This window comes from Amblyraja radiata, chromosome 9, assembly GCF_010909765.2.
Source record: "Amblyraja radiata isolate CabotCenter1 chromosome 9, sAmbRad1.1.pri, whole genome shotgun sequence".
In the NCBI taxonomy this organism is placed as follows: Eukaryota; Metazoa; Chordata; class Chondrichthyes; order Rajiformes; family Rajidae; genus Amblyraja; species Amblyraja radiata.
Window position 1 is genome coordinate 75,234,885 of NC_045964.1, and position 72,089 is coordinate 75,306,973.

A 72,089-nucleotide genomic window follows, 5' to 3' on the forward strand; every position below is an offset into this window, starting at 1 on the left:
ATGACCACCTTTCTCGCTCGGGATCGAAATGATTGAATTGCTGAGACATGTTAGTTTGAGTACACTACAGAACTCAAAATTCTTATTTATTTTTAATCGAAAAATAGGCTCTTATCTGGCTCTTTGAACGCAATCCGAAGTGTCCTACTTCTGACACCACTTTTGTGTTCTTTTTCCAGGTCTGCATAAAATTTTAGAGTCTTCAAGGTTCAAGGTCTTTATTACATTACTCAATGCTGGCAGCAAGACAACTCAAAATGTCTGCGCACTCGCACTGTCTACAGACAGGAAAAACTATATACAAAACATCTCCCTTTGTCCTGTGCAGCACCATCTGCTGCATGGGAGGAGATATGGGTCCTCCCACCCCACACAGTCCACCAAACATCACATTTTGCAAGCCTAAACCTAGACGAATTAGACTAGCAGCGAGAGAACAGAGAGAGTCTTTTAGAAGATACCGTAATCCACCTAGTGAAGAGGAAAATATATCTGAGGGTGAGACAATAGCTGGAGATATTGAAGGATATACTGATATGGCAACAATTCTGAAAGCAGAGCAAGTATCCCGTAGGCAATTTCCAGTCAGGGAAATGCCAAACCCTGCTTTTGATCCGGTTAGTGCAGTGGGTGCAAATAATCCCAGAATGATAGAACTATATACCCCATGGAAACCCAACGCGATGATGGCAGTGTTAAGCAAGATCCCTGATAGAAAGAAGTCACCTGCTTCCTTTGTAGATTACTTAAGAACTACGATGCATGTGTATCACGTAGACTCCCGACATCTATGGGCTGTAATACAACAGAACACACCAGATTTCTAGCAGCCTAATGGCCCTGTCCCACGGTACAAGTTCATTCCAAGAGCTCTCCCGAGTTTGCCCTGATTCGAACTTGGAGGTTTATGTAATGGCCGCTCGTCGGTACTCGGGGCTCTGATGGACATTTTTCAACATGTTGAAAAATCTTCACGAGTCTTTACGAACTTACCTGCCGTTAGCGAGTCTTCCCAAGTACCTGCCGTTAGCGTTACGAACCGCTAAGAGACATCCCCGAGCTCTGACATACCCACTACGTTCATTCTCCGTGCTTACCACGAGTTTGATTTTTTGTACCCAAATTCATTTACAATCTCGCACAATTCATAACTCACACAGCTTTCAACCTGTAAACAACTCCAAATACAATCTTTTGTCGACAAAAGTGAAGGTGCTTCAGTGAACAATCAAACACACTCTTCAGCAGCAATCTCCACCCTCAAAACCCTTTAATCTAAACATACGAGTTCAAACCATGCAAGCAAAATCGTACTTAGACAAGAAACTATACCACTTATTACTATCATACAAAACCACACTCCCATATAAAATACAATCCCACCCCCTCCATCTTTCTTCTCCCCACCCCCCCACCCTCCATCCTCAGCCCTCGGGCTCCTCCTCTTCCTTTTTCCTATCTTCTCCCCGCCCCCCCCCCCCCACCCTCCATCAGTCTGAAGGGTTTTGGCACGAAACGTCGACTATTTCCTTCGCTCCATAGATGCTGCTGCACCCGCTGAGTTTCTCCAACACTTTTGTCTACCTATAAGATACAAGCATTAGTCTAATACCACCCGCTGCTGAAAGACTCATCCATGCCTTCATCTCCTCCCGACTGGACTATTGCAACTCACTTCTCCTTGGCATCAGCTCCACCTACATCAACCGACTCCAACTGGTCCAGAACGCAGCCGCCCGACTCATCACCCATACCAAATCCTGGCATCACATCACTCCAGTCCTCAAACAACTTCACTGGCTTCCCATCTCCCACCGGATCACCTACAAAATCCTGATCCTCACCTACAAAGCCCTCCACCATCTGGCCCCCCCATATCTCACTGACCTCCTCTCCCCCTACCAACCCTCACGGTCCCTCAGATCCACATCAGCTGGTCTCCTCTCCATCCACAAGTCCATCCTCCGCAGTTTTGGGGACAAAGCCTTTTCCAGGGCAGCTTCCAGGCTCTGGAACTCCCTCCCCCAACTGATTCGCAATTCCGTGTCCCTCACCATCTTCCAGTCCCGCCTCAAGACCCATCTCTTCACCTCTGCCTATCCTTAGCCCCACGTCCCCGTCCCTTTTCATCTGTGCATTAATTGCCTCATACTGTGTTTTGTATTGAATTCTGTCTTTACTTTGTGTACTAGTCATGTCTCTACTATTTATTTCATTCCCCTTACATGTTTTTCCTCTACCTGCTAAATTTTTGTAAGGTGTCCTTGAGACTCTTGAAAGGCGCCCATAACGCGGACACAAGAGGAGAGAGAAAAAAAAGGAAATAAACAGAGAAGAAGTGACGGGGGGTTTCTTAAATGTGCATATTTTAATGCTAGGAGCATTGTAAGAAAGGTGGATGAGCTTAGAGTCTGGATAGACACCTGGAAGTATGATGTTGTGGCGATCAGTGAAACATGGTTGCAGGAGGGCTGTGATTGGAAACTAAATATTCCAGGATTTCGTTGCTTCAGGTGTGATAGAATTGGAGGGGCAAGAGGTGGAGGTGTTGCATTGCTAGTCAGGGAAGATATTACAGCAGTGCTTTGGCAGGATAGCTTGGAGGGCTCATCTAGGGAGGCTATTTGGGTGGAACTGAGAAGTGGGAACGGTGTAGCAACACTTATAGGGGTGTATTATAGACCGCCAAATGGGGAACGAGAATTGGAAGAGCAAATATGTAAGGAGATAGCAGATATTAGTAGTAAGCACAAGGTAGTGATTGTGGGAGATTTCAACTTTCCACACATAGACTGGGAAACACATTCTGTAAATGGGCTGGATGGTTTGGAGTTTGTAAAATGTGTGCAGGATAGTTTTTTGCAGCAATACATAGAAGTACCTACTAGAGGAGGGGCAGTGCTGGACCTCCTGTTAGGAAATGAGACGGGACAGGTGGCGGAGGTATGCGTTGGGGAGCACTTCGGGTCCAGTGATCACAATACCATTAGTTTCAATATAATTATGGAGAAGGTCAGAACTGGACCTAGGGTTGAGATTTTTGATTGGAGAAAGGCTAACTTTGATGAGATGCGAGATGATTTAAAAGGAGTGAACTGGGACATTTTGTTTTACGGGAAAGATGTAGAAGAGAAATGGTGGACATTTAAAGGGGAAATTTTAAGAGTACAGAATCTTTATGTTCCTGTTCGGTTGAAAGGAAACAGTAAAAATTGGAAAGAGCCATGGTTTTCGAGGGAAATTGGACATCTTGTTCGGAAAAAGAGGGAGATCTACAATAATTATAGGCAGCATGAAGTAAATGAGGTGCTTGTGGAGTATAAGGAATGTAAAAAGAATCTTAAGAAAGAAATTAGAAAAGCTAAAAGAAGATATGAGGTTGCTTTGGCAAGTAAGGTGAAAGTAAATCCAAAGGGTTTCTACAGCTATATTAATAGCAAAAGGACTAACGAGGGATAAAATTGGTCCATTGGAGAAACAGAGTGGACAGCTATCTGCAGAGCCAAAAGAGATGGGGGAGATATTGAACAATTTCTTTTCTTCGGTATTCACCAAGGAGAAGGATATTGAATTATGTGAGGTAAGGGAAACTAGTAGAGTAGCTATGGATACTATGAGTTTCAAAGTAAAAGAAGTACAGGTGCACAACCTTTTATCCGAAGATCCAAATAACGAAAACCTCCGAATAGCGGCCATTTTTTCGGTCCTTGAAGAAAGGTCCTTGAAAACGTTCACCGAGGGCGGCCCGCAGAGGTGACAGCGGAACCTCCGGTCGGTCCTCGAAGAAAGGGGAACTAAATCCCCATTCATAAAAGAGAAGATGAGGGTATATTGCGCGGGAGGGTTAATAATTGACAATATGCTGCTGCTTGCCCGCTGAATTAAAAGTTCCCACGGTAGACTCACGATATACAGTGTTTCGTGAGTCTTGCGTGGGAACTTTTTAACTCAGCGGGGCAGGCAGCAGCAGATTGTCGCTCGCTTCAGTATCACCCCACCTACACCCCTCTGCTTCCCGGCCATGTGTGTGACCCCTTCCCTCCCCTCTCCAGCTCCCCGCCCATTGCACCGGCGCGGGGGCTTTGCACTGTCTTCACGTCGGTGATTGCAGCAGGGCAGTGCCAGTCACCGGAGACGTCAGGACCAACTGGACACCGACCACCAGGCCCACCGCAAGCACGGAGATCCCAGAGACCCACAGCCAACAGCAGCCCAGCCCAGACCCACTCCAACTACAGAGGAACCTGGGTTGCGGATGACGGGGCGCAGCTCGGGGCGTCGTAGGGGCCCATCGGGGAGCGGCCACGCAAAGCCACGCCGGGAGATGTAGGGCCCTGCCCCGGTCTTGATGTTGGAGCCCCCGGCGGGCGCTAGCAAGTCCGCGGCAATTGACAGCCGCGCCGGGCGTTGTAAGGCCCCCCTCCAGGTCACTCTCAACCTCTATGATGTTTGCTCTCAACCCCGTAATTCGGGCGGGAGAAGTCGCCGCTGCCGGTGCCCCGCAAAGCAGTCTCCCACCGGAGACCCGCGAGCTCCCGGTGTCACCATCCACCGGAGTCGGGTCGCAGCAGCTCGCCCCCGCAACTCTCCACGCTCCGAAGCTGGCTAGCTCCACGGAGGTAGGTCCGTAGGTCCACAGCTCCCACCGCCGCCCACCGACCCCCAGGCCCACTGCAAGCACGGAGATCCCAGAGACCCACAGCCAGCAGCAACTCCAGCCCAGCCCCGCTCCAACTCCAGAGGAACACGTAGGGGCAGAAGCTGATGGTGTGCAAGGTACGTCTTGTTCTTGGGGTGGCGGATGAGGGGGCGCAGCTCGGGCTGTGGGCGAACTGCCACTTGTCGCTGTAGCGGCCAAAGATCATAGAGGAGCTCCTCTATGATCTTTGGTAGCGGCCCATCGGGGAGCGGATTCCTCTGGAGTTGGAGGGGGAGGGGGGTATTGTGCTGTTTGATCGCCCCCTGCTATCCCAGGGACAGGGAGACACAGCGGCTTTTTAGACTGGTGGGCAATCACTTCCAAAGTTCTGCCCACACAGTCAGTACACTTCTCCTACACTGTATTTCATACAAACATTTATTCTGCAAGAAAAAACGACATTGAAGACTCAAACTCGCGATCGAGTAACTGCCAGGATCAAGGCGCAAACTCGCGACCTTGCGGATATGAGCCGAGCACTCTACCACTGAGCCAGCCATTAAAATCTACGCTAAAAAATTTCCATTCCGAAGACCGACAAATTCTGAATTACGAAAAGTGTCTGGTCCCAAGGCTTTCGGATAAAAGGTTGTGCACCTGTACTGACACTTTTGAAAAATATAAAAGTGGATAAGTCTCCAGGTCCTGACAGGATATTCCCTAGGACATTGAGGGAAGTTAGTGTAGAAATAGCCGGGGCTATGACAGAAATATTTCAAATGTCATTAGAAACGGGAATAGTCCCCGAGGATTGGCGTACTGCGCATGTTGTTCCATTGTTTAAAAAGGGTTCTAAGAGTAAACCTAGCAATTATAGACCTGTTAGTTTGACTTCAGTGGTGGGAAAAATTAATGGAAAAGATACTTAGAGATAATATATATAAGCATCTGGATAAACAGGGTCTGATTAGGAACAGTCAACATGGATTTGTGCCTGGAAGGTCATGTTTGACTAATCTTCTTGAATTTTTTGAAGAGGTTACTAGGGAAATTGACGAGGGTAAAGCAGTGGATGTTGTCTATATGGACTTTAGTAAGGCCTTTGACAAGGTTCCTCATGGAAGGTTGGTTAAGAAGGTTAAACTGTTGGGTATAAATGCAGGAATAGCAAGATGGATTCAGCAGTGGCTGAATGGGAGAAGCCAGAGGGTAATGGTGGATGGCTGTTTGTCGGGTTGGAGGCAGGTGACTAGTGGGGTGCCTCAGGGATCTGTGTTGGGTCCTTTGTTGTTTGTCATGTACATCAATGATCTGGATGAAGGGGTGGTAAATTGGATTAGTAAGTATGCAGATGATACCAAGATAGGGGGTGTTGTGGATAATGAAGAGGATTTCCAAAGTCTACAGAGTGATTTAGGCCATTTGGAAAAATGGGCTGAAAGATGGCAGATGGAGTTTAATGCTGATAAATGTGAGGTGTTACACCTTGGCAGGACAAATCAAAATAGGACGTACATGATAAATGGTAGGGAATTGAAGAATACAGTTGAACAGAGGGATCTGGGAATAACCGTGCATAGTTCCTTGAAGGTGGAATCTCATATAGATAGGGTGGTAAAGAAAGCTTTTGGTATGCTAGCCTTTATAAATCAGAGCATTGAATATAGAAGCTGGGATGTAATGTTAAAATTGTACAAGGCATTGGTGAGACCAAATCTGGAGTATGGTGTACAATTTTGGTCGCCCAATTATAGGAAGGATGTCAACAAAATAGAGAGAGTACAAAGGAGATTTACTAGAATGTTACCTGGGTTTCAACAACTAAGTTACAGAGATAGGTTGAATAAGTTAGGTCTTTATTCTCTGGAGCGCAGAAGGTTAAGGGGGGACTTGATAGAGGTCTTTAAAATGATGAGAGGGATAGACAGAGTTGATGTGATCAAGCTTTTCCCTTTGAGAATAGGGAAGATTCAAACAAGAGGACATGACTTCAGAATTAAGGGACAGAAGTTTAGGGGTAACATGAGGGGGAACTTCTTTACGCAGAGAGTGGTAGCGGTGTGGAATGAGCTTCCAGTGGAAGTGGTGGCGGCAGGTTCGTTGGTATCATTTAAGAATAAATTGGATAGGCATATGGATGAGAAGGGAATGGAGGGTTATGGTATGAGTGCAGGCAGGTGGGACTAAGGGAAAGAAATTGTTCGGCACGGACTTGTAGGGCCGAGATGGCCTGTTTCCGTGCTGTAATTGTTATATGGTTATATGGTATAAATAACATTTATTATTATTATTATTAATATTGCATTCGTTAACTGTACAGTCCCAAAAACAAATCACAGTATATTTTAATCCCTCGTCGTGCTGTTTTCAACCAACGGAACCTCTCCTTCAGATACAGAAGACCTTCCCATCAAAGTACTCTTTCTTCGCGCTAAATGCTTCGACTTAGGGGTACAATTCCCATCGAATTACTTTTCGCTAACAAATACGTCTTCCACTACCTCAGCTACTTTTCCACTAATCAGCGATTGGAAGGATACGAACCCCTGGTTGAACAGCCACGAGTCGGACTCCAATTATAATAACAATCTTAATCAAACTATGTCCATATATACAGTCGATTCAAACCGCTATTAAAACAGTGTATCTAACACTCAAAACTTTAAATCAAAGGCAATACAATGAAGCAATGGCAAATCTTGAATACACTTTAAACTGCAGCTTAACAAATTTTAACAATTTCAACAAAGTATTTTACACTTATATACACTTTACAACATCCAGCTCCCAATATCTTCACGCTGGAGTCAATGCCTTTCTTCCAATTTGCACCCTCAGCAATGACGCAACACTTCACCTCTTCGTGAAACTTTACCCAGTCCTGTATATTCAGACACCCCAGCCAATCGGATATCCCAGTCCGGGTAGGGACCCAAAGCCCTCAGCTACCCTTTGGTGTCAGGCCACCTCAATGGTACCTGACTCCCCTACAAGCCAATCACACATATTGATTCCATAATACAATTATTGACAGTTCCCTAACCCAATTACAAAGTACCCCATTACAATGATTCTACAGAAGCTTCCAGAAGGAACTCAGGTAACATAGTTTACATATGTATATAAACATTTTCCCAGGTAATTGTAAACAGTCTGAACAAGGCTTCACACTTTAACCAATCACAAGATAACAGCACAGACACTCTGCAACGTAGTTAACAGTATTTACAACTCCCCCTTATCTGACCAATCCTGACCATGCATTTGCAACACCTCTGAGCTCATCTGCTAAAGTCCTTATACATTTTAACAAAGGAAGAGACATCTGGACCTCACCTCATCCTGCATATCCATCTCGGGTCCAGACTTTCTGGCGCCAGCTCTCAGCTTGCAACTTTGAGAAAGAGGCCATGCAGGCCTTGCAAATGCAAAGATCCTCCATTTTGTAATACCTCTAATTTAGCCAATATTAACAGTTTCACCTCCCCTTTTCCTAATCTGACACCATTCAGATAATAATCTGCCTTCCTGTTTTTGCCATCAAAGTGGATAACTGCACATTTATCCACATCATACTGCACCTGCCATGGATCTTCCCACTCCACCAACCTGTCCAAGTCACCCTGAATCCTCTTAGCAGCCTCTTAACACTTCACACTTCCACCCAGCTTTAGAAACATAGAAAATAGGTGCTGGAGTAGGCCATTCGGCCCTTCGAGCCTGCACCGCCATTCAATATGATCATGGCTGATCATCCAACTCAGTATCCTGTACCTGCCTTCTCTCCATACCCCCTGATCCCTTTAGCCACAAGGGCCACATCTAACTCCCTCTTAAATATAGCCAATGAACTGGCCTCAACTACCTTCTGTGGCAGAGAATTCCAGAGATTCACCACTCTCTGTGTGAAAAAAGTTTTCCTCATCTCGGTCCTAAAAGATTTCCCCCTTATCCTTAAACTGTGACCCCTTGTTCTGGACTTCCCCAACATCGGCAACAATCTTCCTGCATCTAGCCTGTCCAACCCCTTAAGAATTTTGTAAGTTTCTATAAGATCCCCCTTCAATCTTCTAAATTCTAGCGAGTACAAACCGAGTCTATCCAGTCTTTCTTCATATGAAAGTCCTGACATCCCAGGAATCATTCTGGTGAACCTTCTCTGTACTCCCTCTATGGCAAGAATGTCTTTCCTCAGATTAGGAGACCAAAACTGTACGCAATACTCCAGGTGTGGTCTCACCAAGACCCTGTACAACTGCAGTAGAACCTCCCTGCTCCTATACTCAAATCCTTTTGTTATGAATGCTAACATACCATTCGCCTTCTTCACTGCCTGCTGCACCTGCATGCCTACTTTTAATGACTGGCGTACCATGACACCCAGGTCTCGTTGCATCTCCCCCTTTCCTAATCGGCCACCATTCAGATAATAATCTACTTTCCTGTTTTTGCCACCAAAGTGGATAACCTCACATTTATCCACATTATACTGCATCTGCCATGCATTTGCCCACTCACCCAGCCTATCCAAGTCACCTTGCAGCCTCCTAGCATCCTCCTCACAGCTAACACTGCCCTCCAGCTTCGTGTCATCCGCAAACTTGGAGATGTTGCATTCAATTCCCTCGTCCAAATCATTAATATATATCATAAATAGCTGGGGTCCCAGAACTGAGCCTTGCGGTACCCCACTAGTCACTGCCTGCCATTGTGAAAAGGACCCATTTACTCCTACTCTTTGCTTCCTGTTTGCCAGACAGTTCTCTATCCACATCAATACTGAACCCCCAATACCGTGTGCTTTAAGTTTGTATACTAATCTCTTATGTGGGACCTTGTCGAAAGCCTTCTGAAAGTCCAGATATAACACATCCACTGGTTCTCCCTTATCCACTCTACTAGTTACATCCTCGAAAAATTCTATAAGTTTCGTCAGACATGATTTACCCTTCATAAATCCATGCTGACTTTGTCCAATGATTTCACCACTTTCCAAATGTGCTGCTATCCCATCTTTAATAACTGACTCTAGCAGTTTCCCCACTACCGACGTTAGACTAACTGGTCTGTAATTCCCCGTTTTCTCTCTCCCTCCCTTTTTAAAAAGTGGGGTTACATTAGCTACCCTCCAATCCTCAGGAACTACTCCAGAATCTAAAATGTTTTGAAAAATTATCACTATTGCATCCACTATTTCTGGGGCTACTTCCTTAAGTACTCTGGGATGCAGCCTATCTGGCCCTGGGGATTTATCGGCCTTTAATCCATTCAATTTACCTAACACCACTTCCCGGCTAACCTGGATTTCACTCAGTTCCTCCATCTCATTTGACCCCCGGTCCCCTGCTATTTCCGGCAGATTATTTATGTCTTCCTTAGTGAAGACAGAACCAAAGTAGTTATTCAATTGGTCTGCCATGTCCTTGTTCCCCATGATCAATTCACCCGTTTCTGACTGCAAGGGACCTACATTTGTTTTAACTAATCTTTTTCTCTTCACATATCTATAAAAGCTTTTGCAGTCAGTTTTTATGTTCCCTGCCAGCTTTCTTTCATAATCTATTTTCCCTTTCCTAATTAAGCCCTTTGTCCTCCTCTGCTGGTCTCTGAATTTCTCCCAGTCCTCTGGTAGGCTGCTTTTTCTGGCTAATTTGTACGCTTCATCTTTTGTTTTGATACTATCCCTGATTTCCCTTGTTATCCACAGATGCACTACCTTCCCTGATTTATTTTTTTGCCAAACTGGGATGAACAATTGTTGTAGTTCATCCATGCAGTCTTTAAATGCCTTCCATTGCATATCCACCGTCAACCCATTAAGAATCAATCGCCAGTCTATCTTGGCCAATTCACGTCTCATACCCTCAAAGTTACCTTTCTTTAAGTTCAGAACCCTTGTTTCTGAATTAATGATGTCACTCTCCATCCTAATGAAAACTCAACCATATTATGGTCACTCTTGCCCAAGGGGCCACGCACAACAAGACTGCTAACTAACCTTTCCTCATTACTCAATACACAGTCAAGAATAGCCTGCTCTCTCGTTGGTTCCTCTACATGTTGGTTTAGAAAACTATCCCGCATACATTCCAAGAAATCCTCTTCCTCAGCCCCCTTTGATTCACCCAATCTATATGTAGATTGAAGTCACCCATTATAACTGTTTTACCTTTGTTGCACGCATTTCTAATTTCCTGTTTGATGCCATCCCCAACTCCACTACTACTGTTAGGTGGCCTGTACACAACACCCACTAGCGTTTTCTGCCCCTTAGTGTTTCGCAGCTCTACCCATATCGATTCCACATCCTCAAAGCTAATGTCCTTCCTTTCTATTGCGTTAATCTGCTCTCTAACCAGCAACGCTACCCCACCTCCTTTCCCTTTCTGTCTATCCCTCCTGAATATTGAATATCCCTGGATGTTCAGCTCCCAGCCTTGGTCACCCTGGAGCCATGTCTCCGTGATCCCAACTATATCATAGTCATTAATAGCTATCTGCACATTCAACTCATCCACCTTATTACGAATGCTGCTTGCAGTGAGACACAAAGCCTTCAGGCTTGTTTTTACAACACTCTTACCCCTTATACTATTATGCTGAAAAGTGGCCCTGTTTGATTTTTGCCCTGGATTTGTCTGCCTGCCACTTTTACTTTTCACCTTGCTACCTATTCCTTCTACCCTCATTTTACACCCCTCTGTCTCTACGCTCACACATTTAAGAAACCCTTTCACTTTAACTCCATCCTCCACTATCCCATTCGACACCCCACCCCCCTTATTCAGTTTAAAACCACCCGTGTAGCAGTGGCAAACCTGCCTGCCAGAATGCTGGTCCCACACCTGTTAAGATGCGATCCGTCCCTTTTGTACAGTTCCCCCTTACCCCAAAACACATCCCAGTGATCTAAGAATCTAAATCCCTGCCCCGTGCACCAGTTCCTCAGCCACAGGTTCAGGTCCCGTATCTCCCTGTTCCTGCTCTCGCCAGCACGAGGAACTGGAAGCAAACCGGAGATAACAACCCTGGAGGTCCTGCTTTTCAGCATTTTTCCGAGCTCTCTAAAGTCACACTGCAGAATATTCATCCCCTTCATTCCGACATCGTTTGTGCCGACATGCACTACCACTTCCGGATGTTCACCTTCGCCCTTGAGGATTTTCTGCACTCTGTCCGTGACATCCTGGATCCTGGCACCAGGAAGGCAGCACACCATCCTCGCATCCCGTCTGTTGCCGCAGAAACCCCTGTCCGTACCTCTCACAATGGAGCCTCCCACTACAATGGCGTTGCCTGCCTTAGGCCTTTTTGGTTTTGGCTCAACAGCTTTGTGTCATCTGCCAAATTGCTAATGTTACGTTTAATTCCTTCATCTAAATCATTAATGCAAATAGCTGCGGTCCCAGCACCAAGCCTTTCGGCACCCCACTAGTCACTGCCTGCCATTCTGAAAGGGACCTGTTAATGCCTACTCTTTGTTACCTGTCTGCCAACCAATTTTCTCTTCATGTCAGCACTCTACCCCCAATACCATGTGCTCTAATTTTGTCCACTAATCTCCTTAGTGGGACCTTACCAAATGCTTTCTGAAAGTCCAGGTACACTACATCCACTGGCTCGCCCTTGTCCATTTTCTTAGTTACATCCTCAAAAACTTCCAGAAGATTAGTCAAGCATGATTTCCCCTTCGCAAATCCATGCTGACTTGGACCAATCCTGTTACTGCAATCGAGGCCCCATAGCAGAAGCGTCCATGTGGCAGGGCTGGAAACTGGAAGTATCCCGAGCTAATTCTGCTGCCACCATCATCTACTGCAACAAGTGACGGCTCCCACTGATTGTCGCCGGAAACCTGCCTTTTCAGGATGGACGATGACAGCGATGTCAACATTTGAAACATGGAAGATGGACACGAAAAAACTACTGCTATCCTAATGTGCCGCTATTACATCATTAATAATCGACTCCAGCATCTTCCCCACCATTGATATCAGGCTAACGTCTATAATTCTCTGCTTTCTCTCTCCCTCCTTTCTTGAAAAGTAGGATAACATTAATTACCCTCCATGGGTAATTAATGTCATATGCTGTCATATGCTGAGAGAATGGAGCAGCCGGGCTTGTATACTCTGGAATTAAGAAGGATGAGAGGGATTCTTATTGAAACATATAAGATTATTAAGGGTTTGGACACGCTAGAGGCGGGAAACATGTTCCCGATGTTGGTGGTCCGCTTTCAGACTAACAAAGGCTATGACCATATTGGAGGAATTTCTGGACTTGCTTCTGAGCCACGCTCGTATATTGTTAGAGCCGATGGCGGCACCTACAGACGCAGCAGATACCATCGTCTGCCTGTGAATGAACCGGTTCCTCCTCCGTACTCGCCGGATCGTACAAGTTCATTTCAATCTGTATCTAGTGGCACTCGCATGCTCTTGCCAGTACAACAATCCATGCCTATTCCATCTTCGCCTGTGCCACAGTCTCCCGCTTCGTCTCCAGGGATGTTGGTCCAGTCTCCCTCGGCGGTAAAGTCGCCTGCTTTTTCTCATGGTTTTTAACGTACACGTGCTGGTCGTGCTGGTCGTGTTTGCAGGCCGGTTGTTTAATTGCTGTATTTAAGTCCTTGGGGTTGATACAAATCTGTATCTCATCTTTATTCTTCTTAGTAGCAACAACCATTGTGGAGACCCAGTCTGGGGGTTCAGTTACAGGAGTAATCACTCCGAGAGCCACCATTCTGTTAAGTTCACTTTGGACACGATCCCACATAGCGTGGGGACTCTTGTGAGCCAGACGAACAACTGGGATTGCCTCAGGGTCAATAGTAATTGTGTATCTCACAGGCAACCTGCCAAGCTTTTCGTTAATTAAATCCTTGTATTGTGTTAAAATGTGATGTGTAAAATCACAGCCTATAGTCAGTGGACAGACAGAAGGGCTGAAAGAAATCAAACCCATGTCATGGCATGCATCGGCACCCAGTATGGATGGTACCTTCTCGCGTACCACGTAAAAATCCAGGATGTGGTCACATGAGTTGAGACGGCAACGTAACTTTACTTGGCCGATAGGGTGTAGACGAGAACCATTAAACGAGACAAGTGATGCAGTTGGATGAGTTAACGTTTCTGTGTTTTTCAGCTTTTGGAAGACAGCCAAAGATATTGCATTACAACGTGCCCCAGTCGACCTTGAGAAAAAGGGTTTTGCCATTGATGAATAATGTGACCTTGGGATCTAGCTTGTGCACTGAGCCAAACAAAGCATTTACTTCAATCTCTATGCTATCACCATTTGTTTGTACATCCATGGAACCAAGTGTGCGAACTCGGAGTTTGAACATTCATCATGGCTTAGCGAGTTGACAGACTGTTTCATTTGAAATCTGTTACTGCGTGAACAACAGCATTTGACGAAATGGTTTCTTATATTGCAGAATCAACAGAGTTTTCCATAAGCATGGCACCGTTCGCCAACTGCAATATGTGAACCCCCTCAGTTAAATGAATTAGCAATCCACCATGAGTTATCAGCTGGCCCCTGTGATGAGCGAGCAGGAGTTTGATGAGACTAGCTGGCCGCATTAACTTCACGAGCAGCAAAGTGTCCAAGCATGACTGTGAGCATTAGTTAGTTCAGCTATGCAACAGCGGTTTTCAACAGCCGCTAAGGTCAGGTCAACCCCCTGCAATAATTCATCGCCTAATTTATCATTCAATATGCCATGTATTAAGCGATCTCATACAAGACTATCTGGAATTTCTCTGAAATCGCATCGACTAGCAACATGCTTCAATGCATTAACATATAGCTCAACAGGTTCTCCTTGTTTTTGACACATTAAAAATTTTTTATGGCGTTCAATGCTCACACTAATTTGTAACTCACATAACTGCCGGAATTTACGTAGGAGACATTCAGGATCACGGCCAGACCATTAGCGTCAACATTAGCCGGTGCATAGTGAAATCTATCGGCACATCGAGCAGCCTCAGTGCCTGCCAAATTCAGGAGAATTGATGCACAAAGAGCAGGTTCAGCAGCAGGATATGTAGCATCAATGTAGATTGAGAAATCCTCATCAAATACACGCCATCGCTCTGCAAGATCTGCATCGAACACCAAAATCTCTGGCGTCCTGAGAGCAGAGGCCATATCCATAAAAACAACAAAACAACAAACTAAGATAAAAACAATAGAATCAATTGAGGAGTGAGTCCTTACACTCTGACACCATGTTGATTAATGTCCTTATAACAACAGTAACCTCACACCATGATAAGGATTCATAGGCTTTATTAACTACACCGCAAACACAACTTCTCTCTTACGTGTTCTACTTATACTAAAGGAATGCAACAGAAAAGCTAGTGGGCGTAACTACACATACATGACTCATAACATGAGCCACTAATCTACAGCCCTGACCTCACATCTACCTCATTGGAGACCTTTGAACTATTGGACTTTATCAGACTTTATCTTGCACAAAATGATATCCCCTGTATTCTGTATCTCTACACTGTGAACAGCGTGATTGTAATCATGTATAGTTATGTATGGTTAAGTAAACTAAACTAGGATGTTATCTAGGAATATATCTATAGGTCTCTTCTATACCCCATGACTCTACTCTCACTCCCCTTCCCCCCACTCATAACAAGGGCAGAGTCCCCCTACTCCTCACCTTCCACCCTACCAGCCGTCACATACAACAAATAATCCTCCATCATTTTCGCCACCTCCAACGTGATCCCATCACTTGCCACATCTTCCTATCTCCTCCCCTGTCTGCTTTCCACAGAGACCACTCCCTCCATAACTCCCTGGTCAATTTGTCCCTTCCCACCTGAACCACACCCTCTCCGGGTACTTTCCCTTGCAACCACAAGAAATGCTACACTTGTCGCTTTACCTCCACCCTTGACTCCAATCAAGGACCCAAGCAGTCTTTCCAGGTGCATCATATGCTGATGTGAACAGCACAAACCCTGATGATTACTTTGTATTGTGTAAGTCAGGCTCAGCATGTTGTGTCCAGCAGCCCAAATCTCTTTAGCATTTCCTTTGTCAGTGCACAATCATCCTTCACCAGACTCCTGTCCAATTGACAGAGATCTTCAGTCTCCCACCTGGTCCACATACGTACCTTCATCCACATGATGGCACCAGACAGGAAGATGTAATGGTGCAAGATGATGTAGAGGAGATTTTAGCACATTGCCAGAAGTTAAATACTGTAACTGAGGAAGGAATTGATGCACTAGGTTTTATTTCTTCAGTGCAGGGTAGGATGTGAACAGATTTACAAAGTAGATAACTAAAGGAGATAGATTGAGGTTGACAAAACATGCTGCATTGATTTAATGTGTGGTACCCAGATGGTGGTGAATGGCTGGCATTCCCTGCCCTATTGGAAGTAGAAATGCTCATCACATCTCAACAGTACAGGTGTGTACTTGAAAGCCCTCACCTAAAGATTTATTGTGTCGGGAATAGGTTGACTGTGCTTACACCCAGTACAGATAGAATGGACTAAATATGAGTGCGCATGTTACACTTTCTATGGTGAAAGAACACAGTACAGCACAAGAACAGGCCCTTCAGCCCATGATGTATGTGCCCAACTTTATCTATTCCTATTCTTTATCTCCCTGCACATGAGCCATATCCTTCCATTCCCTGCATATCCATGTGCCTAAATAAAAGCTTCTTGAATGCCACTATTTTGCCTGCCTGCACCACCACCCCCTGCAGTGCATTACAGCCACTCACCTCACTCTGTGTATAAAAGAACTTGCCCCATCCATCTCCTATAAACTTTCTCCCACTCAGCTTCAAGCGATTTAACTAGAATGTGATTTTTCCATCCTACTGTCTGCCTCTCATAAGTATCAATGTTTTGTTGTAATTCTTGTTTCCATGGCTGGGAAAGATCATGCCTGCATCTACCCGTCAAACCTCAATGTCATATTTCAGGCAGATCAGCTCCCATTCCGTTGAGTTCCAGGGGATAAATGTCTGGTGTATTGGCTCTCACTGTCCTCCACACTCCCCTTTACACCATTGCCCAGCAGTGATATCCTTCCCTGCACAGGCTGGGACAGTTTGTTGTACATTTCCTCAGTTTTAGTTTGAGGTGCGGTGTGGAAACAGGCCTTTCATCCCATCGAGCCCATGCCGCCCAGGGATCACCCTGTACACGAGCACTAGGGACAATTAACATATAAACCTTACGTCTTTGTAGTGTGGCAGGAAACTGGAGCCCCCAGAGAAAACCCACGTGGTCACGGAGAGAACGTATAAACTCTGTACAGACAGCACCCGTAGTCAGGATGGAACCCGGGTCTCTGGTGCTGTAGGGCAGCAACTCTACTGCTGCCTGGTGGCAGCTCATTTTGTTGTACTATTTAAATGTGAGTTAAAATTTTATCAGGAAAAATGTACATAATTAATTGCTGATTTTTACTAACAATTATCGTTAGGGGGATGGGGGGGGGGGAAGAGACACTAAACCCATGATATCATGGGTTATATAAAACAAATAATGTGCTAACTCTATTTTGAGTTCTCTAGGACGTTAATTGCTCAATCTAACCTTACCTGTTCACAATATGAGTTTGTTATTAATTGTTTTGTGGTGTTTAAATGCATCAACGATTTGAATTGAGTGTGGATTTGGACACGAGTTGATTTTATGAGTTTATTGTCAACATTACTTTTTTTAAATCTGCAACTCAAATTGTTAGAATCTTATCCCACTAAATCTGTTTTTATGTGTTTTTGGAAGGTGACATTTTCTGCCGTTTTTAAGTTTCTAAGTTTTACTTGAAGAATATGAAATGAATGCAGGTTGTAAAATCTCAATGGTATTACAACATAAAGATGCTGGTTAAAACATAGATCTTTGACATGCCCTCTTGTCCCCTGAGCCTCTAAGTGTTGTCTGATTCTGTGCGGTGCCACTGGAGAATTTGCCATTGGAGGCATTTTAGAAACGACACCGTTGTTATCAAAGATCATAGAGCGGGCCCCAACCCTCTATGATCTTTGGTTGTTATCAATGCCAAAATGAAGACTAGAATTGAGCTTTCTGTGGGGACAATGGGCAGGATTATTTACTCAGTGGGTAATTAGCAGGTAATTCAACAATAAATATCGAATGTGCCTTAAGATCTCAACTATTCCTGAACTACCTGCAAATGGTATGTCACCTACTAACAAATGACCGTGCAAATTTCTTGACATTGGAGGAAGAAGTGCATCAAATGAGCAAAGTTCAGAGGCCTTTTGCCAGTCGTGCAAGTTCCCTGTTACGCAGCAAAACTGAGGCCCCAGACTTGTGCAAAGACTGCTTCCATCATCATAGTATTTGTAGTGCAGCAGCGCGACTCACTGTTGCAGCGCCCCCTTCAGCCTGTCTGTCTTTTTTAAAAAAATTTGTATAGTTAAATGTATAGTTAAATGTAGTTGTTTGTGTTTTTTTAATACTGTTTTTAACTGTGTTTATGCGGGGGGCGGAACTTAAAACAATCTCTTCCCTGCACGGGAGATCAGCCCTTTTTCCTGTCGGGTCTCCGTTGTCTTTGGGGCCATGCACCGTGGAGCAGCCTCAAGCATGGGAAAATGAAATGGGATTGGCTATAACAAAAGAAAACTGGGAAGAAAGTCTACAACGAATACACCGGTGTTCATTAAACGCCAGACATATATTGATACAATTTAAAGTATTATATAGGTTACATTATTCGAAAACTAAATTAAATAGTATTTTTCCGAATCTCTCCGCTATTTGTGATAAGTGCAAGAAAGCAGAGGCAAATTTAATACATAGTTTCGTTACATGTCCTAAATTGAATTATTACTGGACAGAAATTTTTAAAGTTATTTCTGAAGTCATCAAAGTTAAATTGGACCCTAACCCAAAGCTAATAATATTTGGAATTCCGGATTTACATCTATCACTTACAGTAAATCAAAGAAATTTCTTTGATTACTGTTTGATAATTGGGAAAAAAATCATATTGAAATTTTGGAAGGGAACATTATCCCCCACAACCAAAATGTGGGCAGCAGAGATGATGGAGACGTTACATCTGGAAAGAATTAGATTTGTCCTATTGGACAAGTATAATTCTTTTGAACAGATATGGTCTCCATATATACAGTATTTAGAGAAGTAGCTGTTCTTGGCAACACAGCTCGGCGTGCACCCTGCGGGATTTGGTGAGAATAATTCATTTTTATATTGGAATTAACATATATGTCTTTATTGATACTATCACTTGTAGTAGTGTTATTAACAATACATATTGTGGTTTTTCATTTTTTTTTTTTTTTTTTTTTTTTTTTTTTTTTTTTTCGTTTCTCTTTTCTTTCTTATATATAATCAAATTATTATTTAATCACTCTCTTAATGATTTATAACTGTTCTATTCTTTTTCTATCATTATTTCTAAAAAAAATAGTAGATAAGTATTACTAGTGTTTTACTTAATGCAAATTGAATTAATTTGATATAAAGTTGTTTGAAGCATTGTAATTGATTACCTTTAATAAAAAAATATATTAAAAAAAAAAAAAGATCTCAACTATTCCTGAACTACCTGCAAATGGTATGTCACCTACTAACAAATGACCGTGCAAATTTCTTGACATTGGAGGAAGAAGTGCATCAAATGAGCAAAGTTCAGAGGCCTTTTGCCAGTCGTGCAAGTTCCCTGTTACGCAGCAAAACTGAGGCCCCAGACTTGTGCAAAGACTGCTTCCATCATCATAGTATTTGTAGTGCAGCAGCGCGACTCACTGTTGCAGCGCCCCCTTCAGCCTGTCTGTCTTTTTAAAAAAAATTTGTATAGTTAAATGTAGTTGTTCGTGTTTTTTTAATACTGTTTTTAACTGTGTTTATGCGGGGGGCGGAACTTAAAACAATCTCTTCCCTGCACGGGAGATCAGCCCTTTTTCCTGTCGGGTCTCCGTTGTCTTTGGGGCCATGCACCGTGGAGCAGCCTCCAACCGGAATTGTAGATCAGTGCATGCTCCTTTAACATAGTGACCTCACCACTACTAACCACGCCCCATTGTCTCCTGTATAATTGTAGCTTCCCCGCCTCTAGCTCTCTCTCTAGTCCCAGTGATGACCACGGACAGCTAGGGCACAATGTATGTAGTGAATGAATAAAGATACTTGGTAAGAGACTTTGTGTGTTGGATCAAGTTCTTTTACATGGTGTCAGCGCGGTAGACTTGCGTCTCCTGTTTATCGGTTTTATTTTATTAGTTGTTTCTCCCAGTTGTTTCCCCACCTTTACATTTAATATGGCTAGCTCGTTCCGTCGTCCTGACAAGCTCATTTTTGACGCGGACATCGTGCACCGCTGGACTGTCTTCCAGCGCAACTATGAACATTACATCGCTATTGCTCATCCTGGTGTATCTCCTGCGGTACAGGCTCACATGCTCCTCAACCTGGCTGGTCCGGAGGCTATGGAACATTATGCAGCGTTCGACTTCGACCCTCCGGAAGACCGCAATGACCCGGTATGTCTCATGGCCAAATTTAATGCCCTATGTGACATTCCCACAAATAACATAATTGAGCGCTTTAAGTTTTTCTCAAGACGTCAGGTTCCCGGTGAGCACATTGACGCTTACATTGGTTCTTTGCGTCATTTGGCTCGGAGGTGCCGCCTCGAAGCTATTATAACTGACGAATTGATCAGGGACGTCCTGGTATACGGTCTCCTAAACTCAAAGCTGCGCGAAGATTTACTAATGAAACCCGACCTCTCGCTAAAGGATGCCATGCATTCTGCTCGTATGGCCTCTGCTGTCGGCTCCGTTTCCCACCCACAGTCCCAGGACATCAACTTCACCGGTACCGTGGGCCGCCGGCGGATCAATAGCCCGCCTCACCCGTTCTCGCCCGCTTCTCCCGCTAAGGTCACCCCTCGTCGTTGCCCGAATTGTAATTTCTCCTCGCACCAGAACAACGTTTGCCCGGCGCTGGGTAAGACTTGCAACTCTTGCGGGAAACTTAACCATTTTTCGTCAGCCTGCCGTTCTCGTGGGAAACCGATCCCCGCTCCTAGAAGGAGTCTAAACATTCTTGCGGACACTGATAGCGCGCCTGGTTCCCAGTACCAACCAGAACTCCCTGATTCAGATACGATTTCCTCCCATGGTGATCCGACTGTGTTTTCGCTCCTGGGTGCACCTGGCCCGATAACGGATCCCTCAATACATGTTATTGTTAATGGACACTCCTTCTCGGCCAAGGTCGATACTGGTGCTTTTGCAAACATTATGTCTGTTCGCCTCTTCAAAAAGATAAGTTTGGGTGAGAGAGTGCTTCCCGATAGCTCCCGCCTACATGCCTATGGGGGAGGTGTTCTGGTCGCAGTGGGGAAGGCCACTGTTATCTGCACTGTTCTCAAGACCTCTCGGCCCCTCACTTTTTTCCTGCTGGACTCTGATAACGTCACCCTGCTGGGCGCCCGTGCATGCCAGGACTTGGGCTTGGTCTCTTTTCACCGCGATGTCCACCTGGTGCAGGCCCCCATGAACCCCCTGATAGAGTATCCTGACCGTTTCGATGACATTCTGGGCAAGCTGCCCTGTGCCTATAAAATCGTTGTTGACCCGGGGGTCGACCCGGTCGTTAGACCGGCCCACCGGGTGTCTTTTGCCATGAAGGGCCGCGTGGAGTCCACACTTCGTGATATGGTTTCCACTGGCATTCTCAGAGAGGTGAGCGCACCCACCCTGTGGGTCTCCACCATGGTCGTTGCTGCCAAGAAAGATGCGAGCGAGATCAGGATCTGCATCAACCCGAAGGACCTGAACCTTGCTATCCAGCGCCCACACTACCCCATGCGGACGGTGGAGGACGTCGCTGCACAGGTTGGTCCTGCTACTGTCTTCTCGGTCTTAGATGCCAAGAGCTCCTTTTGGCAGATACCTCTGGATGAACATTCGTCTTATTTAACCACCTTCAGCACACCTTTCGGCAGGTTTCGTTTTCTTCGCATGCCCTTCGGGATCAACTCAGCGAGTGAGGTTTTCCAGCGGACCATGGAACAGCTGTTTGCCGGGTTGCCATGTGCTATTATTGTCGATGACATTCTGGTATACGGGAAGGACGTCGCTGAGCACGACCTGCACCTACGCCAAGTCCTGGACCGGGCCCGTGAGATTAATCTCAAGCTCAACCCGAAGAAGTGTCGGTTCCGCGTTCAGGAGGTCACGTACGTGGGCCACGTTTTCACGGCCAGTGGACTAAAGCCAGACCCCCAGAAAACTGCTGCGGTCACCGAAATGCCTGCTCCCACCGACGTGCCCGGCCTGCAGCGATTTCTGGGCATGGTCAACTACCTGGGTAAGTTCATATCCGAACTCAGCGAACTGAGTGCCCCTCTGAGGGAGCTAATCAAAAAGGACAATGCCTGGGTCTGGCTACCGCATCACCAGTCGGCATTCGTAGCCCTGAAGTCCAGGCTCGCTCGCACCCCGACTTTAACGTATTTTGACCTGAACAGACCAATCGTCCTCACCTGCGATGCTTCTCGGTTCGGACTCGGTGCTGCCTGCCTGCAGCTCCAGGACAATCGGCAGCTGCCTGTTTCCTATGCCTCTCGCACCATGACCCCTGCTGAGCAGCGCTACGCTCAGATCGAGAAGGAGCTCCTTGCAGTGGTTTTCGCATGCTCCAAATTCAAAGACTACATTTTGGGCAACACTTTCACCATTGAAACGGACCACCAGCCGCTGGTTTCTATTTTGAACAAGCCTATCCATGCGGCCTCCTCGCGGTTGCAGCGAATGATGCTGCAGCTCCAACGATACATTCAACATTGTGTACCGCAAGGGCAAGGAAATGTTCGTGGCCGACACATTGTCCCGTGCGCCGCTCCCTTCCGTTGCCCGTCATCCATACGAATCGTCTGACCTGATGGTACTGAACGTTAACATTGTTCCCTCTTGGCAGATGCAGTCCCTGGTCGAACACACTGCCGCTGATCCCGCACTACAACAGCTTGCGGGCGTCATCCGCCGTGGCTGGCCTGACCGACGCTCTTCTCTACCGGCCGGTGCCGTGCCCTACTTCCTGGTTCGGGACGAATTGGTGCTGCACAGCGGAGTGGTGGTGAAGGGCCACAAGGTCGTGGTGCCGGACGCTCTGCGTGACCACTACTACCAAACCGCACACAGCGGTCACCCCGGGGTGGAGGCCACTTTGTCCCGGGCCCAGGCTCAGTTTTTCTGGCCTGGCATGATTCCGGAGATTCGTGACAGGGTCTCCGCCTGTGCTGCCTGCAACAGCCTACTGCCTCATCAACAACGCCAACCTCTCATGCAGCAGCCGGCTCCAGAGCTGCCGTGGATGGCTGTCGCCACTGACATTTTCGAATGGCGTGGCAAACACTTCCTGGTCCTGGTGGACTCCTACTCTAGCTGGTTCGAGGTGGACCAGCTGCCCTCCCTCACGTCTGTTGCCGTCATCGGGAAGCTTCGCCGCCACTTTTCTACCTTTGGCTCCCCGGTGACTCTCCAATCCGACAATGGCGGGCAGTTTTCCAGCGCTGAGTTCGCCGCTTTCGCCGCCCTATGGAACTTTCGCCACATCACCAGCAGCCCCGAGTACCCGCAGAGCAACGGCCTTGCGGAGCGCGCTGTCCGCAGTGCCAAGGAACTGCTGGAACATTGCCGTCTGTCCCATTCGGACTTCCATCTTGCCCTCCTCAACCTCCGCAACATTTCCCGGGACCCCGCACTTGGTTCGCCTGCCCAGCGCCTCATGTCCCACACCACTAGACCCCCTCTCCCGGTTTCTCAGCAATCTCTAACACCCGCTGTCCTAAGCCCTGCCGCTGTCAAGGATCGCATCATCGAGAAACAGGTCATCCAAAAGCGCTCCTTTGATAAGTCTTCCCGATTACTTCCCCGTCTGTTCCCGGGCCAGGTTGTTCGGATGATGTCCACCTCCGGTCATCACCGGCTGGCCGTTGTCGTTGGCAATGCCGACTCTCCACGGTCCTACCTGGTTAATTACGAGGGCACCGTGTACCGTCGGACACGCCAGCACCTGCTGCTTGTCAACGAGCCTTCTCCGCCTCCCGCGGACCCGTTTTCGCCGCCTGTTCATTCCCCGCCGCCTGCCCAGCCCCCGCCGCCAGTACGTTCTCCGCCGCCTGCGGCTGCTCCTGCCCCTGTCACTCCTCGCATGCCACGGACCCTTCCCTCTCAGCTCATGGTGCCCAGCCCGCACGGTCCCCCTTCTCCTCCTTCACCTGCTGTGGATCCCGTTCCGTCGCCTTGCCCTCCTCCTCCACCTGGGCTTTCATCTCCCGGTTCCCCCATCTCTGTCCCTGCACCCGTTCCGGTTGCTCCTGCGGTGGAAGGGGAAGGCGGGTTGCGCACCCGCTCCGGGCGTTTGGTCAAGCCGCCTGTCCGGTACGGAGTGGGCGAGTAGTCTGCTTCATTATGTTTTCCAACTGTTTCTGGTTTGCCTCTAGCGTATGAGCCGTGGTCGCTTTGTTTCCAAGAGAAAGGATGTAGATCAGTGCATGCTCCTTTAACATAGTGACCTCACCACTACTAACCACGCCCCATTGTCTCCTGTATAATTGTAGCTTCCCCGCCTCTAGCTCTCTCTCTAGTCCCAGTGATGACCACGGACAGCTAGGGCACAATGTATGTAGTGAATGAATAAAGATACATGGTAAGAGACTTTGAGTGTTGGATCAAGTTCTTTTACAGGAATGACCTGGGGGCTCCAGTCGCGGAGCCTGCGGAGCCTCGGAGCGTGGGGAGCGGTGGTGGCTCGCTGTTGGGGCCCGACCCCGGTGCACGGAGGCTCCAGCTGCAGCCGCAGGTCCGGTGGACTGGAACATCGGGAGCCTGGTGGGAGACCGCTTTTTGGAGCTCCCGCAACGCAACTTCTCCAGCCCGTGTCGCGGGGTTGGAACGACCCGGAGCGGGGCCGTACATCGCCCAGCGCAGCTTTAATGGCCGCGGGACATTCGAACGACTGCCGGGGGCTCCAACTTTGTGACTTTTGGGCCGGGAGCGGGTCCGTACATCGCCCGGCGCGGCCTAAAATGGCCGTGGGACTTACCACCTCCCGCCTGGGGCTTCAACATCGGGAGAAAAATGGTGCAGGGGAGAGAAAAGACTTTGCCTTCCATCACAGTGAGGAGGAGATTCACTGTGATGGATGTTTGTGTAAATTGAATTGTCTGTGTGTCTTGTAGGAATTGTCTGTTTGTATGGCTGTGGAAACTGAATTTCGTTTGAGCCTCGCTGAGGTTCAAATGACATGTAATAAATATTCATATTCATATTCATAGGTAGACAAAAATGCTGGAGAAACTCAGCAGGTGAGGCAGCATCTATGGAGCGAAGGAAATAGGCAACGTTTGGGGTCGAGACCCTCCTTCCATCATCCTGTTCACTCGCAGCATCTACTTTTGTTCTCTGAACGTGGTACAGATTGTGGACTTGCTATTGGAGAAACATTGTTGAGTTGGTGGTGTAACTCCACAGGCCATGATGGAATAGGTGAATCCTTGGGTCCATGGATGAAGTGCTAATCAAAGGGATTATTTATTCTAGAAACATAGAAAAATAGGTGCATTTGGCCCTTCGAGCCAGCACCACCATTCAATATGATCATGGCTGATCATCTAAAACATGGGTTCCCAACCTGGGGTAAATTTCGCCTACCCAGGGGGTCGATTTGTTGATTGTGGATTTGTACATATTTGTTCTCATTGACTGACTGTGTTTGGTTCTGGTATGCCGGAAAGACATTCTTGCCATAGATGGAGTATGCCATCGGTGGCCGATTAGGAAAAGAGGAGATGCAACGAGACCTGGGTGTCATGGTACACCAGTCATTGAAAGTAGGCATGCAGGTGCAGCAGGCAGTGAAGAAAGCGAATGGTATGTTAGCATTCATAGCAAAAGGATTTGAGTATAGGAGCAGGGAGGTTCTACTGCAGTTGTACAGGGTCTTGGTGAGACCACACCTGGAGTATTGTGTACAGTTTTGGTCTCCTAATCTGAGGAAAGACATTCTTGTACAGAGAAGGTTTACCAGACTGATTCCTGGGATGTCAGGACTTTCATATGAAGAAAGACTGGATAGACTCGGCTTGTACTCGCTAGAATTTAGAAGATTGAGGGGGGATCCTATAGAAACTTCAAAATTCTTAAGGGGTTGGACAGGCTAGATGCAGGAAGATTGTTCCCGATGTTGAGGAAGTCTAGAACAAAGGGTCACAGTTTAAGGATAAGGGGGAAGTCTTTTAGGACCGAGATGAGAAAATCATTTTTCACACAGAGAGTGGTGAATCTGTGGAATTCTCTGCCACAGAGCTAGTTGAGGCCAGTTCATTGGCTATATTTAAGAGGGAGTTAGATGTGGCCCTTGTGGCTAAAGGGATCAGGGGGTATGGAGAGAAGGCAGGTACAGGATACTGAGTTGGATGATCAGCCATGATCATATTGAATGGCGGTGCAGGCTCGAAGGGCTGAATGGCCTACTCCTGCACCTATTTTCTATGTTTCTATGTTTCTATGTAGTATCAATTGCACCACATTATATATTCAAGTCCTTGTGACTCATGGATAAAATGTTAGCAACCAAGTCAAGCTGAAATTTGAAAGACACTGCAATACTTACAAATACAAATATATAGTCAACAATTTGACATCAGTTTTGTTTTAACGCAAGATTGTTCAATAGTTTGAAATGAGGCCAGATACATAGTCGTTTATGCTTAAAAATGTATCAGCTATTTTGGTTTAAATTCATAAGCCCCTTTAAAGCATTAAAGATTTACACAACTGCGTCAAGATTGATGCACCGTGGAAAACTAATGTGCTTGATTACATTTCCTGCGATGTACTGTTCTATGTCTCTTGAAAATTACTTACAAGAGTGACTGCCATCCACTCGATTGGTCAGGGAAGGCACAACATAGCTTCCATTTATTCTCTTCCAATCGAAAGAGGTTTCTTTACTTGAACAACTTTCAGATGAAACCCTCACAAAACTGGTTTGCTCTCTCAGTCGCCTTTCTTGTTCTTCTATTTCCTAAAGATGAAGAGAGTAAATCAACAATACAAAATATCCTCTTTCTAAAACCCCAAATGAAGTAACTCTTAAGCTCTTCAGAAAGTACGGCCTGCTTTGTGAAAGCAGGCAGATAGGAGACCACACCTAAACAGACTATTACCAAACATTACAATGCTTCTTTGCCTTTCATCTATGAACTGAAGTTAAATTAGTGCACTCAAGGGATAACCACATCACTATTGACCAAAGATCTTATAGCGGAGCTATAAGATCTTTGCTATTGACATGCCAATTATCATCAGCTGGTAAAGATTCTGTTACACATCTAGCCAAATGGAAGTCAGCAATTCCACAGGCTCACTGAAGATGACATGCAACAAGATGTCATCAGGAAGGACTGACCAATGCAGCTAACGTTATTCAGCACGTTTCTGCAGCTAGTTTATGGGGGGAAAAGCGAATCAAAATGGTGTACTCCAAATCATGGGCTTTAGGGCAAAAACAGAATACTAACAGAACACCACAAGTCAAGCAGCATCTATGGATCTGTCTTCACTAAGGAGGACACAAACAATCTTCCTAATATAATAGTGGCCAGAGGATTTGGGGTGACGGAGGAACTGAAGGAAATCCACATTAGGCAGGAAATGGTGTTGGATAGACTGATGGGACTGAAGGCTGATAAATCCCCAGGGCCTGATGGTCTGCATCCCAGGAAGGAAGTGGCTCTAGAAATCGTGGATGCATTGGTGATAATTTTCCAATGTTCTATAGACTCAGGATTAGTTCCTATGGATTGGAGGGTAGCTAATGTTATCCCACTTTTTAAGAAAGGCGGGAGAGAGAAAACGGGGAATTATAGACCAGTTACCCTGACATCGGCGGTGGGGAAGATGCTGGAGTCAATTATAAAAGATGAGATAACCGCACATTTGGATAGCAGTAACAGGATCGGTCTGAGTCAGCATGGATTTACGAAGGGGAAATCATGCTTGACTAATCTTCTGGAATTATTTGAAGATGTAACTAGGAAAATGGACAAAGGAGAGTCAGTGGATGTAGTGTACTTGGACTTTCAGAAAGCATTTGAAAAGGTCCCACATAGGAGATTAGTGGGCAAAATTAGGGCACATGGTACAGTGGATAGAGTACTGACATGGATAGAAAATTGGTTGGCAGACAGGAAACAAAGAGTAAGGATTAACGGGTCCCTTTCAGAATGGCAGGCAGTGACTAGTGGGGTACCGCAAGGCTCGGTGCTGGGACCGCAGCTATTTACAATATACATCAATGATTTGGATGAAGGGATTCAAAGTAACAGTAAATTTGCAGATGACACAAAACTGGGTGACAGTGTGAATTGTGAGGAGGATGCTATGAGAATGCAGGGTGACTTGGACAGATTGGGGGAGTGGGCAGATGCATGGCAGATTAAGTTTAATGCAGATAAATGTGAGGTTATCCACTTTGGTAGCAAAAACGGGAAGGCCGATTACTATCTAAATGGCGTCAAGTTGGGTAAAGGGGAAGTACAACGGGATTTGGGGGTCCTAAATGTCCAGAGAGTTTTAGGCCATTTGGAAGAGTGGGCTGAAAGATGGCAGATGGAGTTTTATGCTGATAAGTGTGAGATGCTACATCTTGCAGGACAAATCAAAATAGGACGTACATGGTAAATGGTAGCGAATTGAGGAATGCAGTTGAACAGAGGGATCTAGGAATAACTGTGCATAGTTCCCTGAAGGTGGAATCTCATGTAGATAGGGTGGTAAAGAAAGATGTTGGTGTGCTGGCCTTTATAAATCAGAGCATTGAGTATAGAAGTTGGGATGTAATGTTAAAATTGTACAAGGCATTGGTGAGGCCATTTCTGGAGTATGGTGTACAATTTTGTTTGTCAAATTATAGGAAAGATGTCAACAAAATAGAGAGAGTACAAAGGAGATTTACTAGAATGTTGCCTGGGTTTCAGCACCTAAGTTACAGAGAAAGGTTGAACAAGTTATGTCTTTATTCTTTGGAGCGCAGAAGGTTAAGGGGGGACTTGATAGAGGTCTTTAAAATTATGAGAGGGATAGATCAAGTTGACGTGGATAAGCTTTTTCCATTGAGAGTAGGGAAGATTCAAACTAGAGGAAATGATTTGAGAATTAAGGGACAGAAGTTTAGGGGTAACATGAGGGGGAACTTCTTTACTCAGAGAGTGGTAGCTGTGTGGAATGAGCTTCCAGTGGAAGTGGTGGAGGCAGGTTCGATTTTATAATTTAAAAATAAATTGGATAAGTATATGGACGGGAAAGGAATGGAGGGTTATGGTCTGAGTGCAGGTAGATGGGACTAAGTGAGAGTAGGTGTTCGGCACGGACTAGAAGGGCCGAGATGGCCTGTTTCCGTGCTGTAATTGTTATATGGTTATATGGATATATGGAATGGCCTACTCCTCTACCTATTGAATCAGAATCAGATTATATTCGCCAAGTATGTTTTGCAACATACGAGGAATTTCACTGGCCAGGTCAGTCATACAATAAAAAGTAACAGATCACTCAAAAACACATTTTAACATGAACATCCACCACAGTGACTCCTACACATTCCTCATTGTGATGGAATGTGAAATAAAGTTTAAATCCTTCCCTTAGTTCTTCCTCGGTCGGGGGCCTCGAGCCCCCGTTGACGGGACGGTCTTGAGTCCCGTAGCCGGCTGTGTTCGGGCCCTACGCGTCGAGGCGTTCAGCTCCCACACCGGGGGGGATGTCAGCTCCCCCACGCCGGGCGATCAAACCTCGCGTCAGGGCTGGATGACCCTTCTGCGGCGTTGGAGCTCCCGACTAGACTCTCCCGAGACTGCGAGCCCTTGGTGGTAAGTCTGCAGGCCGCGGTGGGAGCGATCCCAGGCAAGGGATCCGCTCCGATGTTAAGTCCGCGCCCCGCGGTGGGGCTCAAGACAGTCTGAGGTGGCTCCCAGCTCCAGCGATGGTAGGCCGCAGAGCCCGGAGAATGTGATCCAAAAATCGATCACATCTCCGGGAAGGTAAGGACTTGAGAAAAAGTTTCCCCCGATCCCCCTCCCCCCCTCCCCTACATAAAACAAACCGAAGAACTTTAAAACAAACTTTAAACAGACGCTAAAAATAACAAAAAGGTGAAAAAGCGAGCGGGCTGCCGGCTGGGCTGGCCATCTCCCTGGTGCCCCCTGGTGATCTCTATTGTCTATTGTAATAAAAAGGAACTGCAAATGTTTATTTTCGTTTGGAAAATGGATAGGTGACGTGTCTGAAGAAGGCTTCCGACCTGATAACGTACCTATCCATTTTCCCCACAGTTACTGCCTGACCATTGATATTCACTGCTTCCTGTTTATTGATGTATCAGGCACACATTAAAGCAATGTCCTGATTTTGAAATTATCATCTGTGTATTCACTTCAGTTCTCTCTGTGTCCTCCACTCTTCTCTTGGCTAACAAGTCTAATCTGTGAATCACAAAGGAAAGGTTCATGGCTTTCTCATGGATAACACAATATTGTGGAAATTAGCAAGGCTGCTGGCAGGGACACTGAAGCTGTAATGACATTGTGCTCGGCCTCTCCATAAAAATAACCACTATGTCACTTTCACCATGTCCAAGCACGTACTCTGGACCGAGGCTTTGGCCACAAACTTCTCCATGCTCCTGCCCCTCTGTATCCAACCTCTGGTCCACTCACACATTGACCATTGATAATCACTGCTTCCAACAAAATACATCAAATACCATCCAATAGAATTTGCTGGTCACCCACAGGAAAAGGCTCAGGAGGAATGCAGTCCAGTTACCAACCCTCTCAATGATACGCTGGCCTTGTGAGCATGCTGATCTGTAGATAGACTTGGTGGATAACATTGACTTGGTCTCCAATGGGCATACAGCCATCCATCTTTCTGCCCATTGTATCTTCTGTTTAAAAAATAAATTAAATGTTCACTCTTCTACTCTGGAGCCTCTGTGTGCTGAATGTTTTGTGTGTCTACATACAAAGTAAATACCAGAGTGCATCCCTGTATTGCAGCAGCTCATCTAACAGAAATGGCACTTATGGAATTTGCAAACAGACAATTTGAGATACAGTATAAAAATTTGTTCTTGCAGAATACGTGAAGAGAAAATAAGTAAATAACAAGATGCAAAGGAAACATTTTTAGCCAATGTTTGAGAGTTTGCATAATGGACAATCGCGAAACATAACCACTCTAAATGGTGGTGTGTAGTATTTAAATAATTCATAAACAGCAGGGATCTCTGAAATGTGAAATTTACTGCATTTTTTCCTTGAATGTACAAATAGATGAAGGCGCTATTTTTGTACAACTTCCCTGTTAATTTAGGAAAAGTTGATTAGTAGCTTCTATAAATACATAATTATGCTTGAGTACAAGTTGCTAAAATGTGCAAACGGTTTCCTTTCCCTGATATTTTGCATTGCATTATATCTAACCTTTTTTCCAGTGCTCACCAGCAAATCAATAAGCCCCGAGTTGTCGTTCAGTCGATGGGCAGTTCAGGATGATGGATTCCTAGAAGTTTGGAAATATAGTGAGAGGGTCAGTAAGCTGACCAAGTCTTCCTTCGTAATGGGTCATTCCTTCATTTATAATTGGGTCAAATCTCATTTAAAGCAGTTTTGATGTATGCAAAACTTTTCCTATCCATAAAAATTAGTATATCAATAAAGTGAGTAATGTGTAGGTTTTCACTTGCAGATATTACATGTTGTGCCTAATTTATTTAGCACTAAATTTCCTTTGAAGGTTATAAGGCTTACAATGAGACTGAAATGCATGAAGCACAAGAGCTGGTGCTTTGGGGGAAGGGGGACAGAATCCTTGCTCCTGACTCTCGGACACTTGGGAAAAGCTTGGTGGATTTATCAACTCCTGCCTCCACTTAGCCTTGGAAAACCAAGTGTGCCGGCTTTAAATTTAAATTAGTCCAAAACTTGAGTGAGATTCAATTTATAACTGGACCTCATTTCTCCACTGTGATCATTCCAAAATATCCAAATCTGCTGCGTTTTGAGCAGCTTGGTCATGTGATGGGTGTAGAATTAGGTAATTCGGCCCATCACGTCTACTCCGCCATTCCATCATGGCTGACCTATCTCTTCCTTCTAACCCCATTCTCCTGCCTTCTCCCCGTTACCTCTGACACCTACACAATCGCGAATCTATCTCGGCCTTATCACTTTTGTTTTTTCTTATCTTTTTCCATTCCACGTCGGGCTCTAAGGAATTACAAATGATGATGTGTGCGCCAATTTCTTGTGAAAATAGTTCCACCTTGAAATAATTACTTTTCAAGAATTTGCATGTTAATCCTGTTAACATTTCCTTTGTATATGATGATTTTTTAAACTGCATTTTTTGCATGAATATTTTGTTGTTTAACCAAAATACTAAGATCCATAATTGCAAATAGAATTACCATGTGGCTGCAGTTATGAATTGTTGAATTGTTTTCTGGGGATAAGCAAGCTAGTTCTGTGAACCTTTCCTCACATCAGGTATCGCATTGCTAATATAGATTCTGCAGAATCTTGTTAACTAATATCCAATCATAATGAAAATGGATTTTATAAAAGTAAAATAGTTCTTTATTATTTTTTCCACATTCGGAAAGAAACCAAGGTATGCATTCTAATTGTAATTGAGAGAGACGAGTAGAAAGATGTTCCCCAGTTTTGAACACTTACAGAGAATTGGGTTGTGCTCTCTTCAGGGTAGGCTTTTAAAATTGAAGCTCTTTATCAGAACATGTTGCACTTTCCCTGTATATTTTGACATTGATCTGGTGGGATTAGTGAAGAAAGTTTTGTGTTGAAAGTTTAGAAATTAGGAATAATTGTGGAAAGGCTGAAATACTTATGTCAATGAAATAGGCTGAAATAGGGATGGTTGTGAATGGAGTGTAGGCGGGAGAAAGATTGGAACTATTAGTGAGAGAATGTAACTGTCACTCAACCTGTGAATCAATCCTACATCACACTACACATGCTTTACTAACACGACCATTCCAAGCATCTGCATTAGGTCTGTCTCAGTAAGGGGCACAGCGGGGTGATCAAATTGTCTGTGTGTTCCTAGTGTATCCTCCCCCTCGCTCTCACAGTTTGTTCATTTTCTGTCTCTCTTACTGCCCCCATTAGTCTATTGATCAGGTGACTTGCAAAACACACCCTCCCTCAGCACCTGTAGCCTCACCATTAGTCCTGTCCATCGCCCCCTCCCCAACCAGCACCATCTCTCCAGCCAGCTCTTTAGTCCCCTGCTCTGCAACTTTTAATTCACTTATTTTCTCTCTCCTGTAGATCAGTAATCAACATCTGTCAAAATATTATTTTATCTTTTGCTAGATTATTGCAATTATTTTTGATTGATTAAATAGTTGCAGAGTTCTTGATTAGAAAGCACATCAAAGATTTAGGGGAGAAGGCAGGGGAATGGGTTTGAGGGGGAATGGATCAGCCATGATTGAATGGCGGAAGAGATGTGGTAAACCGAATGATCTAATACTCCTATGACTTAAGAAGTTTAGAAGTACAACAAAACAACTTATGGATTGTCTGACACAAAGACATTTTATTCTGATGCATTGGTGGTTTTACATTTTACATTTTACAAGGCGAATGGTATGTTAGCATTCATAGCAAAAGGATTTGAGTATAGGAGCAGGGAGGTTCTACTGCAGTTGTACAGGGTCTTGGTGAGACCACACCTGGAGTATTGCGTACAGTTTTGGTCTCCTAATCTGAGGAAAGACATTCTTGCCATAGAGGGAGTACAGAGAAGGTTCACCAGACTGATTCCTGGGATGGCAGGACTTTCATATGAAGAAAGACTGGATAGACTTGGATTGTACTCGCTAGAATTTAGAAGATTGAGGGGGATCTTATAGAAACTTACAAAATTCTAAAGGGGTTGGACAGGCTAGATGCAGGAAGATTGTTCCCGATGTTGGGGAAGTCCAGAACAAGGGGTCACAGTTTAAGGATAAGGGGGAAATCTTTTAGGACCGAGATGAGGAAAACCTTTTTTCACACAGAGAGTGGTGAATCTCTGGAATTCTCTGCCGCAGAAGGTAGTTGAGGCCAGTTCATTGGCTATATTTAAGAGGGAGTTAGATGTGGCCCTTGTGGCTAAAGGGATCAGGGGGTATGGAGAGAAGGCAGGTACAGGATACTGAGTTGGATGATCAGCCATGATCATATTGAATGGCGGTGCAGGCTCGAAGGGCCGAATGGCCTACTCCTGCACCTATTTTCTATGTTTCTACATTACGCAGATTACAGAGAAGATTACGGAGAGTCGGATTGTCTAGGAAGACTCTCTAACTTCTACAGGTGCACAGTCGAGAGCATACTGACCGGTTGCATCGTGGCTTGGTTCGGCAATTTGAGCGTCCTGGAGAGGAAAATACTACAAAACGTAGTAAACACTGCCCAGTCCATCATCGGCTCTGACCTTCCTTCCATCGAGGGGATTTATCGCAGTCGCTGCCTCAAAAAGGCTGGCAGTATCATCAAAGACCCACACCATCCCGGCCACACACTCATCTCCCTGCTACCTTCAGGTAGAAGGTACAGGAGCCTGAAGACTGCAACAACCAGGTTCAGGAATAGCTACTTCCCCACAGCCATCAGGCTATTAAACCTGGCTCGGACAAAACTCTGATTATTAATAACCACTTTCTGTTATTTGCACTTTACCAGTTTATTTATTCATGTGTGTATATATTTATATCATGGTATATGGACACATTTATCTGTTTTGTAGTAAATGCCTACTATTTTCTGTGTGCTTTAGCAAAGCAAGAATTTCATTGTCCTATACAGGGACACATGACAATAAACTCACTTGAACTTGAACATTTTAGTGCTCTTGTTAGTTATATGTAAACGATCTCTCTTGTAGCCTTTAATTCTGCCATCTGCTGGTTGTCACTCATTATTGCAGAATCCAGCTGGTCTTAAACCTTCAGAGACTTATTGTTTCTCCGTAGTTTAACTTCAAAAATGCAGGATTTGGCTTGTTAATTCAAAATGGTTTTTGTGATTATTATTTTAAAAAGGAGTACCTCAAACTGAAAAAAGCATGCACTCCAAGGATTTCAAAGTGCATCTGTTAATAGCTAACTGCTCTCGTTGTTATATATTCGTGTGAAAATAATATTTTTACAGATGTTGTCTGTAAACTAAATGTAGAATCTTTCTTTGGTTTTACAATGCAGCTATTACTAGAAGAATTGACCTGTGAAATGCATTGCTGCATTTAAGTATTAACTTTCAGCCAAACTCTGCAAAATGTTCTATGTAACTTACTAACTTCACCTATAATTATCAAAGCATGCATTTGAGAAAATCTTGTCATTGTTTTCTGAAGCATTGTATTGGATTCCCCCCATGATAACTGAAAGGCCTTGAGATGCCATTTCCAGTCAATGCCAATTAGTTTTACTTGGTTATATAAATAACCTCTTATTTATGTTTAAATCCAATAAGCCAATAATTTTATTTTTATAAAGTTTCAATTAAGTATTTATGTTGTGCCCGTTGCAAAATGAAGTTTGAATATTATTTACATTATTATTGAATTATTATTACAGTACTTTGCAATAAAATACTGAGATATTTGAATCTTCTTTGGTCTTCAGCTGATTTAATTAGTTTCTATATCACCATTCACAGGTGTTCACGGGTAACATTTACAGAAACAAAACCTCAGACAAGCTCCCAACTTTTGCAAGCACATGTTTGAATATAGAATGGATGGTTTTATGATAATATCATTTTGGCAGTTAATTGTTAGACTTGAATTTGATGGCAGTAAAAATAAGCTATATTTTAACAGAATACCACACGCAAAGAGAATCTTGTATTTGGTCTGTCCTTGTTGTCAGTAGTTGGAAAATTGGTAGCAGACCCATGCCTGTGTCAAGATGCCCCAACGAGTGAGGGATTCTCATTCTGTAAACCCAGCATTGAGTCTTTCTGGAGAATACATATGGAATGTACGACCGGATGATGTTCTTTGTGAATCTTCAGCCCATGGCTTTTACTGACACACGCATTTCCATTTGACGGGTATCAAATGGATGGCTGTTATGAAGCAAGATGACAAATCTCATTCAGAAAATCTTGCAGATTGCGTGTGGGCTGCATACACACACCCCACACACACACACCCTGCACACCCCACGCGCACACATCCCGCACACACCCCACACACACACATGCCCTGACGGCATCCCCGGGCGCGTCCTCAGGGCCTGTGCTGCGCAGCTGGCAGACGTCTGGACTGACATCTTCAACCTGTCACTTGCCCAAGCAGTTGTCCCCAAGTGCCTTAAAACCACCTCCATCGTGCCAGTGCCAAAACACTCCACTGCGGCAAGCCTCAACGACTTCCGCCCAGTTGCACTTACTCCCATCATCACCAAGTGCTTCGAGAGGCTGTCCTGGCACACCTCAAAGGCTGCCTACCCCCCACATTGGATCCCTATCAGTTTGCCTACCGCAAGAATAGGAGTACGGAGGATGCCATCTCAACGGCACTTTACTCTGCCCTCTCCCACCTCGACAACAGAGACACTTACGTAAGAATGCTGTTCATCGATTACAGCTCAGCATTCAACACCATTATACCCTCTAAACTGATCACCAAACTCGGTAACCTGGGCATCGACCCCTCCCTCTGCAACTGGATACTGGACTTTCTAACCAACAGACCCGTCTGTTAGGTTAGACAAGCACACCTCTTCAACCCTCACCCTGAACACCGGCGTTCCACAGGGCTGTGTGCTGAGCCCCCTCCTCTACTCCCTCTTCACCTACGACTGCACACCTGTACATGGTACTAACACCATCATCAAGTATGCAGATGATACAACGGTGAATGGCCTCATCAGCAACAACGATGAGTCGGCCTATAGGGAGGAGGTCCAGCTCCTAGCAGCATGGTGCGCTGACAACAACCTGGCCCTTAACGCCAAGAAGACCAAGGAGCTCATTGTAGACTTCAAGAAGTCTAGGGGTGGCACGCACACCCCCATCCACATCAACGGGACGGAGGTGGAATGTGTTTCCAGCTTCAGGTTCCTGGGGGTCAACATCTCCGATGACCTCTCTTGGACCCACAATACCTCAACTCTGGTCAAGAAGGCTCACCAGCGTCTCTTCTTCCTGAGAAGACTGAAGAAGGTCCATCTGTCTCCTCAGATTCTGGTGAACCTCTACCGCTGCACCATCGAGAGCATCCTTACCAACTGTATCACAGTATGCAGGGCTCGAAATTAACGGTTGCCCGGGTGCCATTGACCACTCAAAGCGCCGCCAGGCAACCTAAACACCGAGTCATTTTGCCCGGCTTGGCAACCAGATACTTGTTTGTACCGAAGACAGACACAAAAAACTGGAGGAACTCCGCGGGTCAGGCAGCATCTCAGGAGAAAAGGAGCGTGACATTTTGTGTCGGCGGTGACGGCTGTATTGCGTGGGAAAGATACTAGGTGCGGGGTGACGAAGGGTAGCAGCAAATGACGGGCCCCGAACAGCGGCTCCATCTCCTCCTCCTCCTACACCCCGCCCGCCCTGATAAGGACCGCTGCTTGCAAACCCACTAACTGCGCTTTAAAAACCCTCCCGCACGCCGAGACCGGGAGGAGGGAGGGAGGGTGGGGTAGGCCTGGGGTTGTGCCGTTAGCGAGTTTGCAAGCAGCGGCCGCTATCAGGGAGGAGGAAATGGAGCCGCTGTCGCGGGACCCGTCCGCTCTGACACTTCTGAAGCAGCTGCACCATATATCCTATAGCAATGGGATCTTTCAGCTGCACCGCTCGGCCCCGCACCTTGCTGTTGGCTGGCGGAGGAGGGAGGCGGTGGCGAGGAGTTCCCAACGGCCAAAGCGATGTTGTCCGAGGAGCGCTGACCCTCCTTCCTCCCCACCTCGCCCCCCCCCCCCTCTTTCTCTCTCTCTCTCTCGTACGCCCTCCACCCCCCCCCCCCCCCTATCCTGGGACCCATCCTCTCCATCCCGCACTGATCCCCATTCCAGCCTCTATTCAGTTCTCACTGATATCCCCTGTGCTCCCCTCCCTATCTCCCCCCCCCAATCTATTCAGCCTGCGCTGATCACCCAATCCACCTAGCATTAATTCTCCTGCCACCCCACCCCCCCCCCCCATCCATCCTACGCTGGTTCCCCAATTCACCCTGTACTTACCCCTTTCCCATCCATCCTGTACTGATCCCCCATCCATCCTGTACTAATCCATGCATTCATCCCATACTGACCTACCCTCCATTTACCCTGCACCTTCCCCTCATTCATCCTGTAGTGATCCACCATTCATCCTGCACAGACCCTCCGATCCACACTGTACTAACCCCCCCCCATTCATCCTGCGCTGAACACCCCCCCCATCCATCCTGTACTGATCCTCCCATTCAAGAAGAATGGGGGGAAAGTCTGAAGGGTCTCGACCCGAAACATTGCCTATTTCCTTCGCTCCATAGATGCTGCCTCACCCGCTGAGTTTCTCCAGCACTTTTGTCTACCCCCATCCATCCCGTACTGAACCCCCCATTCAACACCACTGACATCCCCCATGCTCTCCCCTCACAATTTTACTTACTCCAACCAACACGTACTAATTCACCTGCCTCAATCCATCCATTCTGCACCAACTGCCTTCTAACCCCCCCCCCCCCCGCCATCTATTTACCCCGCACTGATTTACCCCCTTCCCTGACCCTACTGTCCTGGATATGTCTTCAGAGCGAACATTGACTATGTTTGATAACGGAATGCAATCAAATGTGTTTTAATTCCCAATGTTAATATTTGTTTTAATCTATAAATATGGATTAATTAAATTATGAACACGTGAAACATTAAAACCGCAGTGTTCGATTGTCACTGCTACCGTTGACACGTTATTACAGAATTCATTTTAACGGCAAATCAATGCTCTTAATATGGAGTATCAGTACTGTAGTTATTTAATGAGCAACATTCACAACTATACGTACGCATATACAGTGGCTTGCAGAAGTATTCATACCCCTTGAACTTTTCCACATTTTGTCACGTTACAACCACAAACGTAAATGTATTTTATTGGGATTTTATGTGATAGACCAACACAAAGTGGCGCATAATTGTGAAGTGGAAGGAAAATGATACATGGTTTTCAAATTTTTTTACAAATAAAAAACTGAAAAGTGTGGCGTGCAAAAGTTTACCCCCTTTACTCCGATACCCCTAAATAAAATCCAGTGCAACCAATTGCCTTCAGAAGTCACCTAATTAGTAAAGAGTCCACTTGTGTGTAATCTAATCTCAGTATAAATACAGCTGTTCTGTGAAGGCCTCAGAGGTTTGTTAGAGAACATTAGTGAACAAACAGCATCATGAAGCCCAAGGAACACACCAGAGAGGTCAGTGATAATGTTGTGGAGAAGTTTAAAGCAGGGTTAGGTTATAAAAAAATATCCCAAGCTTTTAACATCTCACGGAGCACTGTTCAATCCATCATCCGAAAATGGAAAGAGTATGGCACAACTGCAAACCTACCAAGACATGGCCGTCCACCTAAACTGACAGGCCAGGCAAGGAGAGCATTGATCAGAGAAGCAGCCAAGAGGCCCATGGTAACTCTGGAGGAGCTGCAGAAATCCATAGCTCAGGTGGGAGAATCTGTCCACAGGACAACTATTAGTCGTGCACTCCACAAATCGGGCCTTTATGGAAGAGTGGCAAGAAGAAAGCCATTGTTGAAAAAAAGCCATAAGAAGTCCCGTTTGCAGTTTGCCACAAGCCATGTGGGGGACACAGCAAACATGTGGAGGAAGGTGCTCTGGTCAGATGAGACCAAAATTGAAGTTTTTGGCATAAATGCAAAACGCTATGTGTGGCGGAAAACTAACACTGCACATCACCCTGAACACACCATCCCCACTGTGAAACATGGTAGTGGCAGCATCATGCTGTGGGGATGCTTTTCTTCAGCAGGGACAGGGAAGCTGGTCAGAGTTGATGAGAAGATGGATGGAGCCAAATACAGGGCAATCTTGGAAGAAAACCTGTTAGATTCTGCAAAAGACTTGAGACTGGGGCGGAGGTTCACCTGCCAGCAGGACAACGACCCTAAACATACAGCCAGAGCTACAATGGAATGGTTTAGATCAAAGCATATTCATGTGTTAGAATGGCCCAGTCAAAGTCCAGACCTAAATCCAATTGAGAATCTCTGGCAAGACTTGAAAATAGAAATTGCAATGTGTAAAAACAGTTGAGATACTGTTTTATAATTTTGCTGGGATATATCATGTCTTGATTGGTGAATGTTTAGTTTGTGACTTTATTTGAAGCAGAAATAATATGTGAATGCTTCATTGACCATAATTCCGACTGGTAACTACGCACTTCGTCCGAGCACATTATCGCACGCGTCATGCAAGCCATATTAAATGACCACCTAAACTGTCATTTGGCAACCTAAAAAGCTGCCAAGGTTGCCCGGCTGGCAACAGGGCAAAAAAGTTAAGCGAGAGCCCTGGTATGGTATGGCAACTGCTCTGTCTCCGACCGGAAAGCACTGCAGAGGGTGGTGAAAATTGCCCAACGCATCATCGGTTCCTCGCTCCCCTCCATTGAGTCTGTCCAAAGCAAGCGTTGTCTGCGGAGGGCGCTCAGCATCGCCAAGGACTGCTCTCACCCCAACCATGGACTGTTTACCCTCCTACCATCCGGGAGGCGCTACAGGTCTCTCCGTTGCCGGACCAGCAGGTCCAGGAACAGCTTCTTCTGTCACACTACTCAACAATGTACCTCGGTGACTGCCAATCACATCCCCCCCCCCACCCCCGGACACTCCTCCCACAGGAACAACACTATGTCTGTATACATGTAAATAGATTTATTTATTGAAATCATATTCTATGTCGCTCTTCCAGGGAGATGCTAACTGCATTTCGTTGTCTCTGTACTGTACTGACAATGACAATTAAAGTTGAATCTGAATCTGAATCACACACACGCATCCCGCACACCCCACACGCACCCCGCACACACACATATACCCCACACGCACCCCACACCCCACGCACACACATACCCCACACGCACCCCACACCCCACGCGCACACATCCCACGCACACACACACGAGAGATCAAGAGTTTATTGTCATGTGCCCCAGATAGGACAATGAAATTCTTGCTTTGCTTCAGCACAACAGAATATAGAAGGCATAAATACAGAACAGATCAGTGTGTCCATATACCATTGTATAAATATATACACATTTCAATAAATAAAACAGATGACATACAAATAAACAGATAATGGGCTATTAATGTTCAGAGTTTTGTTTGTTGAGTTCAATAGCCTGATGGCCTACTCCTGAACCTGGACGTTGCAGTCTTCAGGCTCCTGTACCTTCTACCTGAAGGTAGCGGGGAGATGAGTGTGGCCAGGATGATATGGGTCCTTGATGATACTGCCAGCCTTTTTGAGGCAGCGACTGCGATAGATCCCCTCGATGGTAGGGAGGTCAGAGCCGGTGATGGACTGGGCAGTGTTTACTACTTTTTGTAGTCTTTTTCGCTCCTGGGCACTCAAGCTGCCGAACCAAGCCACGATGCAACCGGTCAGCATGCTCTATACTGTGCACCTGGAGAAGTTAGAGAGAGTCTCCGTAATGACATCTCCGTAATCTTCTCATGAAGTAGAGGCGCTGATGTGCTTTTCTTTATAATAGCATCAGTGTTCTCGGACCAGGAAAGATCTTCAGAGATGTGCACGTCCAGGAATTTGAAGCTCTTGACCCTTTCCACCATCGACCCGTTGATATAAACAGGACTGTGGGTCCCCATCCTACCCCTTCCAAAGTCCACAATCAGTTCCTTGGTTTTGCTGTTGTTGAGAGCCAGGTTATTGTGCTGGCACCATTTGGTCAGTCGGTCGATCTCACTTCTATACTCTAACTCGTCCCCATCAGTGATACGTCCCACAAAAGAAGGCTGACACTTTTCCACCAATTCGAACAGTCTGTGGTCTGTGAATGAGGAAGAGTGGTGAATCTCTGGAATTCTCTGCCACAGAAGGTAGTTGAGGCCAGTTCATTGGCTATATTTAAGAGGGAGTTAGATGTGGCCCTTGTGGCTAAAGGGATCAGGGGGTATGGAGAGAAGGCAGGTACGGGATACTGAGTTGGATGATCAGCCATGATCATATTGAATGGCGGTGCAGGCTCGAAGGGCCGAATGGCCTACTCCCGCACCTATTTTCTATGTTTCTAAGTCGTGGATCCAATTGCACACAGACACACACACCCACCCACACAGACACACACACACAGACAGACACACACACAACGCACCCCCACCCCCACACACAGACACACACACATACACACACAAACACACAGACACAACACACACCCACCCACACACAAACACACACACACACACACACCCAGACACACACACACACAACACACACACACACCCAGACACACACCACACATACACACACACACAGAGGGACACTGTACAAAGAGGTGGTGAGAAGGATGGCTCCAGTTTTCCCGGAGACTGGGACTGAAGATGAACTGGTGATGAGAGGAACGATGTTTCACTTGACTAATGACTAGCGTGTACGGACCCAGTGGTCAATTTCCCCATCTCACCAGCTTCTACGCAAGCTCACCAACGCCTCTACTTCCGTAGAAGGTTTAAGATGTTCAACGTGTCCCCAACGACTCTCTCCACCTTCTACAGATGCGCCGTGGAAATCAGTTTATCGGGATGCATCCCAGCACGGTTTGGGAACAGCTCCATCCAAGATCCACAAGAAATCGCAGAGTTGTGGACGCAGCCCAGACCATCATGCACACAAACCAACCTCCCTTCCATCGACTCCATCTACACCTCAGTTTGCCTTGGCAAGGCCAGCAGCATCATCAAGGACCAGTCACACCCAGTCACTCCCTCTTCTCCCCTCTCCCATTGGGCAAGAGGTACAGAAGTGTGAAAACGAACGCACACCTCCACATTCAGTCAGTTTCTTTCCGGCTGTTATCAGGCAACTGAACCGTCCTCTCACCAACTAGAGAGCAGACCTGACCTCCCATCTACCTGGTTGGAGACCCTCACACTATCTTTAATCGGACTTTTCCTTGTACTAAACGTTATTCCCTTTATCCTGTATCTGTACACTGTGGACGGCTCGATTGTAATCATGTACAGTATTTCCGCTGACTGGATAGCATGCAACAAAAAAGCTTTTCATTGTACCTCGGTACACGGGACAATAAACAAAACTCTTCCTCTCTCTCAAAGCAAACTCAATGCTAGCATTTATATCAAGAGGGCTTGTATACAATCACAGGGATGTAATGCTGAGGCTCTACAAGGCACTGGTCAGGCCGCATTTGGAATATTGTGAGCAGTTTTGGGCCTCGTATCTGAGGAAGGGTGTGCTGGCTCTGGAGAGGGTCCAGAGGAGGTTCACGAGAATGATCTCAGGAATGAGTGGGCTAATGTACGATGAGCATTTGTCTGTACTCGCTGGAGTTTAGAAGGATGAGGGGAGACCTCATTGAAACTTCCCGAATAATGAAAGGTTTGGATAGAGTGGATGTGGAGAGGATGTTTCCATTAGTGGGAGAGTCTAGGACCAGAGGTCACAGCCCCCAGAATTAAAGGACGTCCCTTTAGGAAGGAGATGAGGAGGAATTTCTTTAGCCAGTGGGTGGTGAATCTGTGGGATTCATTGCCACAGACGGCGGTGGAGGCCAAGCCAGTGGATATATTTAAGGCAGAGATAGATTGTTGATTAGTACGGGTGTCAGGGGTTACGGGAAGAAGGCAGGATAATGGGTTTAGGAGGGAGATAGATCAGCCATGATTGAATGGTGGAGTAGACTCGATGGGCCAAATGGCCTAATTCTGCTCCTATCACTGATGACCATCTGGAGAGTCAGGAAGTCACCATGCAGCTTTATAGGACTTTGGCCAGGCAACATTTGGAGTATCGGGGTCAGTTCTGGTCGCCCCCATAACAGGGTGTGGAGGCTTTGGAGACGGTGCAGAATAGCCTCGATGGGCCGAATGGCCTAGTTCTGCTCCTCTGTTTAGTGAAGGTCTACATTCTACAACAAGAGGTGTTAAACGGTCACAGAGACAGAGAGCACAGTGCGGTCAGAATGAGAAACAACTTGTTCTGTATAAATGTGTATGAGAGAGGGAGAGAGAGACACAGGGAGGGAGATAGGGGGAGAGAGGGGAGAAAGAGAGAAGGAGGAGAGAGAGAGGGAGGGATAGGGCAGAGAGGGAGGGGGAGAGAGGAAGGGGGTGAGGCAGAGGGAGGGAGAGAGGTTGAGAGAGATACACAGAGACAGAGAAACAACTCGATGGGAATGAGTGTATCTGAGCAGGGACAGGATGTGGTCAGTACAGGTTAGAGGGGGAGAGAGATTTTGTGAGAAGTTTTGTAACTGCAGAGAGAGAGAGAGAGAGAGAGAGAGAGAGAGAGAGAGAGAGAGAGAGAGGAGGAGAGAGGGAGTGAGACAGATATGCAAAGGTGCAGTGTGGAGTTTCTTCCCGGCTGTTATCAGGCAACTCAACCGTCCTCTCACCAACTAGAGAGCGGTCCCAACCTTCCATTTACAAAACTGAACGGAACTGAATGAGTCACAGTCACCCAGCACAGAAACAGGCCCTTCAGCCCAACTTGCATCTCTGGAGAGAATGAATGGGTGTCGAGATTGAAGAGGGTCTCGACCCAAAACGTTACCCATTCCATCCAACATTTTGTGTCCTATCTAACAGCGCCTATCTAACTACGTCATGATGTGCCAGCAGGCTGGAGGTGCGGGCAAAGACCTTGGCACAGGGCGGGCAGGTGAAGGGGCGCTGGCCAGTGTGGACTTGCCGGTGCTGCAGCAGGTTGTCAAGGCGGGTGAAGCCCTTACCACAGGACGGACAGTGGAATGGACGCTCACCGCTGTGGGTATGCCGGTGCTGCCACAGCCTTGCCACACTCAGCACACACTAAGGGTCTCTCTCCGGTGTGTATCCGCTGGTGCTCCCGCAGCCCCCGTGCGCTCTTGAAATGCTTTCCGCAATGGGAGCAGCTGCTCGCCGGCATGGGCCCGCCGGTGCTGTCGCAACCCCCGTGAGCTGTCAAACGCGTCACCACAGTACAGGCATTCGTAGGGCTGGCCACTGGTGTGCACGCGCTGCTGAGACAGGGCGTGGGAGGCCATGGCAAAGCGCTCTCCACGCACCGGGCTGGGGACGGGATGGTCGCCAGCGTGCACCCGCTGGTGGGACAGCAGCTCGGTGGAGCGGATGAAGCTCTTGCCGCACTGGGCGCAGGTGTGGGGGCGCTCGCCGGTGTGGATGCGCTGGTGCCTTAGCAGGCTGCTGGAGAGGGTGAAGCCGTTGCCGCACTGGGCGCAGATGAAGGGGCGCTCCCCGGTGTGGGTAATCTGGTGCCTCAGCAGGTGGCTGGAGCGGGTGAAGCCCTTGTCGCACTGGGCGCAGGTGAAGGGGCGCTCGCTGGTGTGGGTGCGCTGGTGCCTCAGCATCTCGTTGGACCGGATGAAGCCCTTGCCGCACTGGGCGCAGGTGTAGGGCCTCTCGCTGGTGTGGGTGAGCTGGTGCCTCAGCATCTCGTTGGAGCGGATGAAGCTCTTGCCGCAGTCGCTGCAGGTGTAGGGCCGCTCCCCGGAGTGCACGCGCCTGTGCTCCTTCAGATCCGCGGGCGACTTGAAGCCTTTGCCGCAGTCGGAGCAGGTGAAGGGCCGCTCACTGCTGTGCACCCGCTGGTGGTTCCTCAGCCCCGACAACCAGGCAAACCTCTCGCCGCAGGTGGAGCAGCCATAGGGCTTCTCGCCCGTGTGCACCTGTCGGTGGGCCTTCAGGTCCTGCACCGTTTTGAAGCGCTTGCTGCAGTCGGAGCAGTCAAAGGGGCGTTCTCCTGTGTGAACCCGCCGGTGGACATCCAGCTGGCTCGGCTTCTGCCAGGCCTTGCCACACACATCGCACTCATAAAGCTTCTTCTTGTTGTGCCCTGTCATCTGGTCCTCCAACGAAGCTCAGCCCGCACACTGAGCAGACGGGGGGGGGAACTCTACGGCACCCTGGCCGCCCTCAATAGCAGCTCACGCCCCGTCTTTCCGTCCACAGCAATGGCTCCTAAACCCTGCAGGAGGGGAACACAGAGGGTCAACAAGCTGGCAAACAGGACATTACTAACACGTGAACATTACTAGTGTTTGGGGATCAGGACAGAAGCCTCCTCGTGGCGATCCCGGGAAGTGACGACACGACGCACTCGGTGACGCATCGGGCGACAATTCTGTCAACATGTGGGGGACAAGGCAAAGTAGTTTGTTTATTTTTACATTAAAAAGGGCTACTTCAGATCCCTTTATACAAAATTTTATGTTGCGAGTAGCTGACTTGGGGGCCCATTCAATCCCGCAGTATCTTTCATGCCATATGGGGTACACTGCAATGGCAGCGTTCCAACCCAGCGCTTCCACAAAATCCCACTTGCAAGCTGATTTAAATGGCCATTAATTTACAGCAATTGATCACTAAATCCTTTCCATTTGGCCTATAAATTAATGTCAATGAGATTTAAAAATCATGTTTTATTGTGAATTCTTGTGTGATTGTTCTTTGGAAACTTAGGCTATTTAAAAATGTTAATCTTTCCTTAAGAAATGGATAGATGTTTAGATCTAGTAATTGAATTTTGTAATTAGCTACAATTGGGTAACTAACTAATTATATGCTTTAATTTCAGGTCATCCAAGTAAGATTGTTTAATATTTGTTTCAGAATGCTTCAATCTATAATAACTGAAAATTTCTTTCAGTTCTCTTAATTTTTAATAAAGTTATGGGCTTTTGACTGTCCTCGATCACAGCTTTTGTGTTAAGTCAATGGAAAATCAATAGGGAACAAGATGCTAATTTCCGAGTATGAAAATGGCCATAACTTTTTTACTACTGAAGATATGAAAGTGAATTAGGTGTCAAATTAAACGTCTTATTATGCTTTATCTGATGGGATAAGTTAAAGACTTGATTTTTTAAATCTCAAAATTTTGTAACATTGCTACAAACAGTGATGACAAACACACAAATGCAATATCCAGTGCAAAGCAGTGCGAGATTGTGTTGCAGAAAGCCCGGGGTAGAATGACCACCGACACTGACCCTGTGGAGCTTGCACGCTCCCCCACCAGGTGGTGTAGAGCCGACCGCGCCGTGGCAATGTGCGGCTGATTGGCGGAGACGCTGTCTGCCTGAGGGGCGGGGCTATGGATCACCCAATAGGACGCGGTCATCTGCGGTGGGAGCAGCTGATTGGTCGGACACAAGGATCGGGCGGTACCTTCCCTATGATGCCAGGAGTGGCAGGACCTGCTCCCATTGGCCGCCTGCGCTGCCCGTCAGGAGAGGGGGGGCGGAATCTATTCACATGGGCCGCTCGCGCTGCCCGTCAGTGAGGGGGAGGGAGGGGGCGGGACCTGGTCAATGGTCACGTGAGGCGGGCCGACGGGACGAGGCCTCCACTCATCACCAGGAGCTCAGTTGGGAACAGCTGCTGCCGCTCGGCCCCACATCCTTTCCCCACACCCTCCTCCATTCCCGAAGGCGATTCTGTGGCCGGCGACCCGAGGCGTGGGGGGGGGGTGAATGTGAGGTCTGGGTGTCTTCTGGTCCCCTGGCTATAGCGCCCCCGGCGGCGGGAGGCAGTGGTACAACGTCTCTGGTCCTGACTGTAGCGCCCCCTGGCGGCTGGAGGCCGCGACGCACCGTCTTTGTTACTCTGTCTGCAGCGACCCGTCTATTGAAGGGCTCGATGCAACGCCTCTAGTCCTATCAGTGCAGCACCCTCCTGGCGCAGGGCTCTCGCTTAACTTTTTTTCCCTGTTGCCAGCCGGGCAACCTTGGCAGCTGTTTAGGTTGCCAAATTACAATTTAGGTGGTCATTTAAGATGGCTTGCATGACGCGTGCTCGGACGAAGTGCGTAGTTACCAGTCAGAATTATGCTCAATGAAGCATTCACATATTATTTCTGCTTCAAATAAAGTCACAAACTAACAAATTCACCAATCAAGACATGATATATACCACAATGACATGCAGCAAAATTATAATACAGTATCTCAACTCTTTTTACACATTGCAATTAATGCAATTTTTATTATATCTTTCCACTTCCAAACAAAAATGTGGTTGGATTATTCATCGTATGATCAACCTGTGTCAATAAATCCTGGACCTTGAAAACATATATGCTTAACCATGCACACTACAGATTGATGCAAGCATGTTTTCTGTGAAGGACCAAAAATTATCATGACATGGCCATAGCATGGGTCGTTATTGCTATTGGTACAGAAACGCTCTCGCTTCCCACATAATTTATCCACAACAAAATATACAGGTTGCAAGGAATTTTCTAAAGGCATTTTATGGTAATAGCTGTTAAAACTGACTATACCCATCTGACAGGTTAAACATTACACTAACTAACAAGAGATGGCCAAAGGACATAAATGCAGCAAATGTTCTTTTGGTAATATATTTAAAGGTGTCAAGACGCCACATTACCGGACATTCAGATTAGATGTATGTGTTGTGAACAGCAATGAAGATACCCAGTTTGTAAGCAACAATTTAAAAAAAAATTGTTGATAAACGCTTTTTCCATCATTCCCACTTCAGAATTAACTTTAAAATTTCAACTGAAATAACTCCTGACCAAATTTGTGATGTATATGACTGACTGTAGAAGTAAAACCTGGATAAATCCAACATATAGTTGTGAATGTTGTTCAGTAAATAACTACAGTACTGACAATCCATATTAAGAGCATTGATTCGCCATCAAAATGAATTTTGTAATAACATGTCAACGGTAGCAGTGACAATCGAACACTGCGGTTTTAATGTTTCACGTGTTCACAATTTAATTAATCCATCTTTGTGGATTAAAACAAATAATAACATCGGGAATTAAAACATATTTGATCGCATTCCGTTAACAAACATAGTCGATGTTAGCTCTGAAGACATTTCCAGCACAATAGGGTCAGGAGGGGGTGTGTGTGTGTGAATCAGTGCAGGAAGGATAGATGGTGGTGGTGGTGGTGGGGGGGGCTTGAGAAGGCAATTGGTGTGGATTGGATGGATTGAGGCAGGGGAATTAGTGCATGGTGGTTGGAGTAGGTAAAATTGTGAGGGAATGAAAGTGGGTTGAATGGGGGGGGGGGATCTGTGCAGGATGGATGGGGGGTGCAGTGCTGGATGCAGTCCTAAAATTCTTAAGGGGTTGGACAGGCTAGATGCAGGAAGATTATTCCCGATGTTGGGGAAGTCCAGACCTAGGGGTCACAGTTTAAGGATAAGAGGGAAGTCTTTTAGGACCGAGATGAGAAAATCATTTTTTACACAGAGAGTGGTGAATCTGTGGAATTCTCTGCAGCAGAAGGTAGTTGAGGCCAGTTCATTGGCTATATTTAAGAGGGAGTTAGATGTGGCCCTTGTGGCTAAAGGGATCAGGGGGTATGGAGAGAAGGCAGGGATGGGATACTGAGTTGGATGATCAGCCATGATCATAACGAATGGCGGTGCAGGCTCGAAGGGCCGAATGGCCTACTCCTGCACCTATTTTCTATGTTTCTATAAAGGGGAGGAGCAGTGCAGGATGGATGGGAAGGGGGGGTCAGTACAGGATCAATTGGGGGGACCAGTGTAAGATTGATGGGGAGTGGCAGGATAATCAATGTGAGGTGGATAGGGAGATCAGAGCAGGATGAATAGATGGGGGGGAGTAGATGAGGAGGGGAGCACAGGGGATGTCAGTGAGGACTGAATAGAGGCAGGAATAGGGATCAGTGCGGGATGGAGAGGAGGTGTCAGGATAAGGGGAGTGGAGGGGGCGTACGAGAGAGAGAGAGAGAGGAAGGGGCAGAGGATGTGGGAAGGAAGGCCAGCGCTCCTCGGACAGCACCGGCATCATCGCTGCCTTGGCCTTCCCTGTCAGGCATGGCAATCGCTATCAAAATAGAGTGGACCGGGGGACAGAATATCTTGGCAGCCGCGGGCGCATGCGCACACTCACACAAGCGCGCGAGGATTCGGAGGTCCCGTGAACGGTAAATTCAGATCAAGCCAGCGCTAAATTTAGCTGAACACTGCCTGTCTCGCCTACAGCCCTGTCTCAATCCAGACAGGGACAGGCAAAGTGAGCTGGGTTTAGCGCTGCTTCTCGGCGCTGGCTGTGGGCCTGGGGGCACCGCTCCCGTCTGACTCCCGACGCCTCTGGCCACCCCCGGGCGTATGGGGGCTCTCGGGTGGGGGGGCATGATCCAGTGGCGGTTCGGCAGCGATTGCAGCGCCGGAGTCCGGGATCGATCCTGGCTGCGGTGCAGGGCTGCCGAGAGTGTTTTGGCACGTCTCCCTCCTCCAATCACCGCGCTCTATCCTCAGCGCCCGCCCGCCTCTTCCGCCTCTGACCGACACCTCCCTCCTCCAAGGGTTTGCTTTGAAAGCAGAGTGGCAGCAGCAGCCGTTATCAGGCCGGGCGGGGTGCAGGAGGAGCGGGAGAAGCCGCGGCTGCTGCTGCTGCTGCGCGGGGCCCGTCATTCACTCTAACCCTCCGTCACGCCACACTTCTGTCTATGGTATAAACCAAGTTGCCAAGCCAAGCAAAATGACTCGCCGTTTAGGTTGCCCGGCGGCACTTTGAGTGGTCAGTGACACCCGGGCAACCGTGAATTTCGAGCCCAGCTGGGGGCGGGAGGACGTGGTGCAACGTCTCTGGTCCTCCGATTGTAGCACCTCCTGGCGGCGGGAGGCCGTGCTGCAGTGTCTCTGGTCCTCCGAGTACAGTGCCACCCTGGCAGCGGGAGGCCACTGTGCAGCGCCCCTCCGCTCACCCCCTTCCGCTCACTCCCCTTTCACGCACTAGTATTGTCCTGTTTGCCACCTTGATGACCCTCTGTGTTCCCCTCCTGCAGGGTTTAGGAACCGTTGCTGTGGATGGAGAGACAGGGACGTGAGCGGCCATTGGGGGCAGCCAGGGTGCCAGTGAGCCCCCCCCATCTGCTTGGTGTGCGGGCTGAGCTTTGATGGAGGATTACATGACGGGGCACAACATGAAGAGTGAGACGTGCGTGACAAGGCCTGGAAGCACCTGAGCCTGCTGGAGACCCACCGATGGGTGCACACGGGAGAACGCCCCTACAACAGCTCGGAGTACGGCAAGAGCTTCAGAACGGTGCAGGTCCTGAAGGCCAACCTGTGGGTGCACACGGGCGAGAAGCCCAATGGCTGCTCCACTTGTGGCAAGAGCTTTGCCTGGTTGTCAGGGCTGCGGGAGCACCGGCGGGTGCACAGCGGTGAACGGCCTTTCACCTGCTCTGACTGCGGCAAAGGCTTCAAGTCGTCCACGCACTTGAAGGTGCACAGGCGCCTGCACACCAGGGAGCGACCCTTCACCTGTAGGAACTGCGGCAAGTGCTTCACCCTCTCCATCAGCTTGCTGGAGCACCAGCGCAACCACACCGGCGAGCGCCCCTACACCTGCGCCAGGGTGGCAACGGCCTCACTCACTCCACCCATCTTTTACCCCACCAGCGGGTTCACACCGGTGACTGTCCCTTCCCCAGCCCGGTGTGTGTAGAGCGCTTTGCCATGGTGGTAACACACTGGAGAGAGACCCTTTCTGTGTGCTGAGTGTGGCAATGATTTCATAGCAAAAGGATTTGAGTATAACAGCAGGGAGGTTCTACTGCAGTTGTACAGGGTCTTGGTGAGACCACACCTCGAGTATTGCGTACAGTTTTGGTCTCCTAATCTGAGGAAAGACATAGAGGGAGTACAGAGAAGGTTCACCAGATTGATTCCTGGGATGGCAGGACTTTCATATGAAGAAAGACTAGATAGACTCGGCTTGTACACGCTAGAATTTAGAAGATTGAGGGGGGATCTTATAGAAACTTACAAAATTCTTAAGGAGTTGGACAGGCTAGATGCAGGAAGATTATTCCCGATGTTGGGGGAAGTCCAGAACTAGGGGTCACAGTTAAGGATAAGAGGGAAGTCTTTTAGGACCGAGATGAGAAAATCATTTTTTACACAGAGAGTGGTGAATCTGTGGAATTCTCTGCCACAGAAGGTAGTTGAGGCCAGTTCATTGGCTATATTTAAGAGGGAGTTAGATGTGGCCCTTGTGGCTAAAGGGATCAGGGGGTATGGAGAGAAGGCAGGGATGGGATACTGAGTTGGATGATCAGCCATGATCATATCGAATGGTGGTGCAGGCTCGAAGGGCTGAATGGCCTACTCCTGCACCTATTTTCTATGTTTCATCCGCATGTCCAGCCTGTGGCAGCACCGGCGTACCCACAGCGGCAAGCGTTCCCTCCCCTGCCCGTCCTGTGGTAAGGGCTTCACCCGCCTTGACCACCTGCTGGAGCACCGGTGAGTCCACACCTGCCCGCTCTGTGGCAAGGCCTTTACCCACCCCTCCAGCCTGCTGCACACCACTGAGTGGATAAGCGCTGTTCAGTTCGAAACAAGATGCTGGAAGGAATGGGTAACGTTTCAGGTCGAGACCCTGTTCAGTCTCAACCCAAAACGTCACTATTCCTTCTCTCCAGAGATTCTGCCTGTCCCGCTGAGTTACTCCAGCATTTTGTGTCCTTTTTTTGTAAGCAAGCATCTGCAGTTCCTTGTTTTTAAACCATTCTGGTTAACCATCTCTACACCTTCCCCAAAGCCTCAACATCAGTCCAGTAATGGAGTGACCAGAACTGTATGCAATACTCCAAATGCTACCTGACCAATGTCCCTTAAAGCTGCACATATACATTCCTCTCTCCTTATTTTCTCTCGCCTCTGTCACTTACTCCACACATCTGCCGATCACCCCCTCATAGTGTCGGTCTGAAGAAGGGTCCCAACCCGAAATGTCACCTATCCATGTTCTCCACAGATGCAGCCTGACCCACTGAGTTACTCCAGCACTCTGTGAAACGTCACCTATCCATGTTCTCCAGAGATGCTGCCTGACCCGCCGAGTTACTGCAGCACTTTGTGTTAGAGTCATAGAGTGATACAGTGTGCAAACAGGCCCTTCAGCCCAACTTGCCCACACCGACCAATATGTCCTGGCTACGCTAGTTGCACCTGCCTGCATTTGGTCCATATCCCTCCAAACTTGTCCTATCTATGTACCTGTTTAACTGTTTCTTAAAGGTTTGGATAGTCCCATTCTCAACTACCTCCTCTGGCAGTTTATCCCCATATCCCCTAATTCCGTTAGCCCTAAGAACTAAATCTAACTTTCTCTTGAAAACATCCAGTGAATTGGCCGCCACTGGCTTCTGTGGCAGAGAATTCCACAGATTCACAACTCTCTGGGTGAAAATGTTTTTCCCTATCTCAGTTCTAAATGGCCTAGCCCTTATTCTTAAACTGTGGCCCCTAGTTCTGGACTCCCCCAACATCGGGAACATGTTTCCTGCATCTAGCCTGTCAAATCCCTTAATAACAGTAAATGTTTCTATAAGATCCCCTCTCATCATTGTAAATTCCAGTGAATACAAGCCCAGACAACCCATTCTTTCATAATTTGTCAGTCCCGCCATCCCAGGAATTAGCCTGATGACCTAAGCTGTACTCCCTCAATAGCAATAATGTCCTACCTCAAATTAGGAGACCAAAATTGCACACAATACCCCAGGTGTGCTCACTAGGGCCCTGTACAACAGCAGTAGGACCCACTTGCTCCTAAACTCAACTCATCTCGCTTTGAAGGCTAACATGCCATTAACTTTCTTCTCCATGTGCCATTGGCCATGTGCCATTGGATCCTGCACTTTTTGACAAACAGACAGCAAAGAGTCAAGGTGGGTGAAAAACTCTCCAGCCCTCTGACTCTCAACACAGGAGCCCCCCAAGGGTGCGTTCTGTCACCTCAGCTCTTCTCACTTTACACCAACAACCTCATATCCCAATGCAGCTCAGTCAAAAATTTCAAATATGCAGATGACACAACAATAATTGGCCTCATCTCAGACAACAACGAATCACAATACCATCAAACAGTCGACAGCGCAGTCAAATGGTGTGCAGACAACAACCTCCAGCTTAATACATCAAAAACCTTGGAAATCACCATTGACTTCAGACGCAAACAAAACCCCAAACCCCCGGTCCATGTCAACTCCCATCCCATAACCTCCACAAACTCATTCAAGTTTCTGGACACCTATATCTGCAATAATCTAAAATGGCACATCAACGCAGACCACATCATTAAGAAAGGCCAACAACGCCTATACTTCCTCAGACAGCTCAAAAAAGTTCAGAGTCCACAAACAACTCCTGGTCCGTTTCTATCAATCCATTATCGAAAGCATCATCACCTCCTCAATCACAGTCTGGTATGGATACACTGACAGTCACTCACTACACAGATTACAGCGCATTGTCTCCAAGGCCTCCAGGACCATCAACTCCCCCCTCCCCTCAATCCATTCCATTTACCTCCAACGTACCTCAAAACGGGCAATAAAGATCATCTCGAACCCCTCCCAATTTGCAAACCACCTTTTCCAGTCTCTCCCTTCAGGGAGCCGCCTCAGGTCACTTGCCACAAAATCCACCCGTTTTAAAAACAGCTTCTTCCCCTCAGCAATAAGAACACTCAATTCCCTCCAATAACAGACAACACTAAGGACTCTTGATGTATATAGTGTCTTGTCTATGGTCTTTGTCTGTTCTTTTGCACTATGTTCTGTTGGTGAGATTTGTGATGGATGCACTTTATTACTATGATCTGTGTTGTTATATGTGATAATGTGACTAAAGCAGTGTACCATCATGTACCGAACCCAAATACCACCAACCCTGGTTGCGTGGCAAAGATTCTATTCTATTCTATTCTATTCTCTACCTGCTGTACCTGCATGCTTACTTTCAGTGACTGATGTACAAGGACTCCCAGATCTCGTTGTACTTCCCAGTTTCCTAACCTGACACCATTCAGTTAATACAGATTACCGGAGTGCTGTAATATTGCCCACTAATCCCCCATGTGGGACCTTATCAAAGGCTTTCTGAAAGTCCAGGTACACTACATCCACTAGCTCTCCCTTGTCCATTTTCCTAGTTACATCCTAAAAAAATTCCAGAAGATTAATCAAGCATGATTTCCCCTTCGTAAATCCATCCCGCTGCTGCTATCCAAATGAGCCGCTATTTCATATTTTATAATTGACTCCAGCATCTTTCCCACCACGGATGTCAGGCTAACTGGTCTATAATTCCCTGTTTTCTCTCCCCTTCCTTTCTTCAAAAGTGGGATAACATTAGCTTCCCTCCAATCCACAGGAATTGGGGGAAATCTTTTAGGACTGAGATAATAATAATAATAGTAATAAATTTTAGTTATGGGCGCCTTTCAAGAGTCTCAAGGACACCTTACAAAAATTTAGCAAGTAGAGGAAAAACATGTAAGGGGAATGAAATAAATAGTAGAGACATGACTAGTACACAAATTAAAAACAGAATTCAATTCAAAACACAATACGAGGCAATTCAAGCACAGATGAAAAGGGAGGGGGACGTGGGGCTAAGGATAGGCAGAGGTGAAGAGATGGGTCTTGAGGCGGGACTGGAAGATGGTGAGGGACACGGAATTGCGGATCAGTTGGGGGAGGGAGTTCCAGAGCCTGGGAGCTGCCCTGGAGAAGGCTCTGTCCCCAAAACTGCGGAGGTTGGACTTGTGGATGGAGAGGACACCGGCTGATGTGGATCTGAGGGACCGTGAGGGTTGGTAGGGGGAGAGGTGGTCAATGAGCTATGGGGGGGCCAGATGGTGGAGGGCTTTGTAGGTGAGGACCAGGATTTTGTAGGTGATCCGGTGGGAGATGGGAAGCCAGTGAAGTTGTTTGAGGACTGGAGTGATGTGATGCCAGGATTTGGTGTGGGTGATGAGTCGGGCGGCTGCATTCTGGACCAGTTGGAGTCGGTTTATGTAGGTGGAGCTGATGCCAAGGAGAAGTGAGTTGCAGTAGTCCAGTCGGGAGGAGATGAAGGCATGGATGAGTCTTTCAGCAGCGGGAGGTGTGAGAGAGGGTCTGAGTTTGGCGATGTTGCGGAGGTGAAAGAAGGAGGTTTTAATGACATGGCGGTGAGACATGAGATGAGAAAAATATTTTGTACACAGAGAGTGGTGAATCTCTGGAATTCTCTGGCACAGAAGGTAGTTGAGGCCAGTTCATTAGCTATATTTAAGAGGGAGTTAGATGTGGCCCTTGTGGCTAAAGGTATCAGGGGGCATGGATAGAAGGCAGATACAGGATACTGAGTTGGATGATCAGCCATGATCATATTGAATGGCGGTGCAGGCTCGAATGGCCTACTCCTGCACCTATTTTCTATGTTTCTATGAACAGATCCTAAATCTATAGAACATTGGAAAATGATCACCAATGCATCCATGATTTCTAGAGCCACTTCCATAAGTACCCTGGGATGCAGACCATCAGGCCCTGGGGATTTATCAGCCTTCAGTCTACCCAACACCGTTTCCTGCCTAATATGAATTTCCTTCAGTTCCTCCATCACCCTAGGTCCTCTGGCCACTAGGACATCTGGGAGATTGTTTGTGTTTTCCTTAGTGAAGACAGATCCAAAGTACCTGTTCAACTCGTCTGCCATTTCCTTGTTCCCCATAATAAATTCACCTATTTCTGTCTTCAAGGGACGCACATTTGTCTTAACTAATTTTTTCCTCTTCACATATCTAAAGAAGCTTTTACTATCCTCCTTTATATTCTTGGCTAGCTTACCTTTGTACCTTATCTTTTCTCTCCGTATTGCCTTTTTAGTTATCTTTTGTTGCTCTTTAAAAGTTACCCAAACCTCTGGATTCCCATTCATCTTTGCTTTGTGATAGTTCTCCTCTTTTACTGACGCCACTGTCAGCCACGGTCATCTCTTACTCCCCTTGAAATCTTTCTTCCTTTTTGGAATGAATTGATCCTGCACCTTCTGTATTTTACGTGGCCTTGTTGTTCCACTGTCATCCCTGCTAGGGTATGTTTCCAGTCAACTTTGGCCAGCTCCTCCCTCATGTCTCCATAGTCCCCTTTGCTGAACTGTAACACTGACACCTCCGATTTACCTTTCTCCCTCTCCAATTGTAGATTAAAACGTATCATATTATGGTCACTACCTCCTAATGGCTCCTTAACCTCAAGTTCCTTTATCAAATCCCGTTCATTACATAACACCAAATCCAGAATTACCTTCTCCCTAGTCGGCTCCAATACAAGCTGCTCTAAGAATCCATCACGAAGGCACTCTACAAACTCCCTTTCTTGGTGTCCAGTACCAACCTGATTTTCCCAGTCTACCTGCATGTTGAAATCTCCCATAACAATCACAGCATTACCTTTGCGACATGCCAATTTTAACTCCTGATTTAACTTGCACCCCATGTCCAGGCTACTGTTTGGGGGCCTGTAGATAAGTCCCATTAGGGTATTTTTACCCTTACAATTCCTTAGTTCTATCCATACTGACTCCACATCTCCTGTTTCAATGTCACCCCTTGCAAGGGACTGAATTTCATTCCTCACCAACAGGGCTACCCCACCCCCTCTGCCCACCTGTCTGTCTTATCGATAAGAAGCATACCTTGAATATTCAGTTCCCAGCCCTGGCCCTCTTGCAGCCATGTCTCTGTCATTCCCACAACATCATACTTGCCAATTTCTAACTGAGCCTCAAGCCCGTCCACTTTATTCCTTATAATTTGTGCATTCATTACTCCTCACACCTTTCACATTGATTCCTATTTCACTTGGCCATTTTCTCCTATCCCTTCCTCAGCTTTCTGCCCTGTTAATTCTGGTGTTTTATTAACTTTTCCTGTACTCTCTCTTTCCCTTTAACTCTATCCTTGTACCGCGGCCTCCCGTCGCCAGGGGGCGCTACACTGGGAGGACCAGAGAGCGCTGCAATGAGCCGTTCAAATGACAGGGGTCGCTGCAGCCAGAGAAGCATTTTCCAGCATCTGCGGTTCCTTCTTAAACAAAGGTGGTGCGCTCCAGTCGAGGAGGCGCTACAATAGGACCAGAGGGCGCTGAACCGCGACCTCCCGCCGCCAGGGGGCGCTACAGCAGGAGGACCAGAGGGCCCACAGACCTTCTTCTCGTCCTCACTCACCTCCCTCACCGCCCGCAGGATCGCGCTGGGGAAATGACGCGGGGCCGCGCGGCGGCGGCGACTGTTCCCACCTGAGCTCGCGCTGCTCCTCCCGCCTACCGCCACACAACGCCTCACGTGATCAGACCCACGCCAGCGGCCCCGCCTCACGTGATCAGATCCACGTCACCGACCCGCCTCACGTGATCAGATCCACGTCACCGGCCCCGCCTCACGTGATCAGATGCACGTCACCGACCCGCCTCACGTGATCAGACTCACGTCAGCGGCCCCGCCTCACGTGATCAGAACTAAGGCCCCGCCCACCGCCGCTGATCACCGCGTTCTATAGGTCGAGTCATAGTCCCTCCGCTTGGACAGACAGCGCCGTCCGCCAATTGGAGCCGTCCGTCCCTCTCATCATCACGGCCCCGCCCCCGCGGCTCAGACACCACGTGGGGGGGGGGGGGGAACATCACAGCAGCTGCAGATGCTGCAAACCTGAGATAAAGACCTCAATGTGGGGGAGGGGGGGGGTAACCAGGGGGGAGGGGAAGGCCAAGGGGGAGGGGGGGGGGGGTAACCAGGGGGGAGGGGAAGGCCAAGGGGGAGGGGGGGCAGACTCCAAAATGCTGCAGTAACTCAGTGGGACGGGCAGCATCTCTGGAGAGAAGGAATGGGCGATGTTTCGATGTTGAGACCATTCCTCAGACTGAGAGTCACAAGAGAGACGTGTACGTGTGGGGGGTGGGGGGAGAGAAACTTGTTTTTAGTCCCTTCCTTCGGGGGGGTTGCGACTTTTTCTTGTCGTATCTCCGTCTGCGCTGAGACCTAATCGCGGAGCTGGCGGCTTCCAACTGGGACCGACCTTAACTCTCTTCCTAACTCCGGTTAGGAAGAGAGTTAAGGAAAAGGACAGCAAAGGTAACAATCTCGGGATTACAGTCTGTACCACACGACAGTGAGAGTAGGAATGGAGCGAGGTGCAGGATAAATGCGTGGCTGAAGGACTGGTGCAGTGGGCAGGGATTCAAGTTTCGGGATCATTGGAACCTCTTTTGGGGGAGGTGTGACCTGTACAGAAAGGACGGGTTGCACTTGAACCCGAGGGGGACCAATATCCTGGCGGAAAGATTTGCAAAGGCTTCTGCGGAGACTTTAAACTAGAACGGTTGGGGGGGAGGGACTCAAATAGTGAAAGCTAGTAGACAGTCTGTGAGGCAGGAGGCAGAGAAGGGAAGCACTCAGACCCAACATGTAGGGGGGAAAGAAGAAAAAGTTAATAACAGAGAATAAGAGGTGGTGGGTTTCTTAAATGTGTGAGCAGAGAGACAGAGGGGTGTAAAATGAGGGTAGAAGCAATAGGTAGCAAGGTGAAAAGTAAAAGTGGCAGGCAGACAAATCCAGGGTAAAAATCAAAAAGGGCCATTTCTCAACATAATTGTATAAGGGGTAAGAGTGTTGTAAAAACAAGCCTGAAGGCTTTGTGTCTCAATGCAAGGAGCATTCGTAATAAGGTGGATGAGTTGAATGTGCAAATAGCTATTAATGACTATGATGTAGTTGGGATCACGGAGACATGGCTCCAGGGTGACCAAGGCTGGGAGCTGAACATTCAGTGATATTCAATATTCAGGAGGGATAGACAGAAAGGAAAAGGAGGTGGGGTAGCGTTGCTGGTTAGAGAGGTGATTATTGCAATAGAAAGGAAGGACATTAGCTTGGAGGATGTGGAATCAATATGGGTAGAGCTGCGAAACACTAAGGGGCAGAAAACGCTAGTGGGAGTTGTGCACAGGCCACCTAACAGTAGTAGTGGAGTTGGGGATGGCATCAAACAGGAAATTAGAAATGCGTGCAACAAAGGTAAAACAGTTATAATGGGTGATTTCAATCTACATATAGATTGGGTGAATCAAATTGGCTGGGGTGCTGAGGAAGAGGATTTCTTGGAATGAGAACTACTTCCCTCCTGCAGACGTTACAAGGCTTTCTACGCCCGAACCTCCAGACTCAGGAACAGCTTCATTCCCAGAGCTATAGCGGCTCTGAACCGGCGCTGCTGAGTGCCCCCCCACCCCGCATGGACTGTCTCCCTCGGATGGCCACGTCGCACAGACACATATGCACTTTAGTCTGTTTGAACTGTTTTACTGTTATAATGTTATTTTTACAAACCATGTTTCTCGAGGTATCTAAATCTAAATTTTATTAGTTACTTAAGTATGACATCGGATGGAAGCTGCAAACCCAAATCTCGTTTCACTTATGTGCAATGACAATAAAAGATATTATTATTATTATTATTATTATTAGAAATCCGTGCAACAAAGGTAAAACAGTTATAATGGGTGACTTCAATCTACATATAGATTGGGTGAATCAAATTGGCAGGGGTGCTGGGGAAGAGGATTTCTTGGAATGTATGCGGGATAGTTTTCTAAACCAACATGTAGAGGAACCAACGAGAGAGCAGGCTATTCTAGACTGGGTATTGAGTAATGAGGAAGGGTTAGTTAGCAGTCTTGTTGTGCGTGGCCCCTTGGGCAAGAGTGACCATAATATGGTTGAGTTCTTCATTAGGATGGAGAGTGACATAATTAATTCAGAAACAAGGGTTCTGAACTTAAAGAAAGGTAACTTTGAGGGTATGAGACGTGAATTGGCCAAGATTGACTGGCAATTGATTCTTAAAGGGTTGACGGTGGATATGCAATGGAAAGCATTTAAAGACTGCATGGATGAACTACAACAATTGTTCATCCCAGTTTGGCAAAAGAATAAATCAGGGAAGGTAGTGCATCCGTGGTTAACAAGGGAAATCTGGGATAGTATCAAAACAAAAGATGAAGCATACAAATTAGCCAGAAAAAGCAGCCTACCAGAGGACTGGGAGAAATTTAGTCCAGCAGAGGAGGACAAAGGGCTTAATTAGGAAAGGGAAAATAGATTATGAAAGAAAACTGGCAGGGAACATAAATACTGACTGCAAAAGTTTTTATAGATATGTGAAGAGAAAAAGATTAGTTAAAACAAATGTAGGTCCCTTGCAGTCAGAAACAGGTGAATTGATCATGGGGAACAAGGACATGGCAAACCAATTGAATAACTACTTTGGTTCTGTCTTCACTAAGGAAAACTTAAATAATCTGCCGGAAATAGCAGGGGACCGGGGTCAAATGAGATGGAGGAACTGAGTGAAATCCAGGTTAGCCGGGAAGTGGTGTTAGGTAAATTGAATGGATTAAAGGCTGATAAATCCCCAGGGCCAGATAAGTTGCATCCCAGAGTACCTAAGGAAGTAGCCCCAGAAATAGTGGATGCATTAGTGATAATTTTTCAAAACTCTTTAGATTCTGGAGTAGTTCCTGAGGATTGGAGGGTAGCTAATGTAATCCCATTTTTTAAAAAGGGAGGGAGAGAGAAAACGGGGAATTACAGACCAGTTAGTCTAACATCGGTAGTGGGAAACTGTTAGAGTCAGTTATTAAAGATGGGATAGCAGCACATTTGGAAAGTGGTGAAATCATTGGACAAAGTCAGCATGGATTTATGAAAGGTAAATCATGTCTGATGAATCTTATAGAATTTTTCGAGGATGTAACTAGTAGAGTGGATAAGGGAGAACCAGTGGATGTGTTATATCTGGACTTTCAGAAGGCTTTCGACAAGGCCCCACATAAGAGATTAGTATACAAACTTAAAGCACGCGGTATTGAGGGTTCAGTATTGATGTGGATAGAGAACTGGCTGGCAGACAGGAAGCAAAGAGTAGGAGTTAATGGGTCCTTTTCAGAATGGCAGGCAGTGACTAGTGAGGTACCGCAAGGCTCAGTGCTGGGACCCCAGCTATTTACAATATATATTAATGATTTGTACGAGGGAATTGAATGCAACATCTCCAAGTTTGCGGATGACACGAAGCTGGGGGGCAGTGTTAGCTGTGAGGAGGATGCTAGGAGGCTGCAAGATGACTTGGATAGGCTGGGTGAGTGGGCAAATGCATGGCAGATGCAGTATAATGTGGATAAATGTGAGGTTATCCACATTGGTGACAAAAACAGGAAAGTAGACTATTATCTGAATGGTGGCCGATTAGGAAAAGGGGAGATGCAACGAGACCTGGGTGTCATGGTACACCAGTCATTGAAAGTAGGCAAGGTGCACAAAAGGCTGGAGAAACTCAGCGGGTACAGCAGCATCTATGGAGCGAAGGAAATAGGCAACGTTTCGGGCCGAAACCCTTCTTCAGACTGATAGGGGGTGGGGGGGGGGGGGGGGTGAGAAGGAAGGAAAAAGGGGAGGGGGAGGAGCCCGAGGGCGAGGGGATGGGAGGAGACAGCTCGAGGGTTAAGGAAGGGGAGGAGACAGCAAGGCTAGCAAAACTGGGAGAATTCAATGTTCATGCCCCCAGGATACAGACTCCCCAGACGGAATATGAGGTGCTGTTCCTCCAATTTCCGGTGTTGATCACTCTGGCAATGGAGGAGACCCAGGACAGAGAGGTCGGATTGGGAATGGGAGGGGGAATTGAAGTGCTGAGCCACCGGGAGTTCAGGTAGGTTATTGCGGACTGAGCGGAGGTGTTCGGCGAAACGATCGCCCAACCTCCACTTAGTCTCCCCGATGTAAATCAGCTGACATCTAGAGCAGCGGATGCAGTAGATGAGGTTGGAGGAGATGCAGGTGAACCTTTGTCGCACCTGGAACGACTGCTTGGGTCCTTGAATGGAGTCGAGGGGGGAGGTGAAGGGACAGGTGTTGCATTTCTTGAGGATCCACGGAGACACTCTGAATTTCCTCAATTGCCTGAGGTGGTAAAGGCGCTGCCTTGCCTTACTCATGAGTGCTGCGGCGTGTGATGTCCATGTCATGTCCTCAGAGATGTGGACTCCCAGATATTTAAAACAGCTCACCCTATCCACAGGATCCCCATTTATCCTCAATGGTGTGTACGTCCTCGGATGATAGAAACATAGAAAATAGGTGCAGAAGTAGGTCATTCGGCCCTTCGAGCCTGCACCGCCATTCAATATGATCATGGCTGATCATCCAACTCAGTATCTTGTACCTGCCTTCTCTCCATACCCCCTGATCCCTTTAGCCACAAGGGCCACATTTAACTCCCTCTTAAATATAGCCAATGAACTGGCCTCAACTACCTTCTGCGGCAGAGAATTCCAGAGATTCACCACTCTGTGTGAAAAAAGTTTTCCTCATCTCGGTCCTAAAAGATTTCCCCCTTATCCTTAAACTGTGACCCCTTGTTCTGGACTTCCCCAACATCGGGAACAATCTTCCTGCATCTAACCTCTTAAGAATTTTGTAAGTTTCTATAAGATCCCCCCTCAATTTTCGAAATTCTAGCGAGTACAAACCGAGTCTATCCAGTCTTTCTTTATATGAAAGTCCTTACATCCCAGGAATCAGTCTGGTGAACCTTCTCTGTACTCCCTCTATGGCAAGAATGTCTTTCCTCAGATTAGGAGACCAAAACTGTACGTAATACTCCAGGTGTGGCCTCACCAAGACCCTGTACAACTGCAGTAGAACCTCCCTGCTCCTATACTCAAATCCTTTTGCTATGAATGCTAACATACCATTCGCCTTCTTCACTGCCTGCTGCACCTGCATGCATCTGTAATTCCCCGTTTTCTCTCTCCCTCCCTTTTTAAAAAATGGGATTACATTAGCTACCCTCCAATCCTCAGGAACTACTCCAGAATCTAAAGAGTTTTGAAAAATGATCACTAATGCATCCACTATTTCTGGGGCTACTTCCTTAAGTACTCTGGGATGCAGCCTATCTGGCCCTGGGGATTTATCGGCCTTTAATCCATTCAATTTACCTAACACCACTTCCCGGCTAACCTGGATTTCACTCAGTTCCTCCATCTCATTTGACCCCCGGTCCCCTGCTATTTCCGGCAGATTTTTTATGTCTTCCTTAGTGAAGACAGAACCAAAGTAGTTATTCAATTGGTCTGCCATGTCCTTGTTCCCCATGATCAATTCACCCGTTTCTGACTGCAAGGGACCTACATTTGTTTTAACTAATTTTTTTCTCTTCAAATATCTATAAAAGCTTTTGCAGTCAGTTTTTATGTTCCCTGCAAGGTTTATTTCATAATCTATTTTCCCTTTCCTAATTAAGCCCTTTGTCCTCCTCTGCTGGTCTCTGAATTTCTGGCTAATTTGTACTTCATCTTTTGTTTTGATACTATCCCTGATTTCCCTTGTTATCCACGGATGCACTACTTTCCCTGATTTATTTTTTTGCCAAACAAATTGAACAATTGTTGATGTGCCCTCCTAAAGTCCACGATAAGCTCCTTCGTTTTTTTGATGTTCAAGAGGAGGCTGTTATCCTGGCACCAGAGTGCTAGATCAGCCACCTCCTCCCGGTAGGCCTTCTCATCGTTGTCTGAGATCAGGCCCACCACCACAGTGTCATCAGCAAACTTAATTATTGAGTTGGAGCTGAACCTAGCCACACATTCATGTGTGTACAGGGAGTACAATAGGGGGCTGAGGACGCAACCCTGGGGCGATCCTGTGCTCAGGGTGAGGGACTTCGATGTATTCCCTCCCATCTTGACTACCTGGGGCCTGGCGGTGAGAAAGTCCAGGACCCAGACACACAGGGAGGAGTTGAGCCCCAATTCCAGTAGCTTCCCGGCCAGTCTGGTGGGGACTATTGTGTTGAAGGCTGAACTGTAGTCTATGAACAGCATCCTCACGTAGCCCCCCTTCTGGCTGTCCAGATGGGAGAGAGCGGTGTGCAACACCTGGGAGACCGCATCGTCCGTGGATCTGTTCGGACGGTATGCGAATTGCAACGGGTCCATGTTGCGAGGGAGGAAGGCGCAGATGTGTTTCTTCACCAGCCTCTCGAAGCATTTCATGACTACCGAGGTAAGGGCCACTGGACGGTAGTCATTCAGATAGGCTGGGGAGGCATTTTTTGGTACCGGTACAATGATGGATTTTTTGAAGCAGGCAGGGACCACGGACTTGTCCAGGGAGAGGTTGAATAATGTAGTGAGCACTGGAGCTAGCTGCGTAGCACAGGACTTGAGTACTCGCCCAGAGATGCCATCGGGGCCTGCAGCTTTTCTCGTGTTCACCCGTGTCAGAGCTCTCCTCACGTCATGCTCGGACAGCGAGAATGTGTGCACATTCCTCCCTTCAGCTTCGGTAGCCAGCCCGCTGGCGGTATTGTCGATAGTCGGCAGACCTGGAGTGGTGTTGCCCCTCTCGAAACGAGCGTAAAAGGAGTTCAGGTCATCAGCTAGGGAGGTGCCGGCACTTGCGGATGAGGGAGGGGTGCTCCGGTAGTTGGTTACAATCCATAACCCCTGCCACAGGCTTCTGGTGTCCTGCTGCTCCATCTGTGACTCCATCTTGTCCCTGTACCTTCTCTTTGCGTCCTTCACCGCCCTTCGCAGTCGGTAGGACTCTGCCTTGTAGACGTCCATGTTTCCTGATGCCAGGCCCGAGTTGTAGGCAGCGGTGCGAGCATTCAGGGCCACACGAACGGACCTGTCTACCCAGGGTTTTTGGTTAGAAAAGGGGCTTACCCTTACCGTGGGGACGATGTTGTCGGTTACTGTTGCGATGAAACATAGAAACATAGAAACATAGAAATTAGGTGCAGGAGTAGGCCATTCGGCCCTTCGAGCCTGCACCGCCATTCAATATGATCATGGCTGATCATCCAACTCAGTATCCCGTACCTGCCTTCTCTCCATACCCTCTGATCCCCTTAGCCACAAGGGCCACATCTAACTCCCTCTTAAATATAGCCAATGAACTGGCCTCGACTACCCTCTGTGGCAGGGAGTTCCAGAGATTCACCACTCTCTGTGTGAAAAAAGTTCTTCTCATCTCGGTTTTAAAGGATTTCCCCCTTATCCTTAAGCTGTGACCCCTTGTCCTGGACTTCCCCAACATCGGGAGCAATCTTCCTGCATCTAGCCTGTCCAACCCCTTAAGAATTTTGTAAGTTTCTATAAGATCCCCTCTCAATCTCCTAAATTCTAGAGAGTATAAACCAAGTCTATCCAGTCTTTCTTCATAAGACAGTCCTGACATCCCAGGAATCAGTCTGGTGAACCTTCTCTGCACTCCCTCTATGGCAATAATGTCCTTCCTCAGATTTGGAGACCAAAACTGTATGCAATACTCCAGGTGTGGTCTCACCAAGACCCTGTACAACTGCAGTAGAACCTCCCTGCTCCTATACTCAAATCCTTTTGCTATGAAAGCTAACATACCATTCGCTTTCTTCACTGCCTGCTGCACCTGCATGCCCACTTTCAATGACTGGTGTACCATGACACCCAGGTCTCGCTGCATCTCCCCTTTTCCTAGTCGGCCACCATTTAGATAATAGTCTGCTTTCCTGTTTTGCCACCAAAATGGATAACCTCACATTTATCCACATTATACTGCAACTGCCAAACATTTGCCCACTCACCCAGCCAATCCAAGTCACCTTGCAGTCTCCTAGCATCCTCCTCACAGCTAACACTGCCCCCCAGCTTAGTGTCATCCGCAAACTTGGAGATATTGCCTTCAATTCCCTCATCCAGATCATTAATATATATTGTAAATAGCTGGGGTCCCAGCACTGAGCCTTGCGGTACCCCACTAGTCACTGCCTGCCATTGTGAAAAGGACCCGTTTACTCCTACTCTTTGCTTCCTGTTTGCCAGCCAGTTCTCTATCCACATCAATACTGAACCCCCAATGCCGTGTGCTTTAAGTTTGTAAACTAATCTCTTATGTGGGACCTTGTCGAAAGCCTTCTGGAAGTCCAGATACACCACATCCACTGGTTCTCCCCTATCCACGCTACTAGTTACATCCTCGAAAAATTCTATAAGATTCGTCAGACATGATTTACCTTTTGTAAATCCATGCTGACTTTGTCCAATGATTTCACCACTTTCCAAATGTGCTGCTATCCCATCTTTAATAACTGACTCTATCAGTTTCCCCACTACCGATGTTAGACTAACTGGTCTGTAATTCCCCGTTTTCTCTCTCCCTCCCTTCTTAAAAAGTGGGGTTACGTTTGCTACCCGCCAATCCTCAGGAACTACTCCAGAATCTAAAGAGTTTTGAAAGATTATTACTAATGCATCCACTATTTCTGGAGCTACTTCCTTAAGTACTCTGGGATGCAGCCTATCTGGCCCTGGGGATTTATCGGCCTTTAATCCATTAATTTACCCAACACCACTTCCCGGCTAACCTGGATTTCACTCAATTCCTCCAACTCCTTTGACCCGCGGTCCCCTGCTATTTCCGGCAGATTATTTATGTCTTCCTTAGTGAAGACGGAACCAAAGTAGTTATTCAATTGGTCCGCCATATCCTTGTTACCCCATGATCAACTCACCCGTTTCTGACTGCAAGGGACCTACATTTGTTTTAACTAATCTCTTTCTTTTCACATATCTATAAAAACTTTTGCAGTCAGTTTTTATGTTCCCTGACAGTTTTCTTTCATAATCTATTTTTCCTTTCCTAATTAAGCCCTTTGTCCTCCTCTGCTGGTCTCTGAATTTCTCCCAGTCCTCCGGTATGCTGCTTTTTCTGGCTAATTTGTACGCATCATCCTTCGCTTTGATACTATCCCTGATTTCCCTTGTTATCCACGGATGCACTACCTTCCCTGATTTATTCTTTTGCCAAACTGGGATGAACAATTTTTGTAGTTCATCCATGCAGTCTTTAAATGTCTTCCATTGCATATCCACCGTCAACCCTTTCAGAATTAATTGCCAGTCAATCTTGGCCAATTCACGTCTCATACCCTCAAAGTTACCTTTCTTTAAGTTCAGAACCATTGTTTCTGAATTAACAATGTCACTCTCCATCCTAATGAAGAACTCAACCATATTATGGTCACTCTTGCCCAAGGGGGCACGTACAACAAGACTGCTAACTAACCCTTCCTCATTACTCAATACCCAGTCTAAAATAGCCTGCTCTCTCGTTGGTTCCTCTACATGTTGATTTAGATAACTATCCCGCATACATTCCAAAAAATCCTCTTCCTCAGCACCCCTGCCAATTTGATTCACCCAATCTATATGTAGATTGAAGTCACCCATTATAACGGTTTTGCCTTTGTCGCACGCATTTCTAATTTCCTGTTTGATACCATCTCCAACTTCACTACTACTGTTAGGTGGCCTGTACACAACACCCACCAGCGTTTTCTGCCCCTTAGTGTTTCGCAGCTCTACCCATACCGATTCCACATCCTGCAAACTAATGTCCTTCCTTTCCATTGCGTTAATCTCCTCTCTAATCAGCAACGCTACCCCACCTCCTTTTCCTTTCTCTCTATCCCTCCTGAATATTGAATATCCCTGGATGTTCAGCTCCCAGCCTTGGTCACCCTGGAGCCATGTCTCCGTGATCCCAACTATATCATAGTCATTAATAGCTATCTGCACATTCAACTCATCCACCTTATTACGAATGCTCCTTGCATTGAGACACAAAGCCTTCAGGCTTGTTCTTACAACACTCTTACCCCTTATACAATTTTGTTGAAAAGTGGCCCTTTTTGATTTTTGCCCTGGATTTTCCGGCCTGCCACTTTTACTTTTCACCTTGCTACCTATTGCTTCTACCCTCATTTTACACCCCTCTGTCTCTACTCTCACACATTTAAGAAACCCTTTCCCTTTAACTTCATCCTCCACTAGCCCATTCGACACCCGTGAAGTCCGTGACTGCTTCCGCGAACTCACTGACCTCACTGGAACTTGCTTCGAACATATTCCAGTCGACATCGCTCAGTGCATCCTGCAGCATGGCCTCTGACTGGTCGAACCACCACTTTACGTCCCTTGTCTCTACCGCTTCCCGAACTATCCTCTGTTTATACTCCGGCAACAGGAAAATGGCAGCGTGGTCAGATTTTCCTAGGGGAGGGAGTGAAACGGCCTTGTAGCCTTTCCTGAACGGTGTGTAGCAGTGGTCCAAAGTTCTCTCCCCCCTGGTGGCACACGTGATGTGTTGGTAGAAGTTCGGCATGACCTTCTTGAGATTTGATTTATTAAAATCTCCAGCCACCACCATAGCCGCATCCGGGTACTTGTTTTGATGTCGACATAACACATCGTGTAGGGCCGATAGTGCCACGTCGGTGTCCGCATGCGGGGGTATGTAGACGGCTGTGACGATCACTGAGCCGAACTCCCAGGGAAGGTAGAATGGGCGGCATGAGATCGTCAGGTGCTCCAGGTCCAGCGAGCAGGAACGGGAAAGCATCTTGATATTTCCAGGGTTGCACCAGTTGTTATTGGTCATGAAGCAGACTCCTCCACCCTTGGATTTCCCAGATGCTTCTGTTCTGTCAGCACGGTGGACAGTGAAGGACTCGGTTGGGCAGATTACCTGATCCGGAATCAGTGAGGTCAGCCATGTTTCAGTCAGGCAGAGGATGTTGCAGTCCCTTATGTCCCGCTGGAATCTAAGCTTCTGTGCAAGAAACCTAGCTCCAAACACGCCCTAGAATACGTCATAAATCCCACCCACATGATAACGGTCAGTCCAAAATTTAAAGACACATGCCATAATTAATGACACACAAAATAAGCTAAATGGCCACTACCATGACACCCAGGTCTCGTTGCATCTCCCCTTTTCCTAATCGGCCACCATTCAGATAATATTTAGTTTTGGACTTGCATGAGGAAGGCATACCCTTCGACCATGTGAAGTGTAACGGAGACATGAGGAATTTCCTAGCATTTAAAGCGATATGCTTGAGTTTGATGAAGATTATTGGGAACAAGTCGGAGGAAGGTTGGATGTATACCGATGATGACAGCAGACCTGAAGGTTCACCTGAGTTGTTTGAAGAAAATGCTTTTAATTTTACTTCGGAGTCACGTGAGTGACTACGTGAAGAGCCCGCTCAGCACACATGCGCGGCATAGTGGGAGAAGTACTTTTGCCAACAAAGGTAAAACAGTTATAATGGGTGACTTCAATCTACATATAGATTGGGTGAATCAAATTAGCAGGGGTGCTGAGGAAGAGGATTTCTTGGAATGTATGCGGGATAGTTTTCTAAACTAACATGTAGAGGAACCAACGAGAGAGCAGGCTATTCTAGACTGGGGGTACAATAAAATGCTGGAGAAACTCAGCGGGTGCAGCAGCATCTATGGAGCGAAGGAAATAGGCAACGTTTCGGGCCGAAACCCTACTTCAGACTGATAGGGGTGGGGGGGGGGGAGAAGGAAGGAAAAAGGGAGGAGGAGGAGCCCGAGGGCTGGGGGATGGGAGGAGACAGCTCGAGGGTTAAGGAAGGGGAGGAGACAGCACGGGCTAGCAAAACTGGGAGAATTCAACGTTCATGCCATCGGGACGCAAGCAACCCAGCCGGAATATGAGGTGCTGTTCCTCCAATTTCCGGTGTTGCTCACTCTGGCAATGGAGGAGACCCAGGACAGAGAGGTCGGATTGGGAATGGGAGGGGAAGTTGAAGTGCTGAGCCACCGGGAGTTCAGGTAGGTTATTGCGGACTGAGCGGAGGTGTTCGGCGAAACGATCGCCCAACCTCCACTTAGTCTCCCCGATGTAAATCAGCTGACATCTAGAGCAGCGGATGCAGTAGATGAGGTTGGAGGAGATGCAGGTGCACCTTTGTCGCACCTGGAACGACTGCTTGGGTCCTTGAATGGAGTCGAGGGGGGAGGTGAAGGGACAGGTGTTGCATTTCTTGCAGTTGCAACGGAAAGTGCCCGGGGAGGGGGTGGAGCGGGAGGGAAGGGAAGAATTGACAAGGGAGTTGCGGAGGGAGCGGTCAAGTCAAGTCAAGTTTATTTGTCACATACACATACGAGATGTGCAGTGAAATGAAAGTGGCAATGCTCGCGGACTTTTGTGCAAAAGACAAACAATCAAACAAACTATAAACACAATCATAACCCACATATTCTTTTACATAATAAATAATGGAAGGAAAAACGTTCAGTAGAGTTAGTCCCTGGGGAGATAGGCGTTTACAGTCCGAATGGCCTCTGGGAAGAAACTCCTTCTCAACCTCTCCGTTCTCACCGCATGGCAACGGAGGCGTTTGCCTGACCGTAGCAGCTGGAACAGTCCGTTACAGGGGTGGAAGGGGTCTCTCATGATTTTATTTGCTCTGGAGTTGCACCTCCTGTTATATAGTTCCTGCAGGGGGGCGAGTGAAGTTCCCATAGTGCGTTCGGCTGAACGCACTACTCTCTGCAGAGGCTTCTTGTCCTTGGCAGAGCAATTCCCAAACCAGATGGTAATATTTCCGGACAAGATGCTTTCCACCGCCGCTGCGTAGAAGCACTGGAGGATCCTCGGAGACACTCTGAATTTCCTCAATTGCCTGAGGTGGTAAAGGCGCTGCCTTGCCTTACTCACGAGTGCTGAGGCGTGTGATGCCCATGTCATATCCCCGGAGATGTGGACTCCCAGATATTTAAAACAGTTCACCCTATCCACAGGATCCCCATTTATCCTCAATGGAGTGTATCCTCTATGAACAGCATCCTCACGTAGCCCCCCTTCTGGCTGTCCAGATGGGAGAGAGCAGTGTGCAAGACCTGGGAGACCGCATTGTCCGTGGATCTGTTTGGACGGTATGCGAACTGCAACGGGTCCATGTTCCGAGGGAGGAAGGCGCAGATGTGTTTCTTCACCAGACTCTCAAAGCATTTCATGACTACCGAGGTAAGGGCCACCGGACGGTAGTCATTCAGACAGGCTGGGGAGGCATTTTCTGGTACCGGTACAATTATGAATTTTTTGAAGCAGGCAGGGACCACGGACTTGTCCAGGGAGAGGATGAACAATGTAGTGAGCACTGGAGCTCACAGCGGCTGGGCCACCTGGAACGGCCGCTTCCTAGCAGGGGATTGTTGGCTTCCGAAGCCGACAGGGCCGCGCCGGGTTGGAGCTCCCAGGCTCCCGATGTTAAGGTCGGCGCCGCCCGCTCCGCTCCGCAGACCCGCAGCCCGGAGGTGTTGATCTCGGCGGTCACAGCTCACCGGAGCTCCAGCGCA

At 47.2% G+C, this 72,089-nt stretch overlaps 1 protein-coding gene and 1 long non-coding RNA gene across 2 annotated transcripts; both read right to left on the reverse strand.

The window, feature by feature from the left end:
- Positions 1–13,419: 13,419 nt before the first annotated feature.
- Positions 13,420–30,335, reverse strand: LOC116976612. The gene is made up of 3 exons (XR_004413002.1): positions 30,036–30,335; positions 26,588–26,747; positions 13,420–13,838 (listed from the first exon to the last, which is right to left on the reverse strand). It is a non-coding gene; the product is annotated as an uncharacterized LOC116976612 (long non-coding RNA).
- Positions 30,336–43,909: 13,574 nt separating this feature from the next.
- LOC116976648 (zinc finger protein 239-like) lies at positions 43,910–58,184 on the reverse strand. The gene is made up of 3 exons (XM_033026474.1): positions 58,110–58,184; positions 44,815–45,973; positions 43,910–43,916 (listed from the first exon to the last, which is right to left on the reverse strand). The coding sequence occupies exons 2-3, from the start codon at positions 45,846–45,848 to the stop codon at positions 43,910–43,912; spliced, it is 1,041 nt and encodes a 346-aa protein (XP_032882365.1). The 5' UTR covers positions 45,849–45,973; positions 58,110–58,184.
- Between the last annotated feature and the right edge of the window lie 13,905 nt (positions 58,185–72,089).

Excerpts from the sequence above, each read along its gene's own strand:
- LOC116976648 (XM_033026474.1), bottom strand. The coding sequence starts at position 45,848 with ATGACAGGGCACAACAAGAAGAAGCTTTATGAGTGCGATGTGTGTGGC.